At 47.7% G+C, this 71,540-nt stretch overlaps 3 protein-coding genes across 7 annotated transcripts; all 3 read left to right on the forward strand.

Moving 5' to 3' along the window:
- The first annotated feature begins 6,475 nt into the window (after window positions 1–6,475).
- LOC109770590 (uncharacterized) lies at window positions 6,476–9,053 on the forward strand. Its single transcript, XM_020329304.1, has 2 exons — window positions 6,476–7,348; window positions 7,455–9,053. The coding sequence occupies exons 1-2, from the start codon at window positions 6,476–6,478 to the stop codon at window positions 9,051–9,053; spliced, it is 2,472 nt and encodes an 823-aa protein (XP_020184893.1).
- A 1,379-nt stretch (window positions 9,054–10,432) lies between these two features.
- Window positions 10,433–11,212, forward strand: LOC141022791 (uncharacterized). The gene is made up of 2 exons (XM_073499056.1): window positions 10,433–10,465; window positions 10,640–11,212. Exons 1-2 carry the CDS (start codon window positions 10,433–10,435, stop codon window positions 11,210–11,212), a joined length of 606 nt encoding a protein of 201 aa, XP_073355157.1.
- An 89-nt stretch (window positions 11,213–11,301) lies between these two features.
- On the forward strand, window positions 11,302–31,474 carry LOC109770584 (uncharacterized). Of its 5 annotated transcripts, none has more exons than XM_020329295.4 (10): window positions 11,302–11,819; window positions 12,164–13,321; window positions 14,427–16,718; window positions 16,901–17,072; window positions 21,283–21,533; window positions 27,881–28,040; window positions 28,118–28,207; window positions 29,447–29,566; window positions 29,612–29,751; window positions 29,934–31,474. In XM_020329295.4, the coding sequence occupies exons 1-10, from the start codon at window positions 11,532–11,534 to the stop codon at window positions 30,366–30,368; spliced, it is 5,106 nt and encodes a 1,701-aa protein (XP_020184884.1). In that variant the 5' UTR covers window positions 11,302–11,531; the 3' UTR covers window positions 30,369–31,474. The 5 variants fall into 5 exon arrangements, with proteins under 5 accessions (XP_020184884.1, XP_020184885.1, XP_020184882.1 ...); XM_020329296.4 differs by having other exon boundaries at window positions 29,450–29,566; XM_020329293.4 differs by having other exon boundaries at window positions 29,447–29,751.
- The last annotated feature ends 40,066 nt before the right edge of the window (window positions 31,475–71,540 follow it).

Here is a 71,540-nt window from a genome sequence, read left to right on the forward strand (position 1 = left end):
TGAACCCAAAACTAAGCACCTCTCCCATTGCAAGAAAAACCAATCTAGTTGGCCAAACCAAACCGATAGTTCAAAGAGAAATACAAAGATATCTTAATCATGCATAAAAGAGTTCAAAGAAGACTCAAATAATATTCATAGATAAACTGATCATAAATCCACAATTCATTGGATCTCGACAAACACACCGCAAAAGAATATTACATCGGATAGATCTCCAAGAACATCGAGGAGAACATCGTATTGAAGATCATAGAGAGAGAAGAAGCCATCTAGCTACTAGCTATGGACCCGTAGGTCTGTGGTAAACTACTCACACTTCATCGAAAGGGCATCAAGGTTAATGTAGAGGCCCTCCGTGATCGAATCCCCCTCCGGCAGAGTGCCGAAAAAGGCCCCAAGATGGGATCTCACGGGAACAGAAGCTTGTGGCGGCGGAAAAGTATTTTCGTGGACGCTTCTGATGTTGGGGGAATATTTGGGAATTTATAGTGCAAAGATTAGGGTTGGGGGACTCCCGAGGGGTCCACAAGCCAGTGGGCGCCCCCTAGAGCGTGCCCTGAGGGCTTGTGGGCTCCTCATGAGTCTTCTGACCCCCTCCCCAAGTCATCTGGGTGTCTTCTAGTCCAAGAAAAATCATCGCGAAAGTTTTATTCCGTTTGGACTTCGTTTGATATTCCTTTTTTGTAAAACTCAAAAACAAGGAAAAACATAAACTAGCATTGTGCTCTAGGTTAATAGGTTAGTCCCAAAAATAATATAAAATAGCATATTAATGCATATAAAACATCCAAAATAGATAACATAATAGCATGGAACAATAAAAAATTATAGACACGTTGGTGACGTATTATGCAATTCCACTAAAATCGAGCATCCATGTTTGCACAGATATTGAAAGTGTGATTACTATAAAAGTGGCACTAGTTGAAGCATAGACTCACAAGTATAGGCATTCCAATTTCTTAATGGGAAAATGTAGCAAGACTGTTTCTAACCACCTGTTTGAAGGAATAAATAAGGCAACAGCGGCCGATGTCAGGAAGGCACACATAGTATTTTCTGAAAGATTGAACCATTCCCGACCTTTCCTCTTCTCTTAAGAATTTTTTGTGAAGTTCAACTAAAATAAAATGCCATCACCGCCTTGATAATTCGGTGACACTATACAAAAAAATGACTTACCATTACATCATGATGTCAGGTATGTAATCGACAAGCAATAGAGACAAACATGCAGACCTCCTCCGATAACAAACATTAATTTTAACAAAGGTGTGACTAGCTTTGCCAGCATAATTTGAATACATGTCAATGTGTCACGCCTTTCTATTCTTCAGTACCTTTCCATCTCTCTGTCGTAGCATGTTTTATAATTGAAGCACCATTCTTTTATATAAGGCATGCAAGGGGAAGACGGCTATGTTAGAATCTGAAGGGCTACAAACAAGGTCTTTGCAAAAGATCCAAACGCCAGGAGATAGTAAACCAACTCCAGTGTTCATAGATACTGCTCCAGCACAGAGAAACCCAACTTCTCTTGATAATAAGCATATTTCAGTGCCCAAAGAACTAGTCCGCTCCAGTCCAGCAAAAATATGTCAACTCCTTTCTAAGAAGCGTGTGCGTATCCTCGCATCATGAAATTTTATAGCATTCAGATCATTTTCTACATGTTTCTTACCCATCTCTCTTTTAGAAAATAAGCTTAAAGGATAGAAGACTTTCTAAACTGGGATCATGCTCGAGGAAAGTATCTTGCGGGAATTCTATGTGCTCCAATGCTGATGTAAGTACCTGTTGTATATCACTATATTTTTACATCAGCATGTATTTTGTTAATCGGCGTCAATCCAACCTTTATCTGATCTAAATTTACTTGTAGAAAAATTATAATTAAAGGCGACAATGTTGATTTTTGTAAGGAAAACTGCCTGGTAGTTTTGCATACTGAGCTGCATGAGTGTACTATCTCATATCATGCACATTACTAAAATGTAGTGTCGTGGTCTGGTTGCCCAATCATTTATTGTGTCAATGTTGCTTTCCTACTACCTTACCTGGCTGATGATAGCTGTGACATATTGTGTTAGTTTAGTGTAGGCTGGTGTGGTCTGGTTGCCCAAACATTCATTGTGTCAATGTTGCTTTCCTATTATCTGACCTGGCCAATGATAGCAATGCTAGTGTGTTAATTTGGTGTAGGCTGCTGAAGATAAGAAGACAAACTCTGAAAACAGCAAGGCAACCCCATTGTTTCTTTCCAATAAATCTAGGGCAGGTAAGATGGCAATAACTCTTGATTAATCTGCTCGGTTCCCCTCCTAATTTATGATATGATGAAGTGGTTGAGACACTCTCCACTATCAATAATACAAGACTGCCAAAATCGCCATCTGAATCTATTCAGTTTCCTCTGTCTCAAATCCAACGAAAAAAATGTATGTTTGTGAACCAATTACTGGCTAAAGCAATGATGGAAATTATGGAGGAATCAGAGGTGCACATTCTTGCGCAAAAACAACTGATCAATGTTTCCAGAGACAGTGTAGCAAAGAAGGAAGAACTTGCTCACATGCTTATGGGCGTCATCCGCGCTGAGGTTGCAGATTGTGAGGTTGTAGATCGTTAAGTTCTGTTCATTTATTTGCACTGGCATCAATCGTTGATTGCCCAGTGGAATTTCCTGTAATATATATTGGATGTGCAATGTTTTTCCTTGTATGCCATTCATTTGCTTAGCGGGCCTCGCATTCCAGCTAACTAGTCGCTAGTAAGCCAAAAAAGCAGTGAAATTAATAGCTGGCATGAACCATCGTGGGCCCTATATGAAGGATAGCGGCCCACTGCCCTTAATGGGCCCCCCTAATGGGCTCACAGGGGCCAAAATTCTTTTAGGCCTTTGATTGATCGGTTTTGGTCTTGTCCATAAATGCTCATCGTTATGGCCTCAAATTATAGCTGGGCCAAAATCGACTTTGTCTAATTGAGCCTACACACATGTTCGAACTTTAGTGGGCCCAATAAGTTGATGAGCCGTAACTAGGCCGAAAGCTCTATTGGGCTGCTATAGTTGAAATGAGCCAATAGTTAATGCTTGGCCGAGTTACCTCTCGGGTCGTTAACAAGCCGAAATTGAAGCGGGCAATAAGTGAGCCCATTCAATTTCACGGGCCGTTAACAGGCCAATACTAAGGTTGGGCTATGTATGGCCCAACTGTATTGTGGGCCTTTAGCAGGCCGAAAGAGACAGCGGGCTGGTGTTGGACCATAAAGAGCATGGGCCGCTAAGAGGCTGAAAGTCAGGTCGGACTGTATATGGCCCAACTGTGTTGTGGGCCTTTAGCAGGCCGAAAGAGAAACTGGGCTGGTATTGGACCATGAAGAGCATGGGCCGTTAAGAGGCCAAAACTCAGGTTAGACTGCAAATGGCCCAACTCCTTTATGGGCCGTTAACAGGCTGAAAGACATACCGGGCTATAAATTGGCCCAACACTTAAATGGGTTGCTAAAAGGCTGAAAGACGTACGTCCTGAAAATTGGCCCATCCCTTGAATGGGTTGTTAACAGGCTGAAACTACGTCGGGCCGATATCTAGCCCAAATATATAACGGGCTGTTAACGGGCTCAAACTGATGATGTGCTGCAATGGTGTCAAATAGTTAACGGGTCGTTGACGGGCCGAATTGGCACATCTCGTATGGGTCGTGGGCCTAAATAAACCAGACACAAGTAGGCCCTATATGGGCCGGCCTGCTAATTTTGACTGGGCCGACCTCTTTCACCTAAATGGGCCATTGTTGGGCTTTGCCACGTGTCAATGTATCATAGGCGTCTCCCGAACAATGAGTGGATGACATCTGTCCAACGCTGAGCCGACACGTGGATCCTCCGGCGAATGAGAATTTTACACGTGGAAATCCCCATTGGTCCGGGCTGTTAACGGGTTATCGGATCCAAACTGGAACCCAATAGCTTAACGACAACCCATTACGGTGGATGCCACGTGTCGGTTACCCTTGATGAAAACACTTCCATGACGCAACATTTATCGTCATGGAAGTGGACACTTCCATGATGATAATTTTGGTATTGTCATGGAACACTTCTACAATAGCACATGTATGACTATCTTGATTCTGTCATAAAAACGTCATGGATGTACATGCATGACAGAAAACGTGACCTACTGTGACAAACATGTATCATCACAGAAGTTTTTTTTAGTGTTTCCTGGTATGATACCATGGGAGTGCGTCGGTGAGGGCCGGAGGCCGGTCAAAGGGAGGCCCATCTTCTTAATTGTGTCCATAGATGATGTTGATGTCGCTCCCGCCGTCCATGAGCACCTTTGTGGGCTGGAGTACTTCGATGATTGGATTCAGCACTAGGGCGTTCTTCCCGGGATTAGGGATGAAATCTGGATGGTCGGACATGTTGAAGGAGATCGTAGAGTTGGACCAATCTAGGTATTGTTGTACTACTTGTATGAGAGCATAGATTGTCTGGTGGTCTGCTTCTGGGCACGCTTGGACTCGATCACCCTCGGAAGATCATATTAACTGCGGATATCTCTCGGAAGATAAACATTGTTAAGTAGGATTGCTTTTCTTCCCCTCTTGTAAGGCGATTAGGAAAAGCTTTCCTCCCCTCTGTCTGCTGCTCTGGCGGTCGGTGGCGGGGAGGGGGTTTCTATTGACTTGTCTCCAGCTAGTAGACAAGTAGGGTTTTAGTTCTCGCAGGGGCGGCGTTTGGATGGATGGCGGCACGTCTTCTTCGAGTCAGTCTTCCGGGCTCCAATCATCCTCAAGTTCATCCGCTGGGACGGATTAGACGGAGCTCTGGCGTAGATTCCTGCCAGCTCCTCGGGGCGGCGAGGTTAGGGTTTCTCGTCGTGCGTATGTAAAGACGATATTTAGTGTCAAATTCTTTAGATCAATTCATGGATTCAACGACGACGACTATGGCTCCGGGAAGCTGGTCCTTAGGGGCACGTGCACCCAAACTTCCCGGCTTTCATCGACAAGGTCAGTCCGGCTCCGGTATAGGAGGGACGATATCGGCGCGTCGGCGGCTCGTTCTTGGGGAGGCAATGGTCGCTCGGTGGTCCATGAACCTCGATGTAATTTTATTATGTTTTATGTGTTTTGTACTTCCGGTGAACCTTTATAATAGATCGGATCTTTTTGAAAAAAACAATGTTAAGTACCATGGGTTCATTCACTCAGATGGCGGGGGGGGAGGGGAAGGTGTATTAGCAAGATTGGAACAACCTTTTTTCTTCATTTAATTCTACGTCATCTTATCAATTTTTTTTCGAGAGTACGCCAATGGCGTACCATATTTTTATAGAAGGCAGAGAGTTGTAGTTACAAGATGCCAAATCTGGTTGCGAACAACCTGACTGGAGAACTCCACACCCACACCAGCTACACACACTAAGTCACTCTCTCACAAAAGGATCTAAACCTCCAACACCAAAACCCGCAAGTCTCCACTCTCTAATCTCTGCAAGCACCCGAGTGACTAGTTCAAGCGGTGATCTTTGGTCTTGCTGTCTGTTAAATACCCTTGCGTTCCTCTGCTTTCATAGGGACCACGCTGTCCCGATCACGAAGGAGTCGAAACCACGCAAGATTCTACCAGAGAATCCTCCTTTTCGGTAGCCACTAATCTCTGAATGTGTCAATCTGAAGTGGGATCTGGATGTTCACCTGAAGAGCTTCAAAACAACGGTGCCAAACCTCTCTCACGTAGGCACACTGGGCGAGGATGTGATCAATGTTATCCTCCTCCTGCAAACAGGTGAAGCATGCAAACAGGTGAAGCATGGCGATGGTTGGTCTTGAAGGCTGTGTCGAGCGCGTCTGTCTGAGGTCCAGATCTGTTTTGGATAGTGTCTTATCAAAATTGTCTATAGTTGACATGCATGATATTAGTACTGGAATTTGTGGAATTTTATCGCTTTCCACTGTGATCAGACTTTGTCACACCGGCATCACCAGGACCTAATGCGGTGGACGTGTGATTCGGTGGGCCCCACTGCCTACTGGCACGGACCCACCTGTAAGGCGAGTTGCCAAGTGTGGCCTGGCTATATAGCCAGCTGGAGCCAGTAGGTGTGCGTGTGTGGAAAATTATGTTAAGACTCTGAACCTCTCACCTAATCTGTACCTCCTCCCTTGGAAAGAATTCCCCCTTCTCCAAGTCTCGATCTCATCCCCTTCCTTTCTTCGATCCCCTTCGCTAGGATGAGCTCGTGACATTTGGTAATCAGAGCTAGGTTTCGCCCCCCCAAAATTTTCTTTCGCTGCCACTCATATCCTCTCGATCGAGCCGTAACATCCACCACTGCGGGTGCGGTCTTGCTCCGGCAAGATCCGCAAAATCCCTAGCGGGGTTGGCTTGATTTGGAGCGAGTGCGACGGCGCCGCCCAGCAAACCTTCCGCTCAGACTCGCCACATCATCACCGCCATGACGGAATCCACGGGAGAGCTCAAGACCATGCTGCAGGCGCTCCTGAAGCGCTTCGACGAGACCACGCTTGCGAGCGACAAGCAGCGCGAGGCCCAGATCGCGTTCAATACGCAGGTCTCCGCGGATCTGGCGCACATCCGCAAGCAACTGGACCTCACCCAAGCAGACATCGACGAGGTTCGCCAGCAGCAGCGCGAACTTTCGCCTTCGCCGCCCGCAGCGGAGCGCCGCCGACCGAACACCGCCGACCACCACGACGGTGACACCCAGGCCTCGTTGGTGACGTTGCTTGAGCACGCCCGCGGATCTCGCCCTCAAGGTCCAGTCGTCCGCCTCGCCAACAACGGCCCTCCTCTGTTGCCCACGCGGCACACCATGCCGTACGGGGGCGAGGGACAGACCGCTGCGTTCATGGCGGGCCGCGATGCGCACACCGGGCAGCGCGAGGAGTACACATTCAAGCCGCCGAAGCACGACTTCCCACACTTCGACGGCGACGCGCCTAGCCTCTGGATCGACCGCTGCATCACCTACTTCGACCTGTACCGCGTTCCCCTGCACAGCTGGGTGACCACGGCTTTGCTCTACATCGACGGCCACGCCGCACACTGGTACCAGGCGTACCGGCAGACACATCGCTCGCCGACGTGGGAGGAGTTCGCCGCGGCCATCATCAGCGAATTCGCATCGGATGAATTCGAGATGGAGATGCATAAGTTGCTGCAACTTCGCCGAACCAGCACCGTCGCCGAGTACAAGACGGCGTTCGAGACACACATGTACCACCTGCTCGCCCTGGATGCGTCGCTCAACCCCAAGTTGTTCGTCACACAGTTCCTGCTGGGTTTGCGCGACGATTTGCGGGCTGCGGTCCGCCTCCAAGAGCCGTCAAGCATCACGCGCGCAGCGGTGTTGGCCCGGATCGTGGAAGAAGAGGCCGGCACGCAACGTGCTCGACCACAGATCATTCCGGCAGGGCAACCTCCACCACCCCCACCACCACTGCCGCTTCCTGCCCGAGCTGTGGGAGTGCCCAGGCCGGGCGGCGGCCCCCAACGACGACCTGGCGCGCGAACGGCAACTGCGTGAGCATCGCCGCGCCAACGGACTCTGCTTCAAATGCGGCGACCGCTACTCCGGCGACTATCGATGCAAGCCGGCCACACAACTGCTCACAATTCAAGTAGGCGACTATGGGGAAGTGATTACTGATGACGCGGTGCACGCCCTGGACTTGCTCGACGCCCCAGTGGATCAGGACCCCGCGCCCGAATGTTGCGTGCTCTCCACCCATGCGGTCGCCGGTACCGAGTCACCGCGCACCATTCGTGTGCGCGCGCTCGTCGGCAATCAAGTCATGTTGCTTTTGGTGGATTCAGGGAGCACGCACAGCTTCGTCTCCAAGGCGCTCGCCGCGCGCGTGCACGCTCCAACCGTTCCAGTGCCCACAGTGGAGGTTCGCGTGGCCAACGGCGAGCGCATGACCTGCAACAGCATGGTGCAAGGTCTGAACTGGTGGATTCAGGGCCACACCTTCACCACCGATATGCGGCAACTGGAGTTGGGTGCTTACGACGGCGTGCTCGGTATGGACTGGTTGGAGCAGTTCAGTCCGATGAGTTGCCACTGGCTCGACAAGACGCTGACCTTCGAGCACCATAGCGCCATGATCACCCTGCAAGGTGTTCGACCGAAGCAGCATGAGCAGGTGGAGGAGATCGAGCCAGAGCAATTGCGCAAATGGCAAGCCGGCAACAACATTTGGTACATGGCCGTGCTGGATTTGCCCCGCTCACCCGAGCCGCAGGCGACCAAAATCCCACCAAGTGTTCAGAGCGTCCTGACGGACTTCGCTGATGTGTTCGCCGAACCCAAGGGCCTGCCTCCTCAGCGCCGCTACGATCATGCCATCACCCTGGTGGACGACGCGCGCCCCGCGAACTCGCGCCCGTACCGCTACTCGCCCTTGCAGAAGGACGAGATCGAGCGCCAAGTTCAAGAGATGCTCCAGTCGGGTGTCATCGAACACAGTATGAGCCCGTTCGCTGCGCCCGTGATGCTCGTCAAGAAGAAGGACGACACCTGGCGCTTTTGCGTCGACTATCGCCGGCTCAACGACGCCACGGTCAAGAACAAATTTCCCCTGCCCATCGTGGACGAACTGCTCGACGAGCTGGCTGGAGCGGCATTCTTCTCCAAGCTGGACCTCCGCGCTGGTTACCACCAGATACGCATGCGCACGGGCGACGAAGAGAAGACGACGTTCAAGACGCACCATGGCCACTTCCACTTCAAGGTCATGCCATTCCGGCTAACGAACGCGCCGACCACGTTCCAGTGCCTGATGAATGCAATCTTCGCCAAGTACGTGCGCAAGTTCGTAATCATATTTTTGGATGACATTTTGATCTTCAGTGAAACGCTGGAGGAGCACCTGGAACATCTTCGTCTCGTTCTCGCTCTGCTTCGCGAGCACCAACTGTACGCCAAGGAGTCCAAGTGCTCTTTCGCGCAAGACAACATCTCCTACCTCGGCCACATCATTTCTAAGGACGGCGTCGCCACGAATCCCTAGAAGACGCAAGCTATGGTGGCATGGCCGACCCCAACAACTGCCACCGAGCTGCGTGGCTTCCTCGGCCTCACCCGCTACTACCGCAAGTTCATTGCGCACTACGGCATCATTGCCAAGCCGCTCACAAGTTTACTGACCAAGAAGGGCTTCGAGTGGACAGAGCAGGCACAGGTGGCGTTCGACCTCCTCAAGCGCGCCATGGTGACTGCGCCGGTGCTCGCGCTCCCAGATTTCACAAGGCCGTTCGCGATTGAGACGGACGCGTGCGACACCGGTGTCGGCGCGGTGCTGGCACAAGACGGACACCCGGTGGCGTTTCTCAGCAAGGCCCTGGGAGTGCGAAATCAGAAGCTGTCGGCGTATGAGAAGGAGTTCCTCGCCGTCATGATGGCCGTCGAGAAATGGCGCGCGTATTTGCAACGGGGCCCCTTCACCACCGTCACAGATCACAAGAGCCTCTGCAACTTGCAAGATCAGCAGCTCGCCACTGACTTGCAACGCAAGGCCATGGCCAAGCTAGTGGGACTGCAATTCTAGTTCCGCTACCGACGTGGCAGCGACAACGGAGCCGCGGACGCGCTCTCTCGAGTGGGCGCGACCCTGAACCTCGACGCTCTCTCCATCTGCCAGCCGGCATGGGTGCAAGAGGTGGCCAACTCCTACGCCACGGACGCCGACGCGCAGGATTGTCTGGCGCGCCTCGCGATCCATAGTCCCGATGGCGACGGCTACGAGCTCTACAAAGGGCTCATCCGCAAGCAGGAGCGCTTGTGGATCGGCAAGAACACGGCTCTCCGCACCAAGATCATCAGTGCTCTGCACGACAGCGCGCTCGGTGGCCACTCCGGCGCGACGGCCACCTACCAGCGCATCAAGAAGCTTTTCGTCTGGGACGGATTGAAGACCGACGTCTCCGACTACGTGCGGCAGTGCTCCGTGTGCCAGCATGCCAAACACGAGCAGTCCAAGCCGGCGGGCACGCTCGCGCCCCTGCCCGTGCCAACTGCTCCCTGTTGCGACCTTACCATGGATTTCGTGGAAGGGTTACCATCGTCAGAGGGCTTCGATTCCATCATGGTAGTCGTGGACCGGTTGACCAAATCTGCGCACTTCATTCCGCTTCGGCACCCATTCAAGGCTCCTCAGGTCGCCAAAGTCTTCTGGGATCAGATCGTGAAGCTGCACGGCATCCCCAGCTCCATCGTCTCCGACCGCGACCGCGTCTTCACCAGCGCGCTCTGGCGCGAGCTCTTCGCCAGCGCGGGCACCAAGTTACTTTTCTCCACTGCTTACCACCCCCAAACGGACGACTAGAGCGAACGCGTCAACCAGTGCATGGAGATGTACTTGCGTTGCGCTGTGTACGACTCGCCCCGGCAATGGCGCCGCTGGCTACCTACAGCGGAATTCTGGTACAACTCGTCGTTCCACTCCTCAATCAAATGCACCCCCTTCAAGGCTCTGTATGGCGTTGAACCCAACCTGGGCGCCATGACACTCTGGGACAATAAGACGGTGCCCATGATCGACGGCGAGCCCTGGGACTGCACACGGCGCGTCTGCGCGAGCAAATTCTTTGCGCCCAGCATCGCTTCAAGAAACAGGCGGACAAGCATTGCTCCGAGCGCTCCTTCGAGGTGGGCGACACGGTTCTCCTCAAGCTCCAGCCCTACGCGCAATCGTCTGTGGTGAACAGACCGTGCGCCAAGCTAGCATACAAGTACTTCGGGCCATTTGTGGTGCTGGACAAGATCGGCAAGCTGGCGTACAAACTGGAGTTGCCGGCGGACAGCAGGATCCACCCCGTCTTCCACGTCTCTCAGCTCAAGCCATTCACCCCCAACTACACACCGGTCTTCTCCGAGCTGCCCCGACCACCCGATCTTGCCGGCCACGACGACGAACCCGTGGAGATTGTCGAGCGCCGCATGGTCAAGCGGGGAGCCAGTGCTCTGGTGCAAGTCAAGGTGCGATGGCGCAGCGGCGAGGCAGCGACTACTTGGGAGGACTACGACACACTCCGCCGCCGTTTTCCTCAAGCAGCAGCCTGGGACGCGCCGGCGGCTGGAGATGGCGACGCTTCTGAAGATGGCGCTCGTTCTGAAGAAGAGGGGAATGTCACACCGGCATCACCAGGACCTGATGCGGTGGACGTGTGATTCGGTGGGCCCCGTTGCCTACTGGCACGGACCCACCTGTAAGGCGAGTTGCCAAGTGTGGCCTGGCTATAGAGCCAGTAGATGTGCGTGTGTGGAAAATTATGTCAAGACTCTGAACCTCTCACCTAATCTGTACCTCCTCCTTGGAAAGAATTCCCCCTTCTCCAAGTCTCGATCTCATCCCCTTCCCTTCTTCGATCCCCTTCGCTAGGATGAGCTCGTGACAGACTTAAATGGACACGGACACACGGTCTTCTTCTTCGCCTCTACCCCCCAGTTCAAAACCGTGGAATATCCATAAGCCAAGTCCACATGCCTTATGGCCACCGCCGGCGCCGTCGTTGACCGGCTCCTACGCCGGTTGGCCTCCGACGCTCGCCGGTCGGAGCTACCCTCGGGCGTAGACGAGCACGTGGCGCATCTGTGGCGAACTCTGTCGGGGTTGCAAGTTGTGCTGCTAAGTGTGGAGAGATATTTTAGGGCGCGTACGGAGGTGCAGGATTGGATGGCGAAGATAAATCAGATTGTCTATGATACTGAACATCTCTTGGACGAGTTTGAAGACCAAAATGGCATCGGATCTGAGAGGACCGGCTGTATTACAAAGGTTCGATAGTCCCAACCCCCAAATGCGCCTTGCCCAGGCATCTTCTTTATAATGGATAACCGCTAGTGCAAATTACTAAAATTTCCTTTTCGTTTTGTGTCGAAAATGCTACTCTTTAGGTTATTACGGTGCCACACTTTGATCCTTTCTAGATTTATTGCCAACTACAGTTTACATTTGCTCCTGTCGTATACTAGTATTTCTACAATCAGTGTTTGAATTGGAGCTGCTGCTGTATATATATTTGTACAACTGATTTGGCGGTGCAACGCATCAGCTATATTGCACCATCTAGGTTAGTTAAAACACTCGTTGATTGATCATTTTTAAAATAAATTTTGCAGGCAACATCATTGTGTTCTTCATGTCCATTTTTCTTGTACGATACCAGAGTGAATAGAATGAAGATACTCAGAAAAAGGTTGGATCTTTTAGCAAGAGATTCTGTGGTTTTCAGTTTGATGCAGCACCCAAAGTCTGATCTTGAGCAATCTGATATCCAAGAAGAGTTCTATAGAGCTGCAATTGTTGGAAGAGATAGTGACAAAGAAAAAATAAAGGAATTAATGTTGGAAAATGATACAGAAACATTGTCCATCATTCCCATAGTTGGCCTTGTGGGTTTGGGGAAAACAGCTCTTGCCAGATTAATTTTCCATGACCAGGGAGAAGGGTGGAATTTAGATCTTCGTATTTGGATCGGCTTAAATAGGAAATTTGACCTTAAAAACATTGCTGCTGATATAATCTCACAAGCTAATGGAACAAAAGAAGGATCCTCAGAAATCAATACCAACATTCAGATCCATGAAAATCTCCAATTGCTAAAGGATCGTTTGCAGAAGACACTTCATGACAAACGTTGTCTAATTGTCTTGGATGACCTTTGTAGCATAGATAAAAGCCAGTTGGATGAACTGAAGGAAATGCTCAGGCGTACGAACAAGTGGATCAAGGTTTTGGTGACCACTTCCAGTGAAATAACTGCAGAGCTAATGCACACTTTCCCACCGTACAAGTTGTTTCCATTGTCTGAAGATGACTGTTGGGAAATATTTTCTGAAAAAGCTTTTGGGGATGGAGGTACTGTTAATGCATGCCTGAAGAAAATTGGGAAGCAAATTGTGAAAAGATGTGATGGAATACCATCTTTAGCTCATTTTCTTGGTTCAGTAGTGCACAATCAAGTCATGGATGTCTGGTTAGCAGCAAGGGATGAACCAATATGGAAATTAGAGAGCACATATTCCATGAAAGTTAAAGTGTTTTCATCACTGAATCAAATATACTATGACATGCCCTCAGCGCTGAAACTATGCTTTCTATATTTATCAGTATTTCCTAAGGGATCTATTATTGATAAAGAAAAACTTATCAGACAGTGGATTGCGCTTGATATTATTGGATCAAAACACGGAACTTTGCCATCCTATGTGCAGGCGGAGATGTACATTCAGGACCTTCTGTCAATACATTTCCTCCAAGTCAGGAAGACACATTCAGTAAGTCACCAAGTATTTGTTGGATTGACAGTCTTTTCTTTTACTGTTTGAAGTATGCTTTTCAACCATTTACGGATATACCATTGTGAAAATTTGCTGCCTACGTTAGTAAGTTCATATTTTACTTATTGTTGTTTACGGTTTTCATTTATGAACTTCGACTGATGAGTAAATACGTAACTTTTGTTCTCAACAATCTTCGCCTGTCATTCATGAATATATGATCAAGGTTATTATCCTTTAGAATCAATGGTACTTTCTTTATCAGATGGTAAAGGACTCACCAATAGGTTCACGATGAATCATGCGTATTACAAGATTCTGGTATTTGTATGTAGTATATTGAGCTTATCTAGCCTTTAGTTAGTACTCCATCCGTTTCAAAATACATGACGTTTTAAATATGGACAGTCTCAAGATGCAACTTTGAGCAACTTTTTTATATGTATATCTTAGTAAAATAAATAAATTTTGAAGCTATTTTTCATGAAAAATGTAATGCTACAGTTTGTACCAAACAAATCTAAGTAGTTTTTTGTTCATTAGTTACGAAAGAGAGAGAAGCTTGACAGCATGCTCTCTAGGAGGTCTTGTATTTTAGAACGGAGGTAGTAATAATTTAGTTAGATTTGAATGCATCAATGATGTCATAGCTTTAGTTTGGAATATCTTTGGGAGCTTCCATTTCGATCTTTCAGGATGACCATTCATGTGGTCATGTTGCTTGCCTACTACTACCTCCTTTCTTGTTGCTCTAGAAGGTTGACTATGCATGCATGTCTTGCCTGTATCTTTCTCTGCTTGAGAGCTTCAGGCTCAGAATGAAGGTTTCCAGAAAAAAAAGGGATTTCGAAATTCACTGGATATTTATCTGCTAGTTGTTGCCCCGTGAGTATTCACCCAAAAAATGCTGCCAGGCAGGGCAAGAGAAGTTAGATGAGGTTTTAAACACTGACACCCACCTTTAGCCTTTTCCTATCACATTTTCTTGGTTCATGTTCTGTATCATAGTTAGGTTCTCCCACGGATGGTTGTAAACTAGTCCAAATTCAAATAAGGTGGTTATGTTGGGGAATTATATGATTTATGTTCTGTTTGTTTCCAGGTTAATGGAATGGAGATCAGTACATCTCCTACAACACTCTACATGCATAACTTCGTCCATGAATTTGCAAGGCATGTTGCTTGCAATGATATTATTATTTTGGATGATAGAGAAATGAATGATAATGCAAAAGAGCTCTCCTTCCAATATGCATTGTTGACCCATCACAAAGAGCAATCAACACTTTGCAGTGCACTGCTCACAAGGGCAAGGGCATTACACTTCCTGAATGCTGAGGCTATAAAGCTCCATCGAGAAGCATTTGAATTACTGAAGCATCTGCGTGTTTTGAATCTCAGTGGAAGCTGCATTGAAGAAATACCCGCTTCCATTGGCCATTTGAAACATCTAAGATACCTTGATATTTCTGGCTTAAAGGTTCAGACATTACCTTCCTCCATGAGTACATTGATAAATCTTGAGGCGTTGGATCTATCAAATACTTCTCTCAAGGAATTGCCCTCTTTCATTGGTTCTTTAGAGAAGCTAAAATATTTGAACCTGCAAGGCTGTGACATACTTCAAAACTTGCCTGCAACCCTTGGTCATCTCCAAACACTTGAGCATCTTAGGGTGTCATGTCGTTATGATATTGGTGAGCTAGCTGACTCTCTCTGCAATCTTCAGGATCTTCGGTTTATTGATTTGTCAAGCTGCACTGAGCTTCCACAGTTGCCTCGTTCATTTGGTAATTTAATGAAATTGGAGGATCTAAACCTATCTAGTTGCTTCAACCTCAAGCAGCTACCAGAATCTTTTGGCAACCTTTATTTTCTTAGGTCTCTGAACATGTCGAGCTGCTATGAGCTCGAACAATTGCCTGGATCTTTTTGTAATCTCGTCAAGTTGGAAGTCCTTATACTTAGGAGGTGTCGTAGACTTCAAAACCTCCCTCCGTCCTTTGGGAATATCGAGAACCTTCGAATTTTGGATCTAACTGGCTGCGAGGCACTTCATGTAAGTGTTGGGATGTTAACAACCAGTTTGGAGTATCTGAATCTACAGCAATGTCTTAAGCTGCCGACTCGGCCTAACTGTTTAAATAATTTCACTGGACTGAAGTTTTTGAATCTCTCACAGTGCATCCCTACCATTGACTGTATGCAATCTCTTGGCTACTTGTTCAATCTAGAATATCTGAACTTGTCGCAAAATCCTCTCGTCATACCTGTGTCTTTTGTTAGGCTTCAGAAGCTGCATACGTTGGACCTCACTGGTTGTGCTCTTGAGCATCCATCCCATAGTTTACCTCAAATGTTCCTAGATATCATACAGAAAATGACAGGACTGAAATTTCTGTTGACGAAAGATCCAATGATAGTGGCCTGTCTTCCACCATACATCCGGTGCTCTGTTAGGATTGATGAAAACTGGCACTTAACGACCGACGAGCTTGTTATTCCAGACCTCACAAGAGGGTCCAGGGGCTTAACTATTGCAGAGAGAGCAAATTTGAAGAATCGACCAGAGCTACGTTTCCTTAAGCTGGAGTGGACTAATACTTCTCATCCAGCTGTACATGGAATAGATGAAGATTTAGGTGAAGAAGTTCTGGAAAAGCTCCAACCACACCAGAGTTTAGAGCATTTTGAGCTAGTTGGGTATTCAGGATTTGCATGGCCTACATGGATGATGAACAACATGGTGACTTTACTCCCCAACATTGTCAGACTCCATCTGCTCTGCCTTGGAAACTGTAAAGATCTTCCTCCACTGGGCCAGCTAATAAATTTGCGGCACTTGCATATAGGAGATATGCCTAACCTCGTAAATCTAGGTATGGGTCTTTCTGGGGGCACACAGCCCTTCAAGAAATTATTACACCTCAAATTGGAAAATTTACTAAACCTAGAAGAGTTGCCTATACTGTTGTTGACAAACAATGGGAATCAGCAGTTCATGTTCCCTGCTCTTGAGGAATTGTTCGTGCTATCGTGCCCTAATCTTATGTTCAAACCATCTCTGCCGAAGTGTCAGAAATATGGAATAAAAGATAGTAACATGATTCTGTCATGTGGGGAACCTTTGGGGCCACTGTCATCTCCATCACCAGCAAACATAATGATTACTGGGTGCAGGATATCTTCCAGTTGGTTGCAATGGCTTGAATCCTTGCAGACTATCGAGAAAATAGTAATTGATGCATGTGTGGGGGATGATGGTGAAGCAGTAACCTCTTTCAAGCTCCTAGGGGTAAGATACACGCAAGAATCATCCAGTAGAAAGATTCCGAATGAAAAAAGGAACCAAAGCTCATCTGGGACAAGGATTTTAAATGAATTGACCACTCAGGCAAGTAACTGTGTGCTTCATTTGTTGCTGTACTTATTTCTTCAACATATTACTTTTCTTCTCCCGTTACTTAGCTGTACAAAATATGTCAGGTTAATGACATAATATTTAAAAACATATTACTTTTCACACTTTTCTGTGGTCCACTGGTCCTCACATCCAGTTATCTTACGGAAATACAGGATGATGCCTATACGAGTACTCGCCATGTTGTGGACGTGGACTCATCGGGCTGGCAATCCCCCGGTGAATCATCCTTGATATCTTTACAGCAAAACCCAGCCACAACAGGCCTTGGTACCTCAATAATCCGGAAACTTTTCCCCAAGTTTAATACCAGTTCGGGACAATCAGGTTAGCACATAAATATTTGCCACTCTAGACTGAATAGAAAACCTTTTGTCAACTCAGGTTACTGCATTTTATTTGTCATTCTAAACTGAACATATATTTGTTTGACATTAAGTTGTTTTCGTGTGTATTAATGACACCTCTGCATAAGGAAAGAATACTCCTGTTTGTGGTTAGGTATTTTTCTAGGCTAATATTTATGCCGTGTCACAACAAAAGACTGCATAGACGCTCCACACAATAAAAGTAAGAGCATCCTGTTCTTCTATGTCATTATAACAACAACAACAACAAAGCCTTTAGTCCCAAACAAGTTGGGGTAGGCTAGAGGTGAAACCCATAAGATCTCGCGACCAACTCATGGCTCTGGCACATGGATAGCAAGCTTCCACGCACCCCTGTCCATAGCTAGTTCTTTGGTGATACTCCAATCCTTCAGGTCTCTCTTAACGGACTCCTCCCATGTCAAATTCGGTCTACCCCGACCTCTCTTGACATCCTCCGCACGCTTTAGCCGTCCGCTATGCAGTGGAGCTTCTGGAGGCCTGCGCTGAATATGCCCAAACCATCTCAGACGATGTTGGACAAGCTTCTCTTCAATTGGTGCTACCCCAACTCTATCTCGTATATCATCATTCCGGACTCTATCCTTCCTCGTGTGGCCACACATCCATCTCAACATAAGCATCTCCGCCACACCTAACTGTTGAACATGTCGCCTTTTAGTCGGCCAACACTCAGCGCCATACAACATTGCGGGTCGAACAACCGTCCTGTAGAACTTGGCTTTTAGCTTTTGTGGCACTCTCTTGTCACAGAGAATGCCAGAAGCTTGGCGCCACTTCATCCATCAGGCTTTAATTCGATGGTTCACATTTCATCAATACCCCCATCCTCCTACAACATTGACCCCAAATATCGAAAGGTGTCCTTCTGAGGTACCACCTACCCATCAAGGCTAACCTCCTCCTCCTCACACCTAGTAGTACTGAAACCGCACATCATGTACTCGGTTTTAGTCCTACTAAGCCTAAACCCTTTCGATTCCAAGGTTTGTCTCCATAACTCCTAACTTCCTATTTACCCCCCGTCTGACTATCGTCAACTAGCACCACATTATCCGCAAAGAGCATACACCATGGGATATCTCCTTGTATATCCCTTGTGACCTCATCCATCACCAAGGCAAAAAGATAAGGGCTCAAAGCTGACCCCTGATGCAGTCCTATCTTAATCGGGAAGTCATCAGTGTCGACATCACTTGTTCGAACACTTGTCACAACATTATCGTACATGTCCTTGATGAGGGTAATGTACTTTGCTGGGACTTTGTGTTTCTCCAAGGCCCACCACATGACATTCCGCAGTATCTTATCATAGGCCTTCTCCAAGTCAATGAACACCATACGCAAGTCCTTCTTTTGCTCCCTGTATCTCTCCATAAGTTGTCGTACCAAGAAAATGGCTTCCATGGTCGACCTCCCAGGCATGAAACCAAACAGATTTTTGTCACGCTTGTCATTCTTCTTAAGCGGTGCTCAATGACTCTCTCTCCCATAGCTTCATTGTATGGCTCATCAGCTTAATTCCACGGTAATTAGTACAACTCTGAACATCCCCCTTGTTCTTGAAGATTGGTACTAATATACTCCGTCTCCATTCTTCTGGCATCTTGTTTGCCCGAAAAATGAGGTTGAAAAGCTTGGTTAGCCATACTATCGCTATGTCCCCGAGGCCTTTCCACACCTCAATGGGGATACAATGAGGGCCCATCGCCTTGCCTCCTTTCATCCTTTTTAACGCCTCCTTGACCTCAAACTCCTAGATTCGCCGCACAAAACGCGTGCCGGTCTCATCAAAGGAGTCATCCAGTTCAATGGTAGAACTCTCATTCTCCCCATTGAACAGCTTGTCAAAGTACTCCCGCCATCTATGCTTAATCTCCTCGTCCTTCACCAAGAGTTGGTCTGCTCTGTCCTTGATGCATTTGACTTGGCCAATATCCCTTGTCTTCCTCTCTCGGATCTTGGCCATCTTATAGATGTCCCTTTCACCTTCCTTCGTGCCTAACCGTTGGTAGAGGTCCTCATATGCCCGACCCCTCGCTTCACTGACAGCTCGCTTTGCGGCCTTCTTCGCCATCTTGTACTTCTCTATGTTGTCTGCACTCCTATCTAGGTATAGGCGTCAGAAGCAATCTTTCTTCACCTTAATCGCTTTCTGGACAACATCATTCCACCACCAGGTATCCTTATCTAAGCTTCTCCTCCCCTTGGACACTCCAAACTCCTCCGAGGCCACCTTACGAATGCAAGTCGCCATCTTCATCCACACATTGTCCGCATCCCCTCCTTCCTCCCAAGGGCCCTCCTTAATGACCCTCTCCTTGAACGCCTGAGCTACTTCTCCCTTGAGCTTCCACCACTTCGTTCTAGCAACTTTGGCACGCTTATCCCGCTGGACACGAATCCGAAAGCGGAAGTCAGCAACCACCAGCTTATGCTGAGGTACAACACTCTCTCCAGGTATCACCTTACAGTCTAGGCACGCACACCTATCTTCTCTTCTCGCGAGGATGAAATCAATCTGGCTAGGAGTGTTGGCCACTACTAAAAGTCACCAGATGTGATTCTCTCTTTCTAAAGAGGGTGTTAGCTACAATCATGTCGTAGGCTAGGGCAAAGATTAAGACATCTTCTCCTTCTAGATTCCTGATGCCATAGCCAAAGCCCCCATGCACCCCTTCAAAACCTGTGTTAGATGTACCCACGTGGCCATTAAGATCTCCTATGAAGAGCTTCTCGCCAATCGGTACACTCCTAACCATGTCTTCCAGGCCTTCCCAGAACTCCCTCTTGGTGTTCTCATTGTGGCCTACTTGCGGGGCATACGCGCTGATAACATTGAGAACTAACTCCCCAACTACCAGCTTGACAAGGATAATCCGGTCCCCACGTCTCTTGATGTCTACCACTCCATACTTTGAGGCTCTTGTTGATCAAGATGCCTACGCCATTTCTGTTAGCAGCCGTCCCCGTGTACCACAGCTTGAAGCCGGTATCCTCCACCTCCTTCGCCTTCTGTCCCCTCCATTTGGTTTCTTGGATGCAAAGGATATCCACACCTCTCCTCACCGCTGCATCAACTAGCTCCTGAAGCTTCCCTGTCAGAGACCCTACGTTCCAGCTACCTAAGCGAATCCTCCTAGTAATTTTAATCTATAACTAAAAGTAGTAATGGCCAAAGCTGTGTATTGTTTGACCACGTTGATGTCTGATAGGACAAGTAGAAGAGAATAGAAGGATTTAGCTATTTTCAGAAACTGAATGGTTCAATTGGATCTAAGCTTATGAATCAGATCAAGTATGCATTGATCAGTGGAGATATATGCATAATTATTCTCAAGGGATAAAACAATGCTTTAGATTCTTTTAAGTGCTATTAGATGGCTTTCTTTTGTGGCTTGTTGAAGTATGACAGAAATGTTGTGCCTTCATTAAACGTTATTATTGCAGCTTAAAAAGCATTAACGTCCTATGAATGCTTCGAGACGAAAGCTTTGTGTTTTCTCGAGAAAAAAAACATTAACTTTTAGGAATAGCAAATTGATCAATTCCATGGGCTCGAGGCCAATATATATACATGTACAGGGGAAGAGATAAAGCAGGAATCCTAATACAAAAGGAAATACAAATAAGTGTCCTACTACAAAACATACATCTCTAATATTTGAAACCAGAGCACTGCAAACTTGTAAGTTGTAACTAGGTGGACCCATATGTCATTCTCACAGCCAGTGGCATTTTTAAAACTGCTGACTGTGTAGGGGCATGGTTCCAACTTTACCTAATATTTTTTCCTCGAACACGCATCAAATGCATGTCATTTTGTAATAGTAGAAAGCGCCGAAATAGCGCAATGACTAAAGCAACAAAGAAGAAACAGAGAAAAAGCCAAAAGCCACAAAAAAGAAACTGTACGCAGCGGCAGCCGCCTCAATGCTTTTGCGCCAGCGAGCATTCAGTACAGTTCGATTACCAATCTTTTTGCTGTGGCCCACCTTCTGTGTTCATATACTCTACCAGACTACTATGTTGAAAAGCAAACAAGGGTACATCTGGAAGTCTTATTTGTGAAATTATTTTGGAAGCGGAAACATTAGGAAGAATTAAACTTTGTCTGACTGTTGTGCTTAACAATTTTTCATTTCCAGTGGAGCGTATTACATCCTCTGCAGTAAGCATGCCATCAGTGGAGACTCCACCAACCTCTCACCAGCTGTCTAGGTCCAAAATGCCTGCACAAATACCTCGAGTACGATCCTTGAGCTTAAGCCTTAAGCAGGTTCAGAAGGCTACTCGGAGATTTTCACCTGCACTTAAGCTAAGTGAAAGTGGATCCTGGGAAGTCTACAAGGGTATCTTACCAAATAACCAAATTGTTGCCGTGAGGAGAGCTAAAAAGGTTGTCTCCACATTCGCCTATTCTCTTATTTTCTCGATTTGTGTCCTTCCTCATCATTTAGCAATTTATTTCTAATAAAAACTTGCTGTTTCTTTGCCGCTCATTTACGGTATTATTCATGATGCTTTGTTTGCTGACAAACTACTTCTGGTAGGTCTTAATTTTGTTACTTTATATTTATGTCACGTGCTGGGGTTGGTACGGGTCTTGAGGACCAATGATACCAGAGGTATGAGGAGCAAGGATAGGCCCCATGACATGGGGATCAAAGAGAGAAAAGGTTGGGGACTTGGATCATGGGGGATGCTAATTTGCTGTCAGTCTTCCTGGCACAGTCAATTTCTTACAGCCCCTTGTGTGTGCTGTTAGAAAGTACACGTCCCCTCTTCCCCGACCGTCATTCATGGCCGTCTCCATAGTTTCAACAATTCTTGAAACAGGTCTTAAAATGCTTTTGAAATAAACTTCCAGTTTTTTTGGGACAACCTTCCAACATTGTTGGAAGAAATTCCAAGAATTCTGAAACTACTTTCAAAAAATCAGGGGTGTGGCTGAACTGCTTCACATAAGGAATAAATGAAAAAAATCCCCTCCTGGCCCGCGTCGTCCTAGGCGCGCGACCCAGCTGCCGCCGCCACCGCTAGTGGCCGCAGCGGGCCCCTTCTCCATCGAAGGGGTGTGTGTGTGTGTGGGGGGGGGGGGGGGCTTGTTGGGTGGTGCGGTGGAGGCTCTGCAGCGCGCGGTGGCTGGCAGTGGCGCGTCCCCGCGCGGGTGCGTGTGTGGACCGTTGGGTGGCAGCTGCAGTCTGGCCACACTCGTCGCTGAGGTGTGGCGGTGCGCCACGGGCCAGATCTGGGGAGTGGCGTGGTTGCGCAGTCGTGGTGTCCCTGCTCTTACCGAAAAAGGCTTTCGCCCCGCTTTATATATAAAGCAAGGATCACCAACAGCCGGGTACAGAACGCACGCCACCACAACACAACGGGCGTCGGTGATGAAGGTGATTGGGGGTGGCGTGCAGTGCTAGTGCTGAGGTTTCGGCGAGGTTGGTGGCTCGTGTGTGATGCGGAGCTACCATCACATATGAGGTGCGCGGGCCAGCGGGTGTGTGGGCCGGTGGCGCTGCGCCGCCAGTTGCGTGGGGGTGGTGGGGTGGATGGCTCCGGGCGAAAGCTTAGATGACGTGGCGTCTGTGGACGACGCTTGTCCTCCTTGGGGGGCTGTTGCAGAGCATCTCCTCATCCTTCACTTCTGAATCATGTTCAGCACCTCCTCATCTTTCACTTCCGGATCATGTTCGTGGGGCAAAAGCTTACTCCGGTGTGAGTCGGGCGGCGGGTCATTTTCAATGCCGCTGCCCCCTTTGGGGCGTCGCCTTTGAAGGTCATCGATCCCTTTCGCCATACCGGGGCTGGACGGACATGGCATTGGGTTCAAGTGGCTGCCCGGCCATGTCGGTGCGGATGTTGGGGTAGTTGCCTCGCGTCCGGTGTTGTTGTGACTTGTGTGGCAATGATTATGGTGGCAAGAGGAGCAGGGTCATGGCTTGCTCTTAATCGTCAACCGTTCGTCTTATCCCTGGGTGTGAAGTCAGAGTTGGTCGTCTACGGTGGAGTCGGAGTCGCTTGCTCTGGGAGAAGTGATGATGGTGTGCGGTGGAGGCTCTGCAGCGCGCGGTGGCTGGCAGTGGCGCGTCCCCGCGCGGGTGCGCGTGTGGACCGCTAGGTGGCGGCCGCGGTCTGGCCACGCTCTCCGCTCATCACTGAGGTGTGGCGGTGCTCCACGGGCTAGATTTGGGGAGTGGCGTGGTTGCGCAGTTGTGGTGTCCCTGCTCTTACCGAAAAAGGCTTTGGCCCCGCTTTACATATGAAGCAACGATCATCAACGGCCAGGTACAAAACGCACCCCACCACAACAGAATAGCTGTCGGGGATGAAGGTGACTGGGGGTGGCGTGCAGTGCTAGTGCTGAGGTTCCGGCGAGGTTGGTGGCTTGTGTGTGTGTGATGCGAAGCTGCCATCACATATGAGGTGCGTGGGCCAGCGGGCGTGTGGGCCGGTGGCGCTGCGCCGCCAGTTGTGTGCGGGTGGTGGGGTGGATGGCTCCGGGCGAAAGCTCAGATGGCGTGGCGTCTGTGGACGACGCTTGTCCTCCTTGGGGGGCTGTTGCAGAGCACCTCCTCATCCTCACTTCTGAATCATGTTCAACACCTCCTCATCTTTTCACTTCCAGATCATGTTCGTGGGGCAAAAGCCTAAGACTCCGGTGTGAGTCGGGCGGCGTGTCGTTTTCAATGCCGCTGCCCCCTTTGGGGCGTCGCCTTTGAAGGTCATTGTTCCCTTTCGCCGTACCGGGGCTGTACGGACATGGCATCGGGTTCGACAAGTGGCTGCCCGGCCATGTCGGTGCGGATGTTGGGGCGGTTGCCTCGCGTCAGGTGGCGTTGTGACTTGTGTGGCAATGATTATGGTGGCAAGAGGAGTAGGGTCATGCATGCTCTTAACCGTCAACTGTTCGTCTTATCCCTGGGCGTGAAGTCGGAGCTATAGCATCGGGGGGCGATGCGGTGGCAACATGTTTGGCGTAGACTGGCAAAGTTCTCGTATGTTGTTTGTTCTAAGGTCTCTTAGTTGGTCGTCTACGGTGGAGTCGGAGTCGCTTGCTCGGGGAGAACCGGAGAAGTGATGACGGTGACACCTTGTAGGCAACCTCTATGGTGTTTCTCTCTTTGGCGATGTGTGTGGGTCTTGTGGGTAGCCAGATCGGTTAGGGTGTCCTGTCTTGCGGGCGTGTCATAATGGTTTACGCTTGGGTTTCCGCAAATTAACTGGGCTACATTTTTTAATGGATCGAGTCTGAAGGGACCGACTTCACAAATAAAATAAAATCAGCATTCATGGAGGACTTCTCTACTTAAAAATTGATTAACTTCCATTTTTTTTGGATAAGCCTTAAAAGATACACAACTAATTCTAACAATCTTTGGTGAACTTCTGAAAATTAGTAATCCACCAAACGTAAAGAAGACATGAACTAGACCTTTAGAAATCAACCCGTGGTTGGATGGTTAGGAGGACAGTGGTATCCGCTAAACTATAAGACAAGTAAGCTTCTCCAGACCATACAAATGCACGGCGAGCCCAATGGGAGCTTTCTCTTCACCGCTCCCATGGGGGTGGTCCACAGGGGTCATAACTACCCCTCTTACTAAGGGGCATTTACCTAGCCAACAGAGTTCAAGCCCTAGACTTGACACCGGTGCTCGCATTTTCCTTGATTTATTTTAGGCCTTCCGGCGATGTGTTTTCAGTGGAAGGAGACGTTTCCGTCGACTATGAAGGCGTCTATGGCGACTTCGTCAATCTCAAGATGATGTGCTTGCTCGGCCTCTTGGGTGCTCATAGGGTGTGCGTGCTTGCGTTCATAGGGGTGAGTGTATGTGCATATGTATGAGCGTTTGTGTCTATACCGTGTTAAAAGAAAACTAACTTCCCGTAAAAAAAAGAAAATCGAAACCTAGATCTGGGTGGCTGACCATGACTGAGGTGGACAGCAGCAGTGCCTGCATGGGTTTTCAGTTGCGGCAACTGAGGGAGTAGTGTTTTTTTTTCAAAAAGGAGGTTGACCCTGGCCTCTGCATCATCGTGATGAACGAAGGAAGTAGTGCTGAGAGGCTGGCCGCCATGGAGGAAAGCTGGCGAACAATGACACCCATCGGGAAGCGTGGCATCTTCCCTTTGGTGGCAATAGCAGGAGCACGAGTAGGTGTAGGGCGCTGGCTGCGGTGGAGAAGAGCCCGCAGATGATGGCACAGGGGTGTCCTACATAAGTGACGATGCATGTGTTTTTGTAGCTTCTCCAGTGAGGAAGTGCCGAACCCACTAGGAACAATTGGCTGGTCTTTTGGAAGTTGCAAATCTGAAATCTCTTAAAACTCAGATGGTGAAAGTAAAAGCGCAAAGGGTGACTTTTCCCCTCGCCCCCGTCGCTCCCGCGGGCGGCAGCCGGGTGACCCCTAGTCCCGGCCTCCATCGCCTCCCCCTCCCACTCTCCTCCTTGATGCCGCTGGCGGGTGCCACCGAGCGAAGCTCGGCAGGCATCGACGCTCCTCCCTCACATGGTGGCGCGTTGTGGGCGGCAGCTCGTCGGCGGGGATGTGGCGCTTCGTGAGTGGCGTCGCGACAGAGCTGCGTGCTGCCGGCACGGGCGCGAGTGGCTTCACATCTGGTGATGGTCGGTGGTGCCCTGCTGCGTGTCCGGGCTAGCATGCGGCGGTGGGGTTAGAGCCCGATGTGCTGCAGTGTGCTGCGGGTGGTGCCCCACATGGCCGAGCAGATTTGAGCCCTGGCACGCTCGGGGTAGTGGCGCCTATGCGCTAGATCTTGTAGTCGGCAGACTTTGGGCAGAGCAGGACATGGGTTCGCTCGGGTGTGGGCCTGATTGACCGGCAGTTCGCGGGTGGCTGCGCGCAAGAACTAGTGGCTGGCGATTTGGTCTTCTAGTGGGGAGCTAGGGTTGGACGGTGGCGGGCCTCGGGGTTTGTCCTTGGCCGGATTCAGATGGACGGATCTTGCCCATGGAGGCATGCTAGCCTGGTACCATGCGGCGGGCAGTCGACCCGTTACATGGTGCTGGTTGTCCCCGATGTTCCTCGTCCTGGTCGTGGTGGAGCTGGAACGAGGTGGGATTTGGCACCCGTGACCGGGGTGTATCTGCACGTGGGTCGGCATCGGGGATGTCCGGTCAGTCACGGCATCGGGGTTGTCCGGTCCTGACTGACGGCGGTTCCGCTCCGGGCGTTGTTCGTGTCTAGGTGCCTAGTCTCGGACAACATGTTGTTTCGGTGTCGGTGGTGGGTCAGTCTTGGATTCCAGGGCGGTGGCCCTCGATGGTGAGGCTGCGCGATTGGCTTTGCGGCAAGCAGTGCGACAGCGGGTGGTGCCTCCTCTTGGCTATGTGGGTAGTAATGGGAGGGGCGGCGGGTGATCCTGGCGTTCTCATGACTTGGCGGTGGCGTTTCCCTGGTCTGGATCTGGAGGTGTCGAGCTGGCAAGGCGGTCCCTACCTGGGGTTGGGTTTGGTGGTGCCTTAGGTGGAAATGGTGAGCATCCGAGCGAAAGATCCGTGCTTTGGCGCCGGCGACGGTGATGCTCAACGGTGTCACTTAGCTCTGGGGGTGTCATTGTGGGTTCCTCTTCGTGTTAGGGTTCCAAGTGAAAACCTTACTTTATCATTTCGGGATCGACGGCCACGACGCTTTGCGCTGTTACCATCCTGGGGGCATTGTCGAGGAACTCAAGTATCATCCGGCTGTAGCGTATCGGCGTCTCGGGCGTGCTTTGATCCTGGCATGATGCTTCTTCGGCTCTGGCTTGAAGTGGATTCGTTGGTCTCCTATCCTCGTCGTCACCGTCCTCGGTCCTCGCTATCCACTGCCAGGATCAGTGCTCCATGGCCCGGAATGAGAGGGCAGACGCTTGCCCTCTCCGGCAATAGCTTGGTGTGTTTGGTGTGTCGGGGTCCGGTGATTTCCCAAGGCGGCGTGGTTCAGTTCCGGTTCGGTAGTCTTGGCAGCATCTTGTTAGGTGTGGCACCCCCTGTTTTCATGCTCGGCTTCGGGTTGGTGGCGTTCTTGCTGCCGTCTCGGTTGTCGTTTTTTTATCTTTTGGCTTGCTTGTAAGGGGTTATCCCCACCACCTTGTATCGGTTCGGTCGTTTGTGCTTTATATATAAAGTGGGGCAAAGCCTGTTTCAAGAGAAAAGAGCATATGATCATACCTCATACAAACAAAGAGCAGGATACTTCCCCACTAGCAAAATACAGGTAAACGGTTGAAAATATTCACTTCTGTGTAAAGGCTAGATGCATCTTACACTGAAGGAAATATCTATCACGTGTACCATGGTACCAGGACAAGAGATGCTAATTTGGTCTTCCTGGGGAAGGTCTAGGGCGGAGATCAGTAATCTGGCCGGCCCGTGCCTTAGCCGGTGCTGCTAGGGTAGAATGGTAAGGAAAAGGACTCTAGGGCGTAAACTTCTTTATTATCTCATTCCTCGAATGAGTACAGACTATTTATATAGGACAACCATGGCGTGATTGACAAGTTGGTTCGAAGTCAATCTGTACCTAATTTGAACTCTGGAAGGTGCTCCCTTTTCTGAACAATAACATGACTCGTTACCGAAACCTGATCATACTAAAGGGTGTAGCCTCGGGTATGCTGCTGCAGCCTCCTCATGCGTCGCAGTTGCAGCCGGCCTGTCATTCCTAGTATAGAGAATTCCCCAAATAATAATAACGATGTTGTTCCTCAGCACGTGGTAATTAAGTCTTCTTTTGTTTTCAGGGCTGTGATCGTGCTGCGGAAGTTCACAAGAAAGTGCAGCTCCTTACAGCAATTAATCACTGGAGTTTGGTGAGGTCTCTATGTTTTATTGATAAAGGAAATCAGTTTATTATGATCAGTGAGTATGTTCCAAATGGCAGTCTAAGGCAACACCTGGATGGTATGTTAAGTTGCTCATTTATTTTTCCTTCGGTTGGGAAATTTGAATAACCTGCATCAATTTTAACTTATCCACAGGCCAACATCAGAAAATCCTGGATTTGGATCAACGCATATCGATCGCTATTGATGTTGCTATTGCCTTGACTTATCTTCATTTATGTGCTGGTAAGAAAGTGATAACCCATGGTGTCAATATTGGTTCATTACACATTGATTAAATTGCACCATATAGTTTTGATATTTGTAAATTCAAGTACTTCAGTTTCTCAACAAAAAAAGAATCGAGTACTTCAATGCATACTCCAGTAGAAAAAGAGTGGATGATTTTGAACGTTAGCACGATTTCCAGATTAAAAATTGACTACAAATTTGCATCATCATATATTTTTGAAAAACGAACCCGATTCATTTTTCACATGGCCAAGTTAAAATAACTTAGGTTGACTGCATGCACTCTAGAGGCCTTGGGCCGGCGGCTAGGGCCCCTCTGGCTCGGTGCTGCCCAGTGGCCATGGCCGTGTGGGCGGCGTGGTAGCCGGGGTGTGGTGTTCGGTGGCGGTGAGCGTTGGCCGGGGTGAAAACATGTTCTATCTTCGGACGGACCGGCGGCAACGAAGCTTGTTCCCTTCTTGAAGGTGTCGCCGCGGCTCTCATTGCCTATCGTGTTGCTCCAGGGGAAATTCTGATCCTCGGATCGGGCGTTGGCGGCGCTCCGGTGTCTTAACCTTCATGAAGGCGGCGCTTTGGAGCCCACGGTTCGTCGTATGCGGCTTCATCTCTTCGCGGTGGCGTGTTCACGGTCGAAGTCAGCACCTATGTATCCTGCCTTGGGTGTGTGCGTGTGTTGTGGAGGCGTGCGTTTGTACCGGGTTGTTGATGATCGTTGCTTTATATATAAAGCGGAGCGAAAGCCTTTTTGGGTAAGAGTTACAGTTTTGTGAAATGTAGCCAGACTGCATGTCTTTAATGAGATAGGGCTCCTAGGTGAGAGAGAGACATGAACTGGGGTATCCGAAAATTTTGGAGTGAAGGCTAGGCTTGATTTTTTTGGTGGGAGAAGGATATGCTGTGATTATAAACTGGCATGGGAGACCTTTTGGCAGAGAAAGGACCAAGCTTGACTTTTGGGTGAGAAAGACATTGCTATCCCTTTTTATCAGGACGAGTTTTCCTTCAGCTGACTTTAATTATTTAATAATTAATATCATTTTCATTCAGCTGACTTAATTATTTAATAATTAGTCTTCCATTTTGTCTAATTCAAATGTTGAGCAGATAAATTATGTGTTCTCAAAATCGTTGATCATTTATACTTGCTTGCGACTGCTCAACTAATTTGGTAGCTTTATTTGATCATGGGTATTTGATGAGAAGTTTTTCGTTATGGTCATGATTTGATTGTAGCAGGGGAAACAATGATCTGTTATGATTTGAAGACAACGAAAATCCTTCTGACAGAGAGTTATAGAGCAAAGTTGGGTACTTTTGAATTGTCAGCAAGTGGTGACATGGATAAAGTGATAGGGACAATTGGCTACATAGATCCACAATACAACCGTTACTGTGAGCTGACAGCTAAATCCGATGTCTACACTTTTGGTGTAATACTCTTAGAAATTATATCTTCCCGTGGACCGCAAATGTGGGATCAAGACATGCGAGACTCAGGGATCTTTGACAACCATCTTGGCCCTGGCATTGCGGCATGGGTAAGTTGAACCTCGTATGCTTTTGTCTCCATTGACGTGTCTATCCTAATGAAGTTCATGTCATGTAGATATGCGTTCGGAGGTCTAGTGCAGTTTTCATAACCGCAATGGCCGATGCCTTTTGTCCTTGTGTTTTGAAATTCTGTAGAATGACACGCTAGCCTATGTTGTTGTGCATGCAGGCTCTCGAGAGATTTAAGGCAGGCCATGTCAGTGAGATATTGGATGACCGTTTGGCGGATCATGTGGATGAAGAATTTCTTGGAGACTGGCTTGGTTTAGCATCCTGGTGTACAAGTTTCGAAGTGGATGATCGCCCAAGAATAGAGGAGGTAGGGGAGCGGCTGTGGGAAATATGGAAAGACCACAGAAATCGCATAGGACAGCCGTACGAGTACGAGAGGAGTTGGGAAGAATTTGTGAAAGTGGAGTGGATACCCAGTGGTGTCGATTCCAGAGACAAGAGCAGCGGGCATGCGGAGTTTCCTGAAGAAGGGAAGATGACAAAGCACCAGTATTCGCCTGATGTGAGCAGTCCACAGTTGCAAATGACCCAGTACGACGCTTCTCCTATCGGTTCTGATATTACACTTTCTCCTCCACTCTCTCCCCGGTAGAAATCAGCAGTTTCGGTTTTGCGCCTGACTGGTAAAGTAGGCGACAAGCTGGACCCTGGAACTTCCGCAGCACCGTGACCTTGAGCCCCTGACAATCCTTTGTCATGAACTCTGCTGCTGTAACCCTCTGCTGACTGGTTACACTTGTACTCCCTCTGTAAAAAAATACAAGTGTTTAGATCACTACTTTAGTAATCCAAACGCTCTTATATTTCTTTACGGAGGGAGTACCATTCTCATCGACCATGGACGAGCTGTGCTAAGCTGACAAAACCAGGCTGCTACGACTCTGAACTCCGTCCATGCCCATTGTGCATGGTGATTCGAGGCCATTGACGTCGCCAGGAAGCTTACTGGAGGACTGCAAGGAATCTGCCGTGTTCCCTACAGGATTGCCGTCCGCACGTCCCTTGCCCTGAATTGGATCCTTTTATGTGTTCTGCTGCTGCAATCCAGAAACGCTGCAGAGTTTGATTGTAGTTTTGAGGGTAGAAGAGCCCACACTATTGTCTTCTTCACAGCGCCTGGTTGGGTTTGTTTTGCTCAGTTAATTGGCACTTTGGTTGCTGGAAACTGCCAACATGGGTTCTGAGTTTGGGAATTGTTAATGCATGATCCTTGTTCCAGCATGGACAATATGCATAGATTGATGTGTCGTCCAACCCGTTTGCCGGCGACAGCTCGGCGTTCTCTGTGTAGTTGTAGGAGTCTAGGTGAGGACTGCCTACTACTGGTGATAAGATGATCATGGGCGCACAGCTGGTTATTTCCATCTCGCTTTACTGAACCCACGATGAGTTTTCTGCGCATGTGGCTGGTTTAGTTAAACTACTAATTCATATACAGAACTTCTACTTCAACCTGATCAAGCTTCTGAGCTGTTGCACTTCGAGAATATTCAACTGTTTTTATGTACCTGATGCATCCAAGAAGCAGGCATACAATAGAAGTACAATTACGGCATCTTCTATCTTTTTCCTGTGGCAAGTGACCAACATGCAGGTTTACTTTCAGAACCAAAATATTGTAGTGTTGCACACACCATGATAGTGCTATTATTTTTTCCCAATTTAATTATCATCTTGATCCCTTCATTTTCTCACAAATGGTCAGTTGCTTTATGTTACTATCCGAGGATGTTTCTCTGAAGATGTTTTCATACTACCTGCAATTGTAGGAGTCTGGTGATACTTCTTTAACCAGACATTGCACTGGATCTGCAGGGTCTTCTTTTTTCCATCCGCACTCAAATGTAGCTCAATGGCTACAACTTAAATTAGAATTAAGCAATCCTAATTAAAATTGTTTTTTTAACTAGACCTTATTAAAATTGTACATGTAAGTACAACATTCCTCCATATCACAGGTATCTATTTCTTCCTTTCTTTTGATTGCCGACAAAACAACATGCCTCCATATCGTTAGGCACTCCTTATTTTTAGCTAGCTCATGATTTTAATATGTAACGATTGTAAAACTTTGTTGGCCTTTTCTCAGTTTTATTAATTTAAAGTCGGGGGCTGCTTGTGCCTTTTATCTAAAAGTATACAAGAACAAGCGTATTTCTTGTTCGTGCAAAATGCACACATGTTGGGTCGGTCCCTACACGTGCTCATGAGCCTAGCTAATCTCAAAATGCTATGGTGGCTCAGTCTCTTTCGTGTATGTAAGCGACTTTGATTGTACTGTGTTCAAGAAAGTCTCGGGTCTCGGGTTCGAATTCCCTTACTCCCTTTTTATTCCACACCTTTTTTTGCAATAAAACTTTCGATCTATTCATCAACTGTCAAGGTAGTACAAAGAACACTAAAATAAAATTTACATCCAGGTCCGTAGACCATCTAGCGACAACTACAAGCACTGGAGCGAGCTGAAGGCGCGTCACCGTCATCGCCCCGCCCTTATCGGAGCCGGGCAAACATTGTTTGTTGTAGTAGACAGTCAGGAAGTCGTCGTGCTAAGACTCCATAGGACTAGCATAACAGAATGGGAAGGATCCAACCTGCAGACACACATACAAAGACAAACGAAGAGCGGATCCAACAAAGACAGACACCGACAGGGTATCACGAGATCCATCAGAGACATACCTGTTAGCATCAGATTTTGGGATGGTCAAAAGTTTAATTAAGATGGCTTCAAATGAAGAAGTGCTCTCAATGAAAAAGTTCGGTAGTGTTGACATGAACATCTTGGAAGTTTGAGCCATCACCGTCCGATCTCATCTCGAGGGCTGAAGTTCTGCTCAGAGTACTAGGATTTTGTGTGCAGAGTACTGTTCAGCCAATTACGCCTCCAGGACGGCCTCATATGAGAAAGTGTTCTACATGGATTATATCGATTTTGATATAAAAAACGTCTCAATCGAAATTCGTATGAGAAGTCTGCCCCGGAAGTTTCGAGCAAAACTTCCGGGGTGGTTCCGGGCTAAACAGAGACATTGCACCGACACTCACAGAAAACGGGGTTTTCAATATTATATGCAGATTTGCGGGCCTGGTTTCAACCTCAAAACGACCTTGAATGAAAAAGTGATCAACAGGCGAGTTTTTCTCCGTTTCAAAAGCTACAACTTTGCTTTTTGAACCATCATGATCCGAAGTCATATGCAACCTGCAGATTCAGTGCAAGAGGGTACTTGATATAATTTGAGCCCGGAAGTTCCGACCCTCGTAGTCCGAGTTAGGGTAACTTTTTACGATTTGGACATGATTTGAGTTCGTTTCTTGCACGGGAAGTCTATTCGCCTCATATATATGTAAGGGGTGATGGTCGATTGAACAACACACAATTGAACAAATCAATCTATCATACTTTTTTTATGTTCATCCATCCTTTTCCGTCTACCTTGTATCTTGCTTCTCGTTCTTCGTTGTTCTTCGAGATTGGAGGGCAGCGAATTCACGAGGCCTTAGGGGCGGTCAGGTCGGCCTAGGGCAGCCCATAGCCGCCTCGCGCCCTGACGGGGTCCCTCCCGGGCGTGTGGGGTTTCGGGTCTACAAAAGCGCTCGCCGGATTGCTTGCGTACCGCCCTTACGGTCGGGTCTCCTTCGACACGAGTTGTGGTGGATCACCCCGACGTCGAGGGTACACGGTGACATGTTCGTGTGCAAGCACACTTTTGGCGACTCCGCTGGGGAAGAAGTTTCGAACACTCTCTAGCCCGTTCTTACTACGAAGAGATCGTCATCAAGTTGCTGCAATCTACAAAGGAATATGAATACCCAATTCCCCTTTGTAGATCTAAATAATTCATATGTTGTTGCTAGGTCACTTAATGAGCATAATGTATCAGCTAGCCCTAGTTTTATCAATCATGCATCTAATTACGTGCAAGGGCCGATGCAAAATAATCTTCATGCTTCAAATTCTTATGATTTTAGCAACATACAACACATGTATCCTAACTCTCATGCATCGGTAACCCCACAAATTTATATGCCGATGAACAACATGATGGGTCTGGTTAATCAAGTCGAAACACCATATGTAGGAACTTCCAATAGCATGCGACAAAGTGTTTCATCTCTTTATTCATCGGCAACTAATTTGCGATATACTAGTTCAACCATGCCGATGGATGGGATAATTGGCCATGCTACTACTAGCTATTCGGCCAGTTACTCTCAACCGTCATATGTTACACCTCATTTTTCGGCACCGTATACGACTGTAAATGCTCATAATTCGGCTCCGCACCTTCATGGTCATAGCTGAATAAGTGAAAATTTTGCAGGAGTGCACATGCCATCATCTCATATTGGAGCATATAATGCATCCTCTACGCAATTTCACAAACCTCATTGCCGAAAGAATCTAAAAGTATTATGGAGCAATTCCTTACAGAATGGGAAGTGGCTATATGAAAAAGGGATATAGCCGGAAATAACAAGATTAGCGCTCTTTGCCTTGAAGAACATGATAAGGGACTAGTTTCGGATTATAATGCAATAAGAGCTAGAGTTTTGCAAGAAGATGAATCTTTGCCAATTGATAAAATTGACAAACAAAAATACGGTTTTACAAAAATGCATATGCCTTCACCTAGTACTACATCATATTATACACGCCCTACACTATTGCAAAGTTTCGACAACGCCCATGTGTCATTGCCAAAATAATCTAAAAGCATTGAGGGGCAATTATATCCGGAGTGGGGTGAGAATGAGAAAATGCTTAAAACCAATTTTGCCGCTCGCCGCTAGAAGGAGAAAAAGAATTGGCTCAAATAAAAGAAGCATTGCCAATTGGTAGAATCAATGAAAAGGAGGATGACTCAGAACATGAAAGCGCTTCGATTGAAAAAGTGGAATCAAGTAGTATATACTCCGAGTCGATCAAATCCGAAGAGGCAAGCATTATTGAGAAAGGGCATGGCAAGCATAGCCAAATGACCATGCTTGATTTTTTTGAAGTGAATGGAACCTACTTCTTGTCCTGTGAGTTTCGTGCCATAGAAATTGATGAGCTTCAAGGACAAGAACAAGTAGCCGAGCAAAGTTCGGTTGACAAAGATCTTCAATGTAATGACACACGGAAACAAGAAAAGAGGACAACGAGGTGTTGGGAAGCAATCTAGAAGCGAAGCACGGTATTATTTATGTAATGCAACCATCATGCTCTCCCAACCTAATTGATGAGGTATATTTAGCAAATAATTTACCTATATTCCAATTTGGTCATAACTTTGTTGTTGATGCATCTATCAGAAAAAAATTCATAAGCAATATTGAGAGACCAATGAAGAATGGTAATTTGTTTATTATAGATCAAATTATCACAAAGCATATCGGTCAACATATTGCACCATTCAGAAATACCAATAGTGAAAAATTATTACAATCAAAGCTTTTCTCGTTGTCTTTACAGTTTATATCTACATGGGTAGCTTTGCTTGTTTCATACTTAGCTTACACTTGGTCTCAAATGAGGCATGCATGTTCTAACTATTTTTGTTTCAGAAACTTAAACCAAGGTTAGATTCTTTAGAGAAACCCGATGCTAGTATAGTTTCTTATTTTAAGACATGAGAGATAGAGTGCAAAACACAATGCGTAGCCGAATGGGGGGATGCCAAATTCGAACCATTTGTTTGCTTACTGATGTCTACTACACAACTTGTTCTTGTAGACTCGTGTTGGGCCTCCAAGCGCAGAGTTTTGTATGACACTAACAAATTTTCCTCAAATGGATGACCTAAGGTTTATCAATCAGTGGGAGGCGTAGGATGAAGATGGCCTCTCTCAAACAACCCTACAACCAAATAATAAAATGTCTCTTGTGTCCCAAACACACCAAATACAGTGGTAATTTGTATAGGTGCACTAGTTCGGCGAAGAGATGGTGATACAAGTGTAGTAATGATAGTAGATATTGATTTTTGTAATAGTAACAATAAAAAACAGCAAGGTAGCAAGTAACAAAAGTGAGCACAAACGGTATTGCAATGCTTGGAAATAAGGCTTAGGGTTCGTACTTTCACTAGTGCAATCTCTCAACAGTGCTAATATAATTGGATCATATAACCATCCCTCAACGTGCGATGAAGAATCACTCCAAAGTTGTTATCTAGCGGAGAACATAAAAAGAAATTGTTTGTAGGGTATGAAACCACCTCAAAGTTATCCTTTCCGATCGATCTATCCAAGAGTTCGTACTAAAATAACACCAAGTTATCCTTTCTGAGCGATCTAACTAAGAGTTCTGTCACAGCCTGATTTTTGGCCCTTTCTTTTTCTTTTGTTTCTCTGAGATTTTTGCTTGAGTTTCCTTTTTTCGTGGCTATGTGGTCTGGAAACTGAAGAAGATGCCCTCTTCTTTCTTTCCTGAGTGGCTTGTCATCCCCATATCCATTCCTAGACCTTGCCATTTCCATCTTGGACCAAACCCCAATATTCTTTTCCTTGGGAATATTCCTTTCCTATTAAAGGAATAACCCAATTTGCCCTAGGTTGTGAAGCAACCTATATTTCCATCACTCCTAAAATTCCCAAATAATTTTCATAAATTGTTTGGGTCATATATTTCTCAAATATGGCAAAATATTTCATTTGCTATGTTCCACATCATGCTCAATTAATTATTTTCATATTTTGTCCTGAATGGCAGATTGTGAAGCAGGTGCCATTTACCTTTGCCCAATTGACCCCAAACTTTTTGTACATCTTTTCTTGTCCAAATAATTGCCCTTTGCCCAAGCGTATTTCTTGTTCGTGCAAAATGCACACATGTTGGGTCGGTCCCTACACGTGCTCATGAGCCTAACTAATCTCAAGATGCTATGGTGGCTCAGTCTCTTGGAGATGCTCGTAGTATGCTCGTGTATGTAAGCGGCTTTGATTATACTGTGTTCAAGAAAGTCTCTGGTCTCGGGTTCGAATTCCCTTTCTCCCTTTTTATTCCACACCTTTTTTTGCAATAAAACTTTCGATCTATTCATCAACTGTCAAGGTAGTACAAAGAACACTAGAAGTAAAATTTACATCCAAATCTGTAGGCCACCTAGCGACAACTACAAGCACTGGAGCGAGCTGAAGGCGCGCCGCCGTCATCGCCCCGCCCTTATCGGAGCCGGGCAAACATTGTTGTAGTAGACAGTCGGGAAGTCGTCGTGCTAAGACTCCATAGGACTAGCATAACATAATGGGAAGGATCCAACCTGCAGACACACATACGTAGACAAATGAAGACCAGATCCAAGCGGATCCAACAAAGACAGACACCGACAGGGTATCATGAGATCCATCAGAGACATACCTGTTAGCACCAGATTTTGGGATGGTCAAAAATTTAATTAAGATGGCTTCAAATGAAGAAGTGCTCTCAATGAAAAAGTTCGGTAGTGTTGACATGAACATCTTGGAAGTTTGGGCCATCACCGTCTGATCTCATCTCGAGGGCCGAAGTTCTGCTCAGAGTACTAGGATTTTGTGTGCAGAGTACTGTTCAACCAATTACGCCTCCAGGATGGCCTCATATGAGAAAGTGTTCTACATGGATTATATCAATTTTGATATAAAAACGTCTCAATCGGAATTCGTATGAGAAGTCTGCCCCGGAAGTTCCGAGCAAAACTTCCGGGGTGGTTCCGGGCTAAACAGAGACATTGCACCAATGCTCACAGAAAACGGGGTTTTCAATATTATATGCAGATTTGCAGGCCTGGTTTCAACCTCAAAACGACCTTGAATGAAAAAGTGATCAACACACGAGTTTTTCTCCGTTCCAAAATCTACAACTTTGCTTTTTGGACCATCATGATCCGAAGTTATATGCAACCTGTAGATTCAGTGCAAGAGGGTACTTGATATAATTTGAGCCCGGAAGTTCCGACCCTCATAGTCCGAGTTAGGGTAACTTTTTATGATTTGGACATGATTTGAGTTCGTTTCTTGTACGGGAAGTCTATTCGCCTCATATATATGTAAGGGGTGACGGTCAATTGAACAACACACAATCGAATAAATCAATCTATCATACTTTTTCGTGTTCATCTACCTTTTTCTGTCTACCTTGTATCTTGCTTCTCGTTCTTCGTTGTTCTTCGAGATTGGAGGGCAGCGAATTCACGAGGCCTTAGGGGCGGTCAGGTCGGCCTAGGGCAGCTGTAAGGGCATTTCCCTACTTTGTGTTTTGGATGATGATGACAACCCGTTGTTGGTCTAATCGTGTGCTAAGTGCTTCAGGCTCTCGGTGGTTAGGCTTTCATCGGATAGCTATTCTCTCTGGAAGGAAAAGATCGAAGATGGAGTTTTCTACGCTTTTTATCTCTTTGGTCATAGGGAACCCATACTATCAAGAGGGAATCCACATTGGAAAGAGTTGGGGGAATCTTCTCACGTACACTTCCTCACCCCTCTCTTGCCTTCCTTTCTTGTGAGAGAGATCATCTCCCTTCTTATCCTACTGCTTACTGTGGCTTCCCAGCGGTTGTACCGCTGGTTCTTGACGCTTACCAGCTTTGATCGAGCGGTTGTACCGCTGCTTCCGGGCGGTGGTACCGCCACCATGCTCAGCAAAAGCTAGGGCGGTTGTTCCGGTCAAGTACCGCCCAAGTACCGGTCAGACTTCTGTTTTGATGCGGTACTCGGGCGGTGGTGGCCCGGTTGGTCCGGTCGTACCGGTACCACCGGTGTCCGGAGCAGTTCTACTGCTCAGGACTTAGCCGCCCCGAGCGCTCAAGACCAAGCGGTTGCACCGGTCCTGTACCGCTCGACTACCGCACTCAGGGGTGACTCCCTACTGTTTCTATGCAGTAGTCGAGCGGTGGCTGGGCGGTTGGTCCGGTTATTCTCTTAAACCGGTACTACCGCCTGGTCGCCCGGTTGTACCGCCTGGTAGGGTTCTGCACATCAACCGTGAGTCCCGGTTGTACCGGGACAAGGAGCGGTTGTACCGCTGCAGTACAGAAAACGCAGTAACGGTTGGATTTTTAGGGTTGCTATATAAGGGTGCTTCTTCCACCTACCACATTTACCTGTTTCCTCTCTCAATCCACCATTAATGCTACTCAAGCTCTCTTTGCCCAATCTCTCTCTCTCTAGCCACTCAAACTTGTTGATTTGCTAGGGATTGAAGGAGGAGACCTAGATCTACACTTCCACCAAAGGATATTTGCTTCCCCATACTTTCTTGTGTGGATTTTGTTACTCTTGGGTGTTTGAGCACCCTAGATGGTTGAGGGCACCTCGGAGCCATATTCCATTGTGGTGAAGCTTCGTGGTTTCGTTGGGAGCCTCCAATTAAGTTGTGGAGAAGCCCCAACCTTGTTTGTAAAGGTCCGGTTGCCGCCTCCAAGGGCACCAATAGTGGAATCACGGCATCTCGCATTGTGTGAGGGTGTGAGGAGAATACGGTGGCCCTAGTGGCTTCTTGGGGAGCATTGTGCCTCCACACCTCTCCAACGGAGACGTACTTCCCCTCAAAAGGAAGGAACTTCGGTAACACATCCTCGTCTTCACCGGCTCCACTCTTGGTTATTTCTTCCCTTTACTTGTGCAAGCTTATTTGTGCTTGTTTGTGTGCGTGTTGTTGTTGCATCATATAGGTTGCCCACCTAGTTGCATATCTAGACAACCTACTTTGATGCAAAGTTTAATTTGGTAAGGGAAAACTAAAAATTGTTAGTTGCCTATTCACCCCCCTCTAGTCAACTATATCGATCCTTTCAATTGGTATCAGAGCCTCGTCTCTTTATTAAGGACTTTACCGTCCGAAGAGTATGGTTGACGTCGTAGACGGTGTGGAGGAGCACTCCGGTGCGAATCTGGTCTCGTCTACGGGAGATGGGGGAACCGCGGTCTCTCGTGAGGAATTCAATGTGGCGTTGGACACATTGAAAACCTCCATGACGACCGAGGTCGAAAGCATGTTTAATACATTCATAGAAGGGCTTAAACTCTCCACCGCACCGTTGAAAGTGGGTGATCCCGCTAACAAGGTGACGGATGCTACCTCCGACAAGGGGGAAGCTACTAGCGAGAAAGCTCCTTCTTCTAGTGGTAAAAATGGCACCGACATCTTTGCCCATGTGGAACCCCCACTTGTCTATGGTGGACCGCTTCCTTCCACTCATTTGAATCATGCCGGCCCGGCCCCTAAGATTGAGAAGAATGTGGAATTTGATTCTTGGGTCTATCGCTTTAAGCATCACTTAAATCATGTGAACACTAACCTTTGGAGAATCATTGAAGAAGGTTTCTATCCGCATGACCGAAGCAACTTCACTCCTAGAGAAGCCGTGGATAATCAATTCAATGAGAATGCTCTCTTCATCATCCAAGAAGCAATCCCACCCGAAGATCTTCCTCATCTCCGGCCCTACTCCATGGCCAAAGATGCTTGGCACCAAGTGGGTTCCCTCTACCGGGGAAGCGCAAGCATTCAATGCTCCAATTATGAAGTGGTGCAAGATGAAGCCGATGAGTTTGCAATGAAAGAAGATGAAGAACCTCGTGAGCTTTATCGGAGGGTAACCAAACTCGCGGTCTCACTCCGAGATCATGGAAGTAAGGGCACGGATGACAATTGGATCAAGCGCAAATTCCTCAAGGCAATGATGCCCTACCACAAAGCCATGTCCTCCGTCATTTGTCAAAGACCGGACTTCCACACCTTGTCCTCGAGTGAAGTGTTGGATGAGTTCGTTGCTATGAGGATCTTGGACAAGACCGCCGACAATGCGGTACTTCGCTCTCAACGAGTAAAGAAGCCCAACCTTGCTCTAAAGGCCAAGGTTAGTATGGAGGAAGAGGATGAAGAGGAATAAGAGGAGAGCAACCTCGAAGATACAAAGTATGCCTATCATGAACACATGGCTCTTGCTTCAAGGCAATTTTGGAGCAAGAAGAACTCAAGGCCCAACTTCAACAAGAACAATTCAAGTGGCGTAAAAGGCAAGCAACGAGTGAGGACTTGCTTTAATTGTGGCAATGTGAGCCACTTTGTTGCGGAGTGCCCTTATGAGAAGAGGGAAGACAATGGTGGCAAGCTCATCCGAAAGGACAAGGCCAAGTCTTTCCCCAACAAGAGCAACTTCACCAAGAAGACTCCTCCCAAGGCATTGGTGGTACAAGAAGAGTACAATGAGGATGATGATGATGATGAAGATGGTGAGTCGGTTGCCATGGCCTCCGTTGCCATTGCAACAACTTCACGGGCTTCTCTCTTCGACTCACCTAATGAGAACTTCACCGCCAAGTTCCTCATGGCTAAAGCCACCAACAAGGTAACCCCCAACATCAAAACTATCATCATTAATAATCCCTCTTTGACGGATTGCATTGATGAACGTGAGGGGTCTAGTGTGGAGGAAAATGATTTTGAGTCTTTCATGAACAAACTCAAAGGTAAATCCAAGAAGCACTTCGTTGCTCTCTTGGAACAACTTGGTGAAGCCAATAACATGATCGAGGCTCATGAAGATACCATCTCTAAGATGGAGGGGCATAGTCGTGACTATGCCGATGAGATTTCGGATCTTTCCAATGCTCTTGAAGAAGAGCGTGGTCTTCGTTTGGCTCTTGAGGAGTCACACAACGATGATCATGCCAACTTAAAGAAAGATCTTGATCATGCTCTTGTTGTTTCTCGTGTGCTCAATTCCGAGAAAGCCAAACTTGGGGTTGATCTTGCTAGACTCAAGGAGGAGTTTGATATACTTGACAAGGCTCACAAGGCCTTGAAAGGTAGTCATGCTAGCCTCAAGGAGTCTCATGATCAACTCCAAGTGAAGCTAACCAAGGAGAAAGCCACCTTTCCCCATATGGTGTTAATTGATAATGCAAATGCTACTAACCCTTGTTGTGAGCATGTGCATCTTGTTGAGGAGAATGCTAAGTTGAAGGAACAACTTGAGAAAGGCCTTGTGTCGTGCATTCAAGGTGAGAAGAACCTCAACGACCTTTTGAGCAATCAAAAGGAAGTTTTGGGCAAGGAAGGAATTGTGTTCGCACCCATGCCCAAGAATAAGAAGAAGAATGACAAGACCAAACGACCTCCCCTCTCAAGCAAACCTTTGTGAAGGAGGGAGAGGGTGCTTCCAAGGAGAAGAAGAACAATGTGAAGGGTGGCGGTGTCAAGAACGGCAATGCCACCCCTTCCAACAAAGCCGGCGACTTTAACCCTTCTTATGTTTTGTGCCGTGCTAGTGATGGGCATGTTTATGTCAAATTTGTTGGTTCTCCTCATGAGTATATTGAATGGTCTATTTGGGTTCCTAAGACCCTTGTTACTAACATCAAAGGACCCATTACAAAATGGGTACCTAAAACCAAGCATTGATCTCTTGTAGGTGTTTGCTTCCGGTGGGGGATCATGGTTGCTCGATAGTGGAGCTACAAATCATATGACCGGAAGCAAGGACTTGGTGGTGGACGTGCACAAGATTCCATCTATGCCCACCAATGTCGAGTGGGGTGATGCCTCGTCTTCTAAGGTATTGGGACTCGGCAAGGTTGTCATTTCTCATGATCTCACGATCGAGAAGGTCATGCTTGTTGAGTCCCTTGCATACAATTTACTTTCCGTTCGTCAACTTGCAATCATGGGTTTTGCCACTTTCTTTGATATTGATAACGTGGCCCTCTTGTGGAGCAAGACTCTTAAAGTAGCCTTTGTTGGGCATGTCGAGAACGGTCTATATGTGATTAACTTTTTGGAGCGACCCACTAAGACCGCGACATGCCTAATGGCTAAAGTTGATGTGGGATGGCTTTGGCACCGCCACTTAGCCCATGTCAATATGAGATCTTTGCAAAGTCTTCTCAAGGGGGACCATGTCCGTGGACTAACGAATGTTAGTTTTGCTAAAGATCGTGCTTGCAGTGCTTGTATCGAAGGAAAGCTTCATGAGAAGGCTCACCCTCCCACGACTATCATTTACTCGAAGAGGCCTTTGGAGCTCCTTCACTTGGATCTCTTTGGGCCTCCATCCTTTGATAGTCTTGGGGGTAGGAAGTATTGCTTGGTGATTGTGGATGACTATTCAAGATACACTTGGGTGTATTTCTTCAAGAGGAAGAGCGAGACCCAACAAACCGTCATTGACTTTGCAAATGAAGCCCAACGTCAACATAATGCAAAGATCTTGACAATAAGAAGTGACAACGGCACCGAGTTCAAGAACTACACCTTGGATGAGTTTCTTAGTGATGAGGGGATCAAGCATCGATATTCCGCACCTTACACCCCTCAACAAAACGGTGTTGCGGAGAGGAAGAACCGGACGTTGATGGATGCGGCAAGGACCATGATGACGGAGTTCAAGTCTCCATACAACTTTTGGGCCGAAGCCATCAACACCGCGTGTCATGCTTCAAATCGTCTCTATCTCCGCAAAGGCTTGAACAAAACTCCGTATGAGATACTCACCGGTAACAAGCCCAACCTCAAGTACTTCCGGGTGTTCGGGTGTAAGTGTTTCATTCTCAAAAAGGGTGTTCGGTTGTCTAAATTTGAGGCTAGAGCTTATGAGGGCATATTTGTTGGTTATGCTACAAACTCTCATGCTTACCGTGTCCTCAATAAGTCCACGGGGCTTATTGAGGAGACGTGTAACGTGGAGTTTGATGAGAATAATGGCTCCCAAGTGGAGCAAAGTGGCACTTGTGATGTAGGTGATGAAATTCCTCCTCAAGCCATAAGAAGAATGGGTGTTGGTTTTATCCTACCCATTGAGGAACCCCTTGTGGCCGAAGGAGAAGGACAATACTCCACTCAAGTGGAGCCATCACCAACCCAAGGCCACACGCTTTCGAAGAACAAAGTGAAGGCCCTCAACCTCATGAACAAGACCAAGGGCACGATCATGCTCAAGACGGTGTTGAAACACCAAGTGATGCCCAAGGTCAAGTTCTCTCCTCCGAGCAAGCTCAGGATCAAGAACAAGCTCATGACGGCGCTCAAGATGATCAAGTGACCGCTCCTCAACTCACCACTGAGGAGGAATTGGAGCGTCGTGTCGCCAAGATTGCATCCAAGCTCTCCACCAAGGGTCATCTCATGAAAAATGTGCTTGGAAGCATTCAAAAGGGGGTAAGCACTCGTAGACAATTGGCAAACTATTGTGAACATCACGCGTTTGTCTCTTGTGTTGAACCCCAAAAGGTATATGAAGCACTCGAAGATCCGGATTGGCTTAATGCCATGCATGAAGAACTCAACAACTTCGAGTACAAAAATGTGTGGAGATTGGTGCCAAGGCCAACGGGGAACCACAATGTCATTGGAACCAAGTGGATATTCAAGAACAAGCAAGATGCTCATGGGACCATCGTTCGCAACAAGGCAAGATTGGTGGCACAAGGCTACTCCCAAGTCGAGGGTATCGACTACAGTGAAACCTTTGCTCCCGTTGCTCGCCTTGAATCCATTCGTTTGTTGATTGCTTTTGCTTCTCATCATAACTTTAAGTTGCAACAAATGGATGTGAAGAGTGCTTTTCTTAATGGTCCTATTAATGAGTTGGTATATGTCAAGCAACCCCCTGGGTTCGAGGATCCCTACTTTTCCGATCATGTGTATCAACTCGATAAGGCACTCTATGGCCTTAAACAAGCCCCACGTGCGTGGTATGACTACCTTACCGAGTTGTTACAAGACCGTGGATTTGAAGTTGGGCTAATCGACCCCACTCTTTTTACTAAGAAGGCCAAAGGGGATTTGTTTGTGTGCCAACTATATGTTGATGATATTATGTTTGGTTCCCCTAACAAAGCTTTCATTGAGGAATTTGCCACACTCATGACCTCAAAGTTCAAGATGTCTTCCATGGGAGAGTTGAAGTTCTTTCTCGGTTTTGAAGTGAAGCAAAGAAGAGAAGGAACCTTCATCAACCAATCCAAATACACTCAAGACATGCTCAAGAGATTCAAGCTAAGTGATGTCAAGCCGGCTTCCACTCCAATGCCCACCAAGTGCCAACTTGACATTGATCCCAATGGTAAAGCGGTGGATCAAAAGGTATATCGCTCCATGATTGGCTCCTTGCTTTACCTTTGTGCATCTAGACCGGATATCATGTTGAGTGTGGGAATTTGTGCACGGTTTCAAGCCGCACCTAAGGAAAGCCACTTTGTGGCGGTCAAGCGAATCTTTCGATATTTGGCTCATACCCCAAACTTTGGCTTATTGTACCCCAGAGGAGCAAACTTCAAGCTTGTAGGTTATTCGGACTCGGATTGGGCGGGAGACAAAGTGGATAGGAAGTCTACTTCCGGAGGGTGCCAATTCCTTGGTTGCTCTTTGGTAAGTTGGTCTTCTAAGAAGCAAAGTTGTGTGTCTCTCTCATCCACCGAAGCGGAGTATGTGGCGGCCGGTAGTTGTTGTGCACAACTTCTATGGATCAGGCAAACTTTAAAGGATTACGGTGTCATTTGTGACAAAGTGCCTCTTTGGTGTGACAATCAAAGTGCCATCAAGATTTCTCTCAACCGGGTGCAACACTTCAAGACGAAGCATATTGAGATTCGGTATCACTTCATCCGAGATCACATTAGGCGAGGGGAAATCGAGCTCAACTACGTCAACACTCATGATAACCTTGCAGATATTTTCACGAAGCCCTTGGATGAAGCAATATTTCGCGAGTTAAGGCATGAGCTATATATCATTGATTCGAGCACTGTTGCTTGAACCCTTGCACACCCACCATACTCAACTTGTTATCTTGTTTAGATGTAAGCATGGACATAGGGGGAGTGTTGTTCTATCAATGAACTCTCCCTCCCCCCATTATGCATAAATTGATCAACTCTTTCACATTAGCCATTATTGATGGTACTTGTGCTTTAAAGACGAGTTTTGGTCATGGGCCCAAGGATAATTCTTCGCGGTGCCATACCAATTGACTCATACATAGGTGGCTATGGCCACCGACCCTCCTTGGAAGAGTTTGTGCTTTGTGTTTGTCCTCCTTGTCCTTGCCTTAGTTTGTTTTCATAGGCTCTAGGTGTTGGGATCTCCAAGTGTGGTTTTCTTTCGTGTTTTCCTCTTAGGATTTTGGAGATCCTCACTCTTTTATCCAGTGTCCTGTCTATCCCAAGCCTTCCCTGTCCTTGAACCATCTAGTCCAATTGCACATACTTGATCATGGCTTAGGTGATGGTGATCGGACGGTACAACCGGTGCTACAGGCGGTTCTACCGCTGGTGCACTCGGGCTGTCCCGCCCCAGACGGTCTCCCAGCGGTGCTTGAGCGGTTCCACCGCACAACCACTAGGGTGCCCGTCTGGCCGGTACTACCGGTTGGATATGGCGGTACTACCGCTGCCTCTTGGCGACGGAAGTACCGCCTGCTACCACTGGCTAGTACCAGGCAGCGGTACAACCGCTTCCTTGAGCGGTACAACCGCCGCGCGACTTTGGGCCTATTTATACCCATCGGGGCTGGAGGGGATTTCTTTTTCCCTTCTTCCCCAACCCTTCCCATCTTGTGCCCTAGCCGCCGGTCGCCATTGCCTCTGCCCCGGAGTGCTTCTCGCGCTTCAGATCCGTGGGGTCTCCGTGGATTCTCTCCAAGGAGGCCTCCTCCTTCCCGATTTCTTCCCATGGATGCCGGTAATGCCCCACTGTCTTTCGTTCTTCATTCTAGGGTTTGTTCCCTACTTCTAGGGCATTACATGACATTTCGCGTTTATTGTTTAAACTATTGGGTGGAAGAAATCTATTTTTGCCTCCTGCTTAGTTTGCACTTCTTCGAGATTAGAATATGGCTAGTGTGATTCATATTTCGCGGTTAGATCTACTCCCTACTGGTAGTACCACTGTTCAGCGGTTCTACCGCCTCCACGGGCGGTACAACCGCTGGAGCGGTACTACCGGTGGGAGAACCGGTTCAACCGGGATATCTGCACCACGTGGCCCTGTTCTGTTCTCTATGTTTGTGCAAATTATCTATTCCTCTGTTTGTGTGTGCAATCCTCTCATCTTTGCTGGGTTTCTTGTGTTATCCTCGTGTGTGTGTTCAGGTGGCTCTAGTTCTCGCTCTGCTCCTCGCAAGACCAAGAAGATGGCCCGAAGGACCTTGCGCCCGGCTGCGTCTGATGACGAAGAAGAGGTTGTGATTCCCACCAAGCCCACTCGCCGTGAAAAGTCTGCCGCTTCCAAGCAACGTGTGGTGTTGCCGTTGCACCGTTGGAAAGCCAAGGATTGGGAAGCCTTCCGCTCGAAGAATCCTTATGAGGTTCCCATTGCTCCTCGTTGGACCACCGTTCAGTTCCGGAATGAGATGCAAGTGCGGATTGTTCATGAACTCTTTGAGCACAACAAGAACAGGTACGCCAAGCAGTGGACCATCGATATTGACCATTGGAGGAACAACTTGGAGTATTTTGGTGAGGCATTGGCTCTCTGTGAGGAGTTTGATCTTGTCAAGCTCATGTCTGTCAACTGTGACTTTGATGTTCAACTCGTCCATCAGTTCTGTGCCACGGTTCACTTTGGAGAAGATGACGCGTGCACTCTCACTTTCATGTGTCGTGATGAGCTCTTTCAAGTTCCCTGGAGGGATTTTTGCAATGCTATTGGGTATGATGATACCGGTCTGGAAGGAAGGGGTGGCATTCGTCCTCATGATCATCCTGAGTCCATGCCTAAGGAGAAGCTTGCCCCTCTGTACATTCGGGGCCGTGGTATTATTGGAGAATCTAAGGATTTGGTGAAGGTCTATGACATCATGCATCGCGTGTTTCGCAATGTGCTTCTGCCCAAGGTGGGGATCAAGATGAAATCCATGGCTATCTTGTTGACTTGATGGTTGCAATGAAGACCAAGGTGGGCTCTGGGGAAACGTTTGATGTGTCCAACTGGCTGTGGCACGAGATGTTCAACATGGTCATCTACATGAAGGTCCCCATTTATGCTCCGTTTGTCATGTGCTTTCTGAACTCAGTTTGGGAGGTTCGCCGTCTTGGAGAGGCTCTCACTTCTCCCGATAATCTCACTATTCACGAGGTCAAGCTGCTCAAGAAGAAGAAGCATGCCGAGCCTCGCTTCCCTGCCAATGCTCCTGAGGATGTCTATGCCACTTCTGACGATGAGGACTTTGAGATGGAGCCAGGGGCCAAGCCCTCTTGGGTGGACAAGCTCACTGCCAAGGTGAAGAAGACTTTCTGCCTCCAGTCTGACATCCAGAAGAGGATGTATGAGGCCCATGTCAATGAGAAGCATGCCTAGCGTCGTCAAATTGCAATGATGAAGCACCTCAATATGCCGGTTCAGAGTGGCTCTGAGAAGAGCATCACACCGGAGGAGCGTTGGATATCTACCCACAACACCTGGACTGATGATGAAGCTCCTCCCCAGCCCTCCACCTCCTTTACTGCAGCTGACGATACCATGGAGGAATCCGATCACGACGATGATGACGAGTCTGCTGATGAGGATCCAGATGCGACCGAGGAGTCAGAGGAGGACGACTGAGCTCTGGGGCACTAGCTTCGCTCTTTTCCTTTTTGGTGTCTTGATGCCAAAGGGGGAGAGAGTTCTATAGGTCTCGGGATTTGCATGGGTGGTTGTTGCCTTGCTTGGGTTTGTGTTTCCTTTTGTCGTGCGTTGTGTTTGAACTTCAGCTTGTGAACCTTGTTACTTATCTCATCTTGCATGGTGTAAGACATGTGCCTATCTAAGCTATCTTGTTATGGTTATTATCAGTGATATTATTGCACTATTCGTTGTAGTCCATTTTATGGTCTTATTGCTTACTTTCGCTTATCTAGTAGGAGTGGTGAGTCTATAAAATCTAGGGGGAGTCTCGCCCTTAATGGGTGCCAAAACTGGGGCACACATCTAGGGGGAGTCCCGTCTACATTTTCCAGACTTCCCTCGTGCAAATCGTGTTGTTGTCATCATCCACCAAAAAGGGGGAGATTGTAAGGGCATTTCCATACTTTGTGTTTTGGATGATGATGACAACCTGTTGTTGGTCTAATCGTGTGCTAAGTGCTTCAGGCTCTCGGTGGTTAGGCTTTCATCGGATAGCTATTCTCTCTGGAAGGAAAAGATCGAAGACGGAGTTTTCTACGCTTTTTATCTCTTTGGTCGTAGGGAACCCGTACTATCAAGAGGGAATCCACATTGGAAAGAGTTGGGGGAATCTTCTCACGTACACTTCCTCACCCCTCTCCTGCCTTCCTTTCTTGTGAGAGAGATCATCTCCCTTCTTATCCTACTGCTTATTGTGGCTTCCCAGCGGTTGTACCGCTCTCTAGAGCGGTTGTACCGCTGGTTCTTGACGCTTACCAGCTTTGATCGAGCGGTTGTACCGCTGCTTCCGGGCGGTGGTACCGCCACCATGCACAGCAAAAGCTAGGGCGGTTGTTCCGGCCAAGTACCGGTCAGACTTCTGTTTTGATGCGGTACTCGGGCGGTGGTGGCCCGGTTGGTCCGGTCGTACCGGTACCACCGGTGTCCGGAGCGGTTCTACCGCTCAGGACTTAGCTGCCCCGAGCGCTCAAGACCAAGCAGTTGCACCGGTCCTGTACCGCTCGACTACCGCACTCAGGGGTGACTCCCTACTGTTTCTATGCGGTAGTCGAGCGGTGGCTGGGCGGTTGGTCCTATTATTCTCTTAAACCGGTACTACCGCCTGGTCGCCCGGTTGTACCGCTTGGTAGGGTTCTGCACATCAACCGTGAGTCCCGGTTGTACCGGGACAAGGAGCGGTTGTATCGCTGCAGTACAGAAAACGCTGTATTGGCTTTTTAGGGTTGCTATATAAGGGTGCTTCTTCCACCTACCACATTTACCTCTTTCCTCTCTCACTCCACCATTAATGCTACTCAAGCTCTCTTTGCCCGATCTCTCTCTCTAGACACTCAAACTTGTTGATTTGCTAGGGATTGAAGGAGGAGACTTAGATCTACACTTCCACCAAAGGATATTTGCTTCCCCCATAATTTCTTGTGTGGATTTTGTTACTCTTGGGTGTTTGAGCACCCTAGACGGTTGAGGTCACCTCGGAGCCATATTCCATTGTGGTGAAGCTTCGTGGTTTCGTTGGGAGCCTCCAATTAAGTTGTGGAGAGAGCCCCAACCTTGTTTGTAAAGGTCCGGTTGCCGCCTCCAAGGGCACCAATAGTGGAATCACGGCATCTCGCATTGTGTGAGGACGTGAGGAGAATACGGTGGCCCTAGTGGCTTCTTGGGGAGCATTGTGCCTCCACACCGCTCCAACGGAGACGTAGTTCCCCTCAAAAGGAAGGAACTTCGGTAACACATCCTCGTCTTCACCGGCTCCACTCTTGGTTATTTCTTCCCTTTACTTGTGCAAGCTTATTTGTGTTATATACCTTGCTTGTTTGTGTGCGTGTTGTTGTTGCATCATATAGGTTGCCCACCTAGTTTCATATCTAGACAACCTACTTTGATGCAAAGTTTAATTTGGTAAGGAAAAACTAAAAATTGTTAGTTGCCTATTCACCCCCCTCTAGTCAACTATATCGATCCTTTCAGTAGCCCATAGCCGCCTCGCGCCCTGACGGGGTCCCTCCCGGGCGCGTGGGGTTTCAGGTCTACAAAAGCGCTCGCCAGATTGCTTGCGTACCGCGCTTACGGTCGGGTCTCCTTGGACGCGAGTTGTAGTGGATCACCCCGACGTCGAGGGTACACGGTGACATGTTCGTGTGCAAGCACACTTTTTGGCGACTCCGCTGGGGAAGAAGTTTCGAACACTCTCTAGCCTGTTCTTACTACGAAGAGATCGTCATCAAGTCGCTGCAATCTACAAAGGAATATGAATACCAAATTCCCCTTTGTAGATCTAAATAATTCATATGTTGTTGCTAGGTCACTTAATGAGCATAATGTATCAGGTAGCCCTAGTTTTATCAATCATGCATCTAATTACGTGCAAGGGCCGATACAAAATAATCTTCATGCTTCAAATTCTTATGATTTTAGCAACATACAACATATGTATCCTAACTCTCATGCATCGGTAACCCCACAAATTTATATGCCGATGAACAACATGATGGGTCTGGTTAATCAAGTCGAAACACCATATGTAGGAACTTCCAATAGCATGCGACAAAGTTGGGTTGACAAAGATCTTCAATGTAATGACACACGGAAACAAGAAAAGAGGACAACGAGCTGTTGGGAAGCAATCTAGAAGCGAAGCACGGTATTATTTATGTAATGCAACCATCATGCTCTCCCAACCTAATTGAAGATGTATATTTAGCAAATAATTTACCTATATTCCAATTTGGTCATAACTTTGTTGTTGATGCATCTATAAGAAAAAATTTCATAAGCAATATTGAGAGACCAATGAAGAATGGTAATTTGTTTATTAGAAATCAAATTGTCACAAAGCATATCGGTCAACATATTGCACCATTCAGAAAGACCAATAGTGAAAAATTATTACAATCAAAGCTTTTCCCGTTGTCTATACAGTTTATATCTACATGGGTAGCTTTGCTTGTTTCATACTTAGCTTACACTTGGTCTCAAATGAGGCATGTATGTTCTAACTATTTTTGTTTCAGAAACTTAAAGCCAAGGTTAGATTCTTTAGAGAAACCCGATGCTAGTATAGTTTCTTATTTTAAGACATGAGAGATAGAGTGCAAAACACAATGCGTAGCCGAATGGGGGGATGCCAAATCCGAACCATTTGTTTGCTTACTGATGTCTACTACACAACTTGTTCTTGTAGACTCGTGTTGGGCCTCCAAGCGCAAAGTTTTGTATGACACTAATAAATTTTCCTCAAATGGATGACCTAAGGTTTATTAATCTGTGGGAGGCGTAGGATGAAGATGGTCTCTCTCAAACAACCCTGCAACCAAATAATAAAATGTCTCTTGTGTCCCCAACACACCAAATACAATGGTAATTTGTATATGTGCACTAGTTCGGCGAAGAGATGGTGATACAAGTGTAGTAATGATAGTAGATATTGATTTTTGTAATAGTAACAATAAAAAACAGCAAGGTAGCAAGTAACAAAAGTGAGCACAAACGGTATTGCAATGCTTGGAAACAAGGCTTAGAGTCCGTACTTTCGCTAGTGCAATCTCTCAACAATGCTAATATAATTGGATCATATAACCATCCCTCAACGTGCGATGAAGAATCACTCCAAAGTTGTTATCTAGAGGAGAACATAAAAAGAAATTGTTTGTTGGGTATGAAACCACCTCAAAGTTATCCTTTCCGATCGATCTATCCAAGAGTTCGTACTAAAATAACACCAAGTTATCCTTTCTGATTGATCTAACTAAGAGTTCTGTCACAGCCTGATTTTTGGCCCTTTCTTTTTCTTTTGTTTCTCTGAGATTTTTGCTTGAGTTTCCTTTTTCCGTGGCTATGTGGTCTGGAAACTGAAGAAGATGCCCTCTTCTTTCTTTCTAGAGTGGCTTGTCATCCCCATCTCCATTCCTAGACCTTGCCATTTTCATCTTGGACCAAACCCTAATATTCTTTTCCTTGGGAATATTCCTTTTCTATTAAAGGAATAACCCAATTTGCCCTAGGTTGTGAAGCAACCTATATTTCCATCACTCCTAAAATTCCCAAATAATTCTCATAATTTTTTTGGGTCATATCTTTCTCAAATATGGCAAAATATTTCATTTGCCATGCTCCTCATCATGCTCAATTAATTATTTTCCTATTCTGTCATGAATGGCAGATTGTGAAGCAGGTGCCATTTACCTTTGCCCAATTGACCCCAAAATTTTTGTACATCTTTTCTTGTCCAAATAATTGCCATGTGCCAAAATTCAACTTCATTTGCCTAGCCAAGCTTCCTGAGTGATTTTCAAAGTTCCTGTCTGAGGGAAGTGATTGTGAAGGAGGTACAAGCTAGGCATATCCAAATGAGTTGAAATTTTGAAAGGCCCTTCATATGATCAAATCATGACTCTCCACCAAATTTGAGCTCATGTAACTCATCTATGTGAGCCCAGCTCCAAATCTTGGTTTCTGGTCAGATTTTCAGTTTGTGAAGCAACTATATTTTATATTGCTTCATTTAAGCTGAAACTTTTCCAGGGCATTCTCCTGTCCATATAAACTCCCTCCACCAACTTTTGGCCCATTTCATCTAGCCAATTGCCCTGTGCAATTTTTCCAAGTTTCTGGTCATAATAAAGCATTGTGAAGCAAGTACCACTTTGGTATATCCAATTGGTATGAAACTTTTCAGTGTATTAATATGATCAAATAACCCACCTCCTGAAAATTTCAGCTCATGACAATCATGTATATGAGTGCACCTTCATCATCTTTTATTCTGGCCATTATGATGGTTTCTTCAACAAGTGCCCACTAAACTCCTCCTCTTAATCTGATTTTTGGTGATCAACATCACCTTAGTGTCTGATCATCACCAGATAAATTATTTACTTCGTTACCAAGTTGGTGTACCCACTGCACAACACAAACACTTGGCTGCTGATTTGCTTTGGGGCCATCTGCAAATCTCTTCTTTGCCCCTGGACCCAATTATTTCTTCATTTAGACTCAGGGCACTAAGGTCATTCTACTAGACACGGTTGGTCCGGCCGGAACGAGCTATTTGCTCCAGTGCGCGTGGTGATCACGCTTGCGCCATGCAGATTGCAAGCTCTGGCGCGTTCTTGCCCCTGTTCCCGTCTCCTTCCTCCTCGTCTCGACGTCCCTCCGTGTCCTGGAGCTCGCCCGTGCTCTACTACATCGCCCTGCGTTGCTGCTTCGTCGTCGTTCGCCATAAATGCGCCGCTAGCGCCATCCCCGTGCCGCGTCCAGCCGCTGTCCACCATTAGAGCACTGCTCGAGCTCGCTAGCGATGCTCTAGAGCCGTCCCCTCGGCTATATAAGCGTGCCCCGAGTCCTTCCGCAGCTCACCCACTTCTCCCTCGAATCACTTGGCCACCGGAGCGACCTCATCTCGCCGTTTTTCGCCGGAGTTCGCCTCGGCCATCGCGGTCTCTTCTTGTTTCCGGCGATCCTAGCCTCTCCCTCGCAGTTCCACCACCACCAACGAGTTCCTCTCCTCCTGGCGCACCTCCCCCACCTCTTCTTTTTACCCCTGAGTCCCTCGAGGTCGTCTTCCCCGAGCACGGCCGCCGCTCGTTCCTCTCGGGCACCTCCTCGTCCGGCCACCGCGAGCCTCTCCAGCCTTCCCCGACCTCACCATCGTCCTCACCACACCACCACGAGCCGCCCCACCTACTTGCCCCTCGCCGGAGTTGGCCGTAGCACCGAGCATCACCACCGCCCCCACCTCTCTGTCCTCCTCCTGCCTCCTCCCGTCGCCGCCTCCCCTGCCCTCCCCGGCATGCCCCTTCCCCCTGGATGGATGCGGCCGGCCGAGCCGCGCCCGCCGGTGGCCTCTCCCTGGCCGGGGGTGGCCGGAGGAAGCCAGGCCGGCACCGGCGTCATCCTTCCTCGCCTCCTCTGTTCTGTCGAGGAACAAAACGAGGAGGAAGAAGACGACGCCTTGCCCAGCTGGCCAGGCGGACCCCTCTTCCCCGCGGACCCCACCCGTAAGTGAGCCACCACCTTATCCATTTGGATAAGTGGAACCGTTTTCTTGAAATACGTTTTCGGTATATGAAAGCATATTCCCTTCCTCTTTTATGTAAAATGCATTTTCTCAGTTCTGAAAGCGTATTCACTTTGCACTTCGGCTCGAAATACGTTTCTTTGTGCAGAAAATGTATTCTAACCGAAGGCGCTTTCTATTTCAGCTGCCAGGGACTTGTTTGTGGGGAAACATTTTACAGATTGGTCCTTGGTGTTCAACCCCTCATAACTCCGCAACCGTAACTCCGATTGAGGTGAAACCAACGCTCACTTCTTTGTCTCGTCGAGATCTTTCTGTTGGTAACATTTTCACTAGGTGGTCCTGTTGGGGATATTACCACTGGGCGTAAACCGGTCAGGAGAGGCCGGGTTAACCCCATAAGTAGTTTATCTGTATCTGAAGTCCATGAAGATAGACGGTGACGCTTCATGAAGACCCAGGGCCCAAAGCCGGTTTAAGGCCTGTAGACATAAACCGGCATTGATATGTAAACTTGTGTTGCAAGACAGAAGTAGCAGAGACCGAGCCGGACACGATTATGAGCCGGCCTCGGGATTCTGTAAACCGGCGGGCGTCAACCCATGTATATAAGGGGACGACCCGGCGGCGGTTCAAGGACAACAGACAACAACTCGAGACTCAGGCAAAGCGTATTCGCTCCCTGGTCATCGAAACCCCATCAATTCCATCACAACTAGACGTAGGCTTTTACCTTCATCGTAAGGGGCCGAACTAGTATAAAACTCTCTTGCGTCCCTTGACCGCTTTAACCCCTTTAAGCTAACCCGTAGCGATGGCTCCATGACTAAGTCCTTTCTCTAGGACATCTGCCGTGACAAAACCACGACAGTTGGCGCCCACCGTGGGGCTATCGCACGATGGTTTCAAGTTCTTGGAGGGCAACTTCGAAGGACTCAAGGGTTACGCTGTGGGCCGGATGACCAAGAGTCGTCGCGGCAAGCTCTACATCGATGATGTAGGCTGGGGCCCCGAGGCCAGCTCAATCGAGTACGGGTACTGGGTCCCCTTTGGTGGCATACACGTTTTCATTGGCAAGATCGGCGAACCGGGCCCTGAGCCGGACATCTGCACGGACCTCGTTGAAACGGCTCAGCATGCGAGATCTTCCCGGGTCAAGCCTGTCATGAAGCGTGCCTTCATGGGAGTTATCCATGGAGGGGAATCCGAGGATAGATCAGAATCTGGTGGTGAGACCGTCGTTTATTCCGGCGACGAGTCATCGACCGGAGAGACTGAGTCTTTATATCAGTTACAAGATGGCCGGATTGGGGGCTGTTCCGTTGGCGACAGTATTTCGGACCCCTTTGATCTGCCAAACCGGGTTGCGATCTTCATGGCCAGCACGCAACCGGCGCTCCACTCTTCGACTGCAGTGACGATGATTTCCGGATCGGCAGCGGCGGCAGCGGCCGGGGTAGGAGGCCCTGTGCGACCGCCAGCTCAGGTTCTATCTGATTTGTTTGACGCGTTGGCAACGCTGATGGCGGAGGTTAACCCGGCGGATCAGGATGCACACAATGCGGAAATCGCAAAAGTGAAAGATCAGATCACCCAGGCCAAAGCCGACTTAGCAGCTGAGGATACCAGGATAGCCGCGGAGCGGGCCGCTTTGGGTGCACAAGCTTACCGGATTATGCTGGATCAGAGTGCGTCGAACGAAGTCCTGAAAAGGAGGCACCGATCTCGCCTGCCGCCGGTTTATGACGCTAGAAATCTCTTTAACACCCCAGGAGCAGGGACCAGTAATCCGCCGGTGGTAAACCGGGCAGAGGCACCTGGAGCAGGGGCGCTGGTTCAGCCACGTTTGGTGGATCCACCTTGTCAGAACAACATTGTAGTACCGCATGTCCCCACGCCACCAGGTCATTATTCTAACCCAATGGACAACATTGTCGCTGCCACTTCACGGCTGGCGGCCATCCCAATCGAAGGCAATTCTCCGGCGGCGGTCGAGACGCGTCGGGTTAAGGAGCTTCTTCAGACAGCCTTGGTTCAACAGGAGGCTTATTCATATAGTCGCGATCGGATTCATTCTACTCCCCGTCCAAGCCGGAGTTACAGCAGGCGTATGGATGAACCGGCAGTGTCAAGCAATGCGCGGAACCGTGATCCGCCCCGTGGCAATAACCCGGCGGGTGGTGCTGGTGATGCTCAGGAGGTGGTGGACCGGGCTCGGGCACGCAGAGAGGCCGAGTTAGCGGCGCAGCATGAAGCCCGCCAGCTTGCTCCGGTTCGTCCAACCACATCGGTGGAACCAGGAGTTACCTCTAGTTCTTTGGGAGTGCCGTGTCTCGTCCCGGCGTTACGCAATGTGCGCCTGCCTAAGGATTTCAAGGGCCCGCGCAAGGTGCCGAATTACACTGCCGATTTATCCCCTGAAACATGGGTCGAAAGCTATGAGATGGCCATGGAGATGCTGGATGTGGATGATGCGGCATGTGCGAAATACTTTATCATGATGCTAGAAGGGACAGCCCGCACTTTGTTAAAGAGCTTACCGGCTAATTCTATCAGGTCATGGGCCGAGTTGAGAGCCCGGTTCATTCAGAATTTCAAGGATACATGCAAGCAGCCCATGTCAATTGTGGACTTAGCTGCCTGTGTCCAGGAGGAAGGAGAGTCAACAACCCATTGGGTGCGTCGGGTTTCGGAGATTTTGCATTCATCAGACCGCATCAACGCTGACACCACAGTTTTAACATTGGAAGGCAATTGCCGGTTTGAACCCCTGAAGTTGAAGTTGGGACGGCTCAAACGTCATTGTAATGACATGGGAACCCTCATGGCTGCGCTGGTGAAGTATGCCGACTCTGATAGTACCAAGGATCCCGAGTCTGACGATGATAAGACAGGGAAGGGAAAGAAGGGCGGCGACGCCAAGGGACAGCACCACAACCCGACGGGTCATGGAAACGGCGGAAAGCGTAAGGCGGACCACGGTTTAGATTTTGTGGCTAACACTAATACACATGACAAGGGCCAGCGGCGTAAGGGTAAACCGCCCCAGCGCGGTGGAAGGCCAAATCCTAATCCAGACCGTTTGTCTTATCTGTTGAACCAGCCCTGTCCAAAGCATGGGACGAAGGAGGAACCGTCCACGCACCTCTGGAAAGATTGTTACATCATGCAGGAGTTCAAAAATTCTGATTCTTTCCGGTATGATCATGGATCAGGAGGCGGTTCGGGCCCCGGCTCTCATGGGCCGGGTTGTGGCGGAGGAAATTCCGGTTCAGGCTTTCACGGTAATCAGGGTGGACATAACAATCAAAGTAATCAAGGTAACCAAGGTGGCTATAATCATCAGGGCAATCAGCAGCAGCAGTAGCAGCAGTCGGGTTACCAGAGCAACCCGAAGCAGTTGAATAGCGGACAGTATCATGTCTTCACCACTAGCTTGGACAAGCACGATCAGAAGCTTCATAAAAGGGTGGTGAATGCCGTTGAACCGGCGGTGCCCCGTTATTTGTGCTGGTCCGAGCAGCCGATTGGGTGGAGTAGAGAAGATCATCCACCCCGGGTTGACAATCCGGGTCATCTGGCTCTGGTGGTGGCACCTCAGGTGGGAGGTTATAAGTTCACTAAGGTGCTCATGGATGGAGGGAGTAGTATCAATATCCTTTATTATGAAACTTTCCGTCGCATGGGGCTAACAGATAAAAATCTTAAACCGTCCAATACGGTGTTCCATGGTGTGGTGCATGGTAAGTCGGCATATCCTGTTGGTAAGATAGCTCTGGAGGTGGCTTTTGAAGATGAGCATGACTCGAGATCAGAAACCTTGACCTTTGAAGTGGTGAAAATCAGAAGCCCGTATCATGCCCTATTTGGACGGCCAGCTTATGCTAAGTTTATGGCACGACCTTGTTATGTCTATCTGCAGCTCAAGATGCCGGGTCACAAGGGAACTATAACCGTGCATAGGAGCCGCAAGATTGCTCTGGAGTGTGAAGAAGGTGATGCGGCTTATGCTGAGTCGGTTTGTGCAACAGAAGAGTTGAAGTTTTACAAGGACAATCTTGATCCGGCGGATATGACTTCGTTGAAGAAACCAACTACAGAGCATGATCCGGCCCTGAAGTTTAAATCGGCTGAGGAGACTAAGCTTGTTGACTTCGTGCCTGGCGATTCATCCAAGCAGTTTAGCATCAGCGCTAACTTGGATCCAAAATAGGAAGGCGCGCTCACCGAGTTCATCCGTGAGAATCGGGACATCTTTGCATGGAAGCCTTCTGACATGCCAGGCGTACCGAGAGAACTCGCTGAGCACACTCTCAATGTTGATCCTAAGTATAAACCGGTCAAGCAGTTTCTCCGCCGGTTCAATGAAGAAAGACGCAAAGCTATTGGAGAAGAAGTAGCCAGGCTCTTGGCGGCTGGATTTATCGTTGAAGTATTCCATCCTGAGTGGTTGGCTAATCCGGTGATGGTCCTCAAGAAGAATGGCACTTGGCGTATGTGTGTGGACTACACAGATCTCAACAAAGCTTGTCCGGCAGATCCTTTTGCCCTCCCCCGTATTGATCAAATTATTGATGCTACGGCGGGTTGCAAGCCTTTAAGCTTTTTGGATGCATATTCTGGTTATCATCAGATCAAAATGGCAGTTAAGGACCAGGAGAAGACATCCTTCATAACTCCCTTTGGAGCCTTCTGCTATGTGTCCATGCCCTTTGGGCTCAAGAGTGCCCAGGCGACTTATCAATGGTGTATGCAGAATTGTCTTCATAAACAGATCGGCCGCAATGTTCATGCCTATGTGGATGATATTGTGGTAAAATCAAGGAAGAAGGAGACATTGATTGATGACTTGAAGGAAACCTTTGATAACCTACGGGTTTATAAAATGATGCTTAATCCGGCCAAGTGTGTCTTTGGTGTACCTGCAGGCAAGCTCTTGGGATTTTTGGTGTCTAACAGGGGCATTGAAGCTAATCCGGAAAAGATCAAAGCCATCACCTCCTTGGCTAAATCGAAGTGTATCAATGTTGTTCAACGCCTGGCAGGCCGGATTGCCACGTTGAGCCGGTTTGTCAGTCGCCTTGGCGAGAAGGCCATCCCTTTGTATCAGATGTTGAAGAAAACGGATAACTTCGTCTGGAGTGACGCTGCTAATGAAGCATTTGAGGACTTAAAGCGGCAGCTGGCTAATCCGCCGATTCTCGCCGCTCCAGTGGATAAAGAACCATGGTTGCTATATGTGGCAGCTAATGCTCGGGCTGTTAGTGTGGCTATTGTGGTGGAGCGCAAGGAGGCAGGAAAGGAATATCTGGTTCAGCGGCCGGTTTACTATATCAGTGAGGTACTTATTGAGTCCAAGCAGAGGTACCCGCATTGGCAAAAATTGGTGTATGGGTTTTTTATGGCAAGCCGGAAGCTTAAGCAGTATTTCCAAGGTCATCCCATCACGGTGGTCAGCTCTGCTCCTTTGGGGGATATAATCCAGAACAGGGAAGCAACGGGCCGGATTTCTAAGTGGGCTATCGAGCTCGGGCCTCACGGGTTGAAATACATACCCCGAACGGCGATCAAATCTCAGGCACTTGTGGATTTCATCAATGATTGGACAGAATTACAAGCGCCAGAGGAGAAGCCGGATCATACTTATTGGACTATTCATTTTGATGGGTCCAGGCAATTGGAGGGCTCGGGGGCTGGAGTCGTATTAACTTCCCCACGAGGTGATAAGTTTTGTTATGTTCTCCGTTTAATGTTCCCTTGCACTAACAATGCAGCTGAATATGAGGCTTTACTCCATGGTCTTCGAATGGCTAAGGAGATGAATCTAAGCCGAGTTAAGTGCTTCGGTGACTCGGATCTGGTGGCTCAACAAGTGTCCGGCACTTGGGATTCCAAGGACCCACTAATGGCAGCATATCGTCCTGAGGTGGATACTGTTGCAGGTCACTTTAAAGGTTATCAGGTGGATCATGTGGACCGGCGAAAGAATGAAGCGACGGACGCTTTAAGCCGCCTGGGTTCCCAACGTAAACCGGTTCCACCTAATGTCTTCCTGGATGTTTTGCATAATCCGTCCGTCAAGCTCCCTGGTGAAGAGGATTTGGCTGTTCCTGATCCGGAGGCTCAGTTGGTGGCGGCCCTTCATGTTATCCCGGATTGGACGGTTCCATATCTTGCGTATATGAACCGGGGCGAGTTACCAGAGGATGAAACTCTGGCCAGGCAGATAATCCGGCGGTCCAAATCCATGACTATTATCAATGGAGAGTTACATCATTGCAGTGTGACAGGGGCGTTTCAACGCTGTGTGTCTCCTGAGGAAGGCCGTGAAATTTTGAGTGAGATCCACGAAGGAGATTGTGGTCACCACGCCGGTTCAAAATCTTTGGTGGCCAAGGCATTTCGTCACGGTTTTTATTGGTTGGCAGCTCATGCTGATGCCGAGGACTTGGTCAAAAGATGTGATGGCTGTCAGAAATTCTCAAGACGCGCTCATGTACCGGCTCAAGAATTGAGGATGATTCCAATCACCTGGCCGTTTGCAACTTGGGGGCTGGATATGGTTGGACCTTTCAAGAGGTCCAAGGACAAGAAGACCCACCTTTTGGTGGCGGTTGATAAGTTCACGAAGTGGGTGGAGGCAGAGCCAGTTAGTAAGTGTGATGCAGCCATGGCGGTTCAATTCATCAAGAAGGTGATCTTCCAGTTTGGTTTTCCACACAGCATTATAACAGGCAATGGTACCAATCTGTCAAAAGGTGCCATGAAGGAATTCTGTCAACGTGAGCACATCCGGCTGGACGTGTCATCAGTGGCTCACCCACAGTCTAATGGTCAAGCGGAGAGGGCCAATCAAGAGATCTTGAGAGGCATCAAACCCCGGCTTATGGTTCCTTTGCAACGGACGCCGGGTTGTTGGGTTGAGGAGTTACCTTCTGTGTTGTGGAGCATCAATACCACACCCAACAGATCGACAGGATACACACCATTTTTCATGGTTTATGGAGCGGAAGCAGTTCTTCCTAGTGACATCCGTCATGACTCGCCTCGTGTAGCGGCATATATTGAAGCTGACAACGAGAAGGCACGGCAGGAAGCTCTTGACCTGTTAGATGAAGAACGTGACATGGCGGCAGCCCGTTCGGCGATTTATCAGCAAGATCTGCGTCGTTATCATAGTCGCCGGGTTAGAACCAGAACCTTTCAAGAAGGTGATTTGGTGCTTCGGCTCATCCAGGATCAGACGGATATGCACAAGCTATCCCCCCTTGGGAAGGACCCTTTGTGGTCAGCAAGAATCTACACAACGGGTCGTACTACCTAGTCGATGTTCGAGAGCGCAAAGACTCACGTAAATCGGAGGAGGAGACCAACCGGCCGTGGAATATTGCTCATCTTCGGCCTTACTATACTTGAGCTATAGGCTCTGCTTATGTACATATTATGACAATGTATATATTATGTTCAATATAATAAACCGGAACCTCAGCTAAAGCGGGGTATCTGTTGTTTTTCTTACATCATGTGTGGTTACATGGAGCTTACAAAGCGGCGTCCGGTTTACCCCTTGACTTAGCTTCTCAAAGCTTCATAGTAGATCACTTGGGGGCTTGGTCGTATCCGAACCGTAGCTACACCTCTTGATCGGCGAAATGCCACAACATCACTTGGGGGCTTGGTCGTATCCGAACCATAGCTACGCCTCTTGATCGGCGAAATGCCACAGCATCACTTGGGGGCTTGGTCGAACCCGAACCATAGCTACACCTCTTGATCGGTGCAATGCCAAAGCATCACTTGGGGGCTTGGTCGTATCCGAACCACAGTCACACCTCTTGATCGGCTCAAAGCCATGTCAATCCGGGGCCAAAGAGAGTGTTGTAAAACAACAGCTGAAACATAGGCACCCACTGAGGACAGCTCACGATGTTGCTTGGGATTTCTTTGCTGTCGAATTTAGGGCCTGGCAGCCCGTGAAAAGCCTCGACTACAACGGTTTTTATTTGCCTTTTTGCTGAGTTTTCTTCATTTTCATAAGATTTGTGACGTTTTCAAATCGGCGTTTATCAACCCGGTTAGGCTGTCAACTACAAGTTGTCAGTACATGACCAAGTTATAATCCGGAGACTATCAGCCCGGCCTGGTTTTGGCTAAAAGTCACCAGTATGGAATAAACCGGTGTTTATCACAGCCCGGAACGGTTTTTTGATAAACCGGCATCATATAACAGGAGTTACTTCTACTCCGGATTAGGGTTATTACCCTCATTACAAAGTTGGTCAGCCAACACTATGCCTAAAGGTCACAGGTATCATATATTTCCATATTTGGTTATCTTTTACAACCTTGGTTATAAACCATGGTCATATATATATTTGTGTATCATGACCCGCCCGGTGGTAAACCGCCAGGGCGCTTTAAGCTTCTTATCTGCAGGAACAACTTGAATAAATAGCTATGGATTATGAACATCATATCTTAAGCATGGCGGATTAGCACGCATCAGTTGCAGATAAATATGCACGAAGGCATAACATACCAAGTGTTTTAACTAGCCTATTACAAGGCGTTTCAGTGCCCAAAGGGATAATTGTTTCTCAACAAGTATTGCAGCACGTGGAAGATTAAATAGGCTCCCGGATTATGATTGCTTATCAGCTTGACCTGACGGCTGCGGATCATCTTGCACCGGTTCATCTTCTTCATCTCTACCCAGCGGCTGGAAGTCAACAGTTGTCCAGTCGATCCCAGTTAAAGCTTGGAACACAGCTTCGTCACTTATAAGGGTGGACGGTTCAATGTCAGGGGCATAAGTGTGCTTACGGATTGGAGGGATCAGGTTTTGAGCCTCAGGAGTTGGTGCAGCAACCCGTTTGTTATTGGTATCGTAACTCGCCTGGTAAAATGAAAGATCAGCCTCTTCAGCAAGTTGACAAGCCAGTGGACGTACTTCCCAGTTTATGGCGCGGAGATCTTCAGTGCCAAATTCTGATCCGTCTTCTTTTAAGCTTGGGTAGCCTTTAGCCACGTCCGTCGGATCAAGGTCAGGCACCCATGCTTTTGGCCGGGTTAGTGCGGTCAGAGCGCCAGCCCTTGCAGCAGACCTCTTTAGCTCTTCTACCCGGGCAGGCAGCATAGATAGCCTGTCTAAGGTATCCTTGATTAACGTCGGGGACGGCTTATTGTGAGAAGCGGTGCAGATAATTCGTTGTGCGCCGGTATACAGTTGCTCTATCAGCGTGTAGGCAGCCTTCAGCTTCTTCTGAACATCAGAGCCCAGATGACTAATGTGAGTTCCTGCATCATTGCAAACATCAGTAAACCGACAACACATGAGAAAGATATGTTGAAAGTATTAAGGGAAAGATGTTTACAGAACACATCAGCAGTCATGGCATGAATCTGCCGCTTTACGCCGGTCAGTTCATCAACCACCAGTTTAAGAGCGGCTTCTGCATTCTCAGCCCTTTTGATCAAAGCGGATTTTTCAGTCTCCCAATCCACCCGCTCCTTGTTGAAGCTCTCTTTTAGCTTTTCCATAGCGGCTAAGGCGCTTGTCAGCTCATCTTTTGCCTTGGAAGCTTCGGCCTGTTGGGACTTGATATTTTCTTGGAGATCGGCGGTTTGAGATTCCTTTTTGCTCAGTTCAGCCTATAAAGAGACAAATATATAATGAGTTGACAGTACACATTTGAAGTACCAAGCACATAACAAGTTATGCCCTTGATACTTGGGGGCTAATGCATATTTGCTCCTTATCAGAAATTTCTACAAGTCCCAAGCACAATACAAGTATTAATCTTGGCACTTGGGGGCTAATGTGTGTTTGCTCAAAAACTGTTGGTATAGGAATTCTTATACAGTCCCGGTTCATCTTTATAAAGTTAAACCGGCCCTTGGGAGCTATACCGGTGAAAGAGCAGTATGGCAAATTTTAAGGAACCGGTTCATCATAAAGAGGTAATCCGGTCCCTGGAGGCTAAATATGCAAAGTTAAGTTATGACAACAGTCCCGGTTTAGATCGGTATCATAAACCTTCACTTGGGGGCTACTAGGAGTTGATAAACTGCAATTGGACAAAAGAGAAAAATAGTAGTTACCTCATATCGCTCCTTCATCAAGTTTACCAAACTAGCTTCATAGTCATGGCTGGTATACAGACGGTTCAAGAAGCCAGAGTGAATGTCTTGAGCATTGAGATGGGCGTAGCTTGATAAATCGGCATTCCATTTGCCTTTGCCGATAGCAGAGAGGTCGTCCTTGGCAGTATGCTTTGACAAAGCGACAAGGTTGCCAGGAGTGGTGTGGCCAGTGCCAGTAATCATAATGTCATCATCTTGGTCATCAGCAGCCTTCACTGGAGTCGGCGGTTTGTCAGTATCCTTAACTGGACTGATCGGTTTGTCATCAGTTTGGACAGGGCTGGTTGGCCGGTCTGCATGGCTTGTAGTGTCAACTTGCACTTGTTTGGCAAGGAAATCATGGTCTTGAGGCAGCGGATCGTTAAGTATGTCGTCAGCGTCAATTTCTTCTGGATCTGGAGTTTTTTCCGGTTCAACAGCTACATTATCATCAGCCGGTTTGCTTAACCGAGCCTTCTTGCTGGGTCTCGGCTTGGCGCTGAGAAAAGATAGACATGAGAATCAGTACAGTATGAAAAGATAACACATCAAGAATAAAGACACGTGCATAGCTCACCCAGGAACTGTTTTGAGGGGCGGAAGCTGTGTGGCCGATGACTCGCCAGAAGATGAGTGAGAAGTACCCTGATAATTTGAATCAGACGGGTTAAGAGGCTGGCGGAAACAGCCTGCTTTGGGGTATGAAGTATCAATGGGATAAGAGACCTCGGATCGGCGTTTCCGAACCGGACTGTTCGGTAAACCGGCGGAGGTAACTACCTGGCCGCTGTGCCGGGTTGTACGGCGAGCCTCGTGCTGCTGCGTCTTCAAAAGAAAGTTTGGATCCAAGTAAGCAAGAGGGTGAGATAATTTTACTTTCTGGTTTGCTTGACGGATTTTTGATGTTGGCAGAGGATCTGAATCGGAGGAATGAATGGTTGCCTCTACGTCCTTAGCATGACTGCCTTCAGCGTCGTCCTGATAATAATCATTTTCAATGAGATGTACGAAAAATGAACCAAGAGAGTCAAGTTCTACCTCTGGTTCCGGATTACCCACATCGTCATCAGCTGGTAGATCGGAGGATGCATTGGTCCTTTTCTTGGCAGGTTTTTTTAACAACCTTGGTCTTTGGACGAACTGGCTTGACCGGTTTGTCTTGCGGCTTCGCCGGTTTGTCCTGTGATGGTTTCTTTATCCAGAACGGATCATCACCCTGTCAGAAAATAATCACACTTTTAGAGAATATTTGGACAGAAGAAACTTCAGATAAAAAGATTATATGATTCTTACAGCTGGTGGTTTGTTGAAGGTGCAGAAAGGGAGTAGTCCGGTTTGGGCACAGACAGCCTCCGGTTCGTTCAGTATCTTTTTTACAGCCTCAGTGACTTCTGCATCTGTAAGCTGAATGTCAATGTGCCGCTGAGCATCCTTCAAACTCCCCGTATATTCACACATCAAACCGGAGCGCCGGCTTAAGGGCAGAATACTCCAGCTTATCCAACAACGAGCAAGATCAACTCCTGTCAAACCGTTTGCCATGAAGGCTCTAAGCTTTGATAATTGAGGAGCATAGTTGGCCCTCTCTCTTGCAGTCAGCCTCTGAGGAAAAGGATGTGTGTTGCTCAGGCGTTCAGGGCGGTAACCCGGCAGGGGGTTTTCATCAGATGGAGAGGTATCCATGCAATAAAACCAAGTCTGGTTCCACTCTTTGGGGTGACTGTGAAGTTTGGGATGAGGGAAGGTGACTTCTTTCCTTTTCTGAACAGCCATTCCGCCCAGTTCCGTATTGGGTCCATCCGAGAACTCGGTGCGACGGTTTAAGTGAAAGAAATCCCTAAACAGTTCGAATGTAGGTTCCTCTTGCAGATAAACCTCACAGAATACTTGGAAGTGGCAGATGTTGGTCACAGAGTTGGGACCGATGTCTTGAGGGCGCAGCTAAAAATTGGCTAGTACATCTCGGAAATTTTTTGAACCGGGAGGGCTAAAACCTCGTCCGAGATGATCAGCAAACACGACTACCTCTCCATCCTTGGGTGTAGGAGGATTTTCTGGGCCAGGGACCCTCCAGTGGATGACATCTTTCTTGGCTAAAGCGCCCGTTTTAACAAGATTGTTTAACTGTTCTTCGGTTACTCGAGAAGGAGCCCAATTACACTCATAGACTTGCTTGGCCATGGCAATAGAAGTCTGAAACATGATTATTGCCGGTTTAAGATTTACAGTGGATAATTATACAACAGTTTAAGGATACAAGTATATTGATAAACCAGAATTGGTTATTCGTAAACCGGAGTCTGACAATGGAAACAGTACAATGATGAAAGCATTGGCGGTTCAACAGGGGACTAATGGTATCTACTGGGTCATCATTTTGTATATGAAGTTAAACCACCCAATCTGGTATTAAAGATGTATAAGTGAAGGGAAAAACAGGTTTCACAAGTTGGCATTATAATTTTGGATCTACCGCATGTTAGAAAATGAAAATATATTCAGACCTAAATATTGGTACCGAAGCAGTTGATGAAAGTTCAGATGGGATTTTCTACTTAAACAAGATGCATGGATGGAAAAGAAGGGCTACGGCTATCGCTGTACAGGATAAATATCAAGGTTTGAATCAAAGAGCTATTGCACAATGACGAACACCGGCGAACACCGCCGAACACCGATGAACACTGAAACCCTAATGACAGATCTATGGCGGAAGGAAAGAAGGCTTACTGATGCTGATGGAAGAGCGGAGAGGCGCCGCGTTTCTCTGGTGCGTTTAGGGTGATGCAGCGGCCGGAGTTGAGGCAGAAGCGAAAGTCGACGGTGGCGGCGGAGCTCCAAAGGTCGGGCAGCGTAAGGAAGAGGCACGAGGGCAAAAAATGGAAAGACCCCCTGGCCCTATTTATAAGGGCAGAAAGATAAGCGTCAGGCGCGAAAATCGAGGAGCCTAAATTTTGGATATGAGGCGGAGCTGTCACCTCGATTGTCGGAGGCTCGTTAATGACAGGTGACGTCACGGCGGTTTACCATGATCCTAAAAGATGATGTCATGGCGGTTTACAAGATTATGTGAAGATGTTGAAGAAGAAATTTTCTTAAGTATTGAGGATTGACATGAACCAGTTCAAATCAAGCTGGGGCCGAATGTTGGGGATATTACCACTGGGCGTAAACCGGCCAGGAGAGGCCGGGTTAACCCCATAAGTAGTTCATCTGTATCTGAAGTCCATGAAGATAGACGGTGACGCTTCATGAAGGCCCAGGGCCCAAAGCCGGTTTAAGGCCTGTAGACATAAACTGGCATTGATATGTAAACTTGTGTTGCAAGATAGAAGTAGCAGAGACCGAGCCGGACACGATTATGAGCCGGCCTCGGGATTCTGTAAATCGGCGGGCGTCAACCCATGTATATAAGGGGACGACCCGGCGGCGGTTCAAGGACAACAGACAACAACTCGAGACTCAGGCAAAGCGTATTCGCTCCCTGGTCATCGAAACCCCATCAATTCCATCACAACTAGACGTAGGCTTTTACCTTCATCGTAAGGGGCCGAACTAGTATAAAACTCTCTTGCGTCCCTTGTCCGCTTTAACCCCTTTAAGCTAACCCGTAGCGATGGCTCCACGACTAATTCCTTTCTCTAGGACATCTGCCGTGACAAAACCACGACAGGTCCCACAATGAAAATGACCATTTTTCCTTTGCCTCTAATCAGCCCCCTCCGAGAGAGAGAACCGTCCGGCGTTTCGTTCCGCGGCTTCACCGCACTTCTCCCCGGTGCATTCTTCATCCCCAGGCAAGCCACAACCACCATTTGCGTGATAGCCATGCATTAGCATTGGTTTTCAACTTGAATCTTTAATAACTGTATGTTTGTTTTGCTACTGCTGTCGTTATTTTGGTTACGCTTATGGATCAGTGGTTACCGTCATGCTATGTTTTCTTGCACTCTGTTATCATGTTCTACCTGCTAGTATTACTTTCATATTGGTCATACTTGGTATTAGTACATGTTGGGTTGGTCATGTTCTTCAGTGCATGACTGTCGTCGGTTACCGAGTACCGTTGATATGCATTGCTCCTTTGCTGTTAGTGAAGGAAATATGCCCTAGAGGCAATAATAAAGTTATTATTTATTTCCTTATATCATGATAAATGTTTATTATTCATGCTACAATTGTATTAACCGGAAACATAATACATGTGTGAATACATAGACAAACATAGTGTCACTAGTATGCCTCTACTTGACTAGCTCGTTGATCAAAGATGGTTGAGTTTCCTAGCCATGGACATGAGTTGTCATTTGATTAACGGGATCACATCATTAGGAGAATGATGTGATTGACTTGACTCATTCCGTTAGCTTAGCACTTGATCATTTAGTATGTTGCTATTGCTTTCTTCATGACTTATACATGTTCCTATGACTATGAGATTATGCAACTCCCGTTTACCGGAGGAACACTTTGTGTGCTACCAAACGTCACAACATAACTGGGCGATTATAAAGGTGCTCTACAGGTGTCTCCGAAGGTACTTGTTGAGTTGGCGTATTTCAAGATTAGGATTTGTCACTTCGATTGTCGGAGAGGTATCTGTGGGCCCTCTCGGTAATGCACATCACTATAAGCCTTGCAAGCAATGTGACTAATGAGTTAGTTGCGGGATGATGCATTACGTAACGAGTAAAGAGACTTGCTGGTAACAAGATTGAACTAGGTATTGAGATACCGACGATCGAATCTCGGGCAAGTAACATACGGATGACAAAGGGAACAACGTATGTTGTTATGCGGTTTGACGGATACAGATCATCGTAGAATATGTGGGAGCCAATATGAGCATCCAGGTTCCGCTATTGGTTATTGACCAGAGACGTGTCTCGGTCATGTCTACATAGTTCTCGAACCCGTAGGGTCCGCACACTCAAAGTTCGGTGACGATCGGTATTACGAGTTTATGTGTTTTGATGTACTGAAGGTAGTTCGGAGTCCCGAATGAGATCGGGGACATGACGAGGAGTCTCAAAATGGTTGAGACGTAAAGGTCGATATATTGGACGACTATATTCGGACATCGGAAAGGTTCTGAGTGATTCGGGTATTTTTCGGAGTACCGGAGAGTTACGGGAATTCGCCGGGGAGTATATGGGCCTTATTGGGCTTTAGGGGAAAGAGAGAGGGGAGGCTGCGCGCCCCCCAAGGCTTAGTCCGAATTGGACTAGGGGGAGGGGCGGCGCCCCCTCTTTCCTTCTCTTCTCTTTTCCCTTTCCTTCTCTCCTACTCCTACTACTTGGAAGGGCTCCTAGTTCTACTAGGAAAGGGGGAATCCTACTCCCGGTGGGAGTAGGACTCCCCTAGGGCGCGCCATAGAGAGGGCCGACCCTCCTCCTCCTCCTCCTCCACTCCTTTATACACGGGAGAGGGGGGCACCCCATAGACACAACAATTGATCTCTTGATCTCGTAGTCGTGTGCGGTGCCCCCCCACCATATTCCACCTCGATAATATCGTAGCGGTGCTTAGGCGAAGCCCTGCATCAGTAGCATCATCATCACCGTCACCACGCCGTCGTGCTGACGGAACTATCCCTCAAAGCTCGGCTGGATCGGAGTTCAAGGGACGTCATCGAGCTGAACGTGTGCTGAACTCGGAGGTGCCGTACGTTCGGTACTCGGATCGGTCGGGTCGTGAAGACGTACGACTACATCAACCGCGTTGTGCTAACGCTTCCGCTTTCGGTCCACGAGGGTACATGGACACACTCTCCCCGCTCGTTGCTATGCATCACCATGATCCTGTGTGCGCGTAGGAATTTTTTTGAAATTACTATGTTCCCCAACAGTGGCATCCGAGCCAGGTTTATGCGGGGATGTTATATACACGAGTAGAACACAAGTGAGTTGTGGGTGATACAAGTCATACTACTTACCAGCATGTCACACTTTGGTTCGGCGGTATTGTTGGATGAAGCGGCCCGAACCGACATTACGCGTACGCTTATGCGAGACTGGTTTTACCGCCGTGCTATGCACACAGGTGACTAGCGGGTGTCAGTTTCTCCAACTTTAGTTGAACTGAGTGTGGCTACGCCCGGTCCTTGAGAAGGTTAAAACAACACTTACTTGACGAACTATCATTGTGGTTTTGATGCGTAGGTAAGAACGGTTCTTGCTCAGCCCGTAGCAGCCACGTAAAACTTGCAACAACAAAGTAGAGGACGTCTAACTTGTTTTTGCAGGGCATGTTGTGATGTGATATGGTCAAGGCATGATGCTATATTTTATTGTATGAGATGATCATGTTTTGTAACCGAGTTATCGGCAACTGGCAGGAGCCATATGGTTGTCGCTTTATTGTATGCAATGCAATCGCCCTGTAATTGCTTTACTTTATCACTAAGCGGTAGCGATAGTCGTAGAAGCAATAGTTGGCGAGACGACAACGATGCTACGATGGAGATCAAGGTGTCGCGCCGGTGACGATGGTGATCATGATGGTGCCTCGGAGATGGAGATCACAGGCACAAGATGATGATGGCCATATCATATCACTTATATTGATTGCATGTGATGTTTATCTTTTATGCATCTTATTTTGCTTTGATTGACGGTAGCATTATAAGATGATCTCTCACTAAATTTCAAGATAAAAGTGTTCTCCCTGAGTATGCACCATTGCCAAAGTTCGTCATGCCGAGACACCACGTGATGAACGGGTGTGATAAGCTCTACGTTCATCTACAACGGGTGCAAGCCAGTTTTGCACACGCAGAATACTCAGGTTAAACTTGACGAGCCTAGCATATGCAGATATGGCCTCGGAACACTGGAGACCGAAAGGTCGAGCGTGAATCATATAGAAGATATGATCAACATAGTGATGTTCACCATTGAAAACTACTCCATCTCACGTGATGATCGGACATGGTTTAGTTGATTTGGATCACGTGATCACTTAGATGATTAGAGGGATGTCTATCTAAGTGGGAGTTCTTAAGTAATATGATTAATTGAACTTTAATTTATCATGAACTTAGTCCTGGTAGT

This window comes from Aegilops tauschii, chromosome 5 (assembly GCF_002575655.3).
Source record: "Aegilops tauschii subsp. strangulata cultivar AL8/78 chromosome 5, Aet v6.0, whole genome shotgun sequence".
In the NCBI taxonomy this organism is placed as follows: domain Eukaryota; kingdom Viridiplantae; phylum Streptophyta; class Magnoliopsida; order Poales; family Poaceae; genus Aegilops; species Aegilops tauschii.

Coding starts and splice junctions, on each gene's coding strand:
- LOC109770590 (XM_020329304.1), top strand. CDS start 6,476: ATGACGGAATCCACGGGAGAGCTCAAGACCATGCTGCAGGCGCTCCTG. Junction 7,349..7,454: donor GCGACGATTTGCGGGCTGCG/GTCCGCCTCCAA, acceptor TCATTCCGGCAG/GGCAACCTCCACCACCCCCA.
- LOC141022791 (XM_073499056.1), top strand. CDS start 10,433: ATGGCGCCGCTGGCTACCTACAGCGGAATTCTG. Junction 10,466..10,639: donor CTACCTACAGCGGAATTCTG/GTACAACTCGTC, acceptor CTTTGCGCCCAG/CATCGCTTCAAGAAACAGGC.
- LOC109770584 (XM_020329293.4), top strand. CDS start 11,532: ATGGCCACCGCCGGCGCCGTCGTTGACCGGCTCCTACGCCGGTTGGCC. Junction 13,322..14,426: donor AAGTCAGGAAGACACATTCA/GTAAGTCACCAA, acceptor GTTTGTTTCCAG/GTTAATGGAATGGAGATCAG. Junction 16,719..16,900: donor TAAATGAATTGACCACTCAG/GCAAGTAACTGT, acceptor ACGGAAATACAG/GATGATGCCTATACGAGTAC.